Source organism: Danio aesculapii, chromosome 5 (assembly GCF_903798145.1).
Source record: "Danio aesculapii chromosome 5, fDanAes4.1, whole genome shotgun sequence".
In the NCBI taxonomy this organism is placed as follows: domain Eukaryota; kingdom Metazoa; phylum Chordata; class Actinopteri; order Cypriniformes; family Danionidae; genus Danio; species Danio aesculapii.
Window position 1 is genome coordinate 56426303 of NC_079439.1, and position 61882 is coordinate 56488184.

The following is a 61882-nucleotide window of genomic DNA, read 5'->3' on the forward strand; positions in this document are numbered from 1 at the left end:
AATATTGCATTTATAAATTTCTTAACATTTTTTACTGATATTTGGTTATACAAATAAAGTTCCTGTACCACACCCAACTGTTTAATTGTTTTTTAAGCTTTTTGGACCATCAGATCATTAGACTTATGTATTAATTAATAATCATTCATTCATTTTTTTTTTTCTTCTTAGCACCTTTATTAATAAGGGGTCACCACAGCAGAATGAACCGCCAACTTATCCAGCATATGTTTTATGCAGCAGATGCCCTTCCAGCCTCAACCCAACACTGGGAAATTTATTAATATTATAATATTTAATAATATGATAATTAATATTAAAAGTAATTCGTTTTAAAATTAAGTTTTTCTCAAAAAAGATAATTTTCTTGGTCTAAAATGAGGCAATTCTTTGAAAACACACACACACACACACACACACACACACACACACACACACACACACACGCACGCACACAGTTGCTATGTTAGAAAATAAAATAAATTGTGTGACTTCACTATGCTGTACAATATGTTACATTTTACTCCAAATTGATCAAATGTTGCATGTTCTATACTGCTCTAACCAATCATGAGAAGCAATTCATTGAAAAGCAATTCATTGTTAGCATTTTGTCAGTCTGTCAGGTAAGATTGACTGTGTGTTCCTGCTGGACAGAAAATAGAGATAATGTTTAACTGAATTACTTAATTTTGAATCAGGTTCACTGAGTTTTGATAGAGTTAGTAAGTGCGAAAAAAAAGTATTCAGCATTTTGAAATGTAGAACTTTTATTTATTTAGCTATGTGGTTTTTGGTGCGATTGGGCTAATAGTGCACAGCTAGAGTTTTAAAGCCAATGATAAACTTCCGGTGAAACCTTTTTGTGACTATTTTCGATTTCACAAGGTTGTTTTTACAGCATCAGTGTTGTAATGTAATTACAATACATCAAGTAAATAGACTTAAGCATTTATTTATTTGTTCAAGTGTAAAACGAGATGAAAGACCGTTGTAACCACTAGCGCCGTCAGTAGCAACAGGCTAGCACAGAAATTCCATTGAAAATTATTTCATTAAATCATATTTTAAAGACATGGCAGGGGGAAATGGAATTTAATGCAGTGCTTCTTGTCCGATCTGAGACCCACTTCATATCGTATATCTAACAGGCAGTGAAGATCGCTAATTTTGAAAGAACTCAGACCTTAAACGTGACAATTTTGTAATGGAAAGACAGTTCACTGGAAGTCCTTGGGCTGCGTGGCTGAAAATTAAAAGTCTGTGTGCATATAGCCCATTGTGTGAAGCAGGTGTGTTGTTGTTTTGAGAGTGCAAGCATGAAAGTATGAACAATACTAAAAATAAACAGTAGAGAAATTATTCATCATAATTCAACATGTACTAACGCATTTAAAAAACAAAAACAAATTCATGCTCATCAACATTAGTTAATGCACCATGAGGTAACACAAACTAAAAATGAACAAATGTATTCTCATAAACCACGGGAGTCCAAACTCCGTCCTGGAGGGTCAGTGTCATGCAGTTTAGAAGTTTCTAGTACACCTAGAAAGAGCTTGATTAGCTTGTTCAGGTCTGTTTAATTGGGGTTGAAACTACTTGAAACTAGTACTTTAATTGGGGGTGAAAACACTGACCCTCCAGGACCGAGTTTGGACCCCCTTGTCATAAACTAATGTTAACTTACATAATTACTGTAATGAATGTATCGTCCATTGTTTCTTTATGTTAATTAATTCATTAACTAACATTAACTTATACAAACTTATTGTGAAGAACTTGTACTAGAAAAAGTACATGAAGTGATAATGCAAGATTCTCTGTCTTAAAAGAACAGCATTTTTAAACTTGTAACATTATTAATGTCTTTACCATCTGTTCTAATCAATTTGCATTCATCCATAATGACTAAAAGCATTAATTCCAAGCCTTTGTACAATAGTACAAAAGTCTGGGGACAGTAGGGTTTTGAAATGTTTCAAAATAAGCTTATCATGCTCACCAAGGCTGCATTTATTTCATCAAAAATACAGAACAAATTGTGAAATGTTATTGCACTATAAAATATTTAATATTTAATTTAATAATTTGTTCCAGTGATTTTAATGATGAATTTTCAGCTTCATTACTCCAGTCTTTAGAGTCACATGATCCTTCAGAAATCACTCTAAAAGTATTTATTATTGTTATTAATACTATTATTATTAATGTTAAAATGAATAAATACAATAATGACTGGACTAATAATATCATTTAAAACTACATTCAATAAGTAATAAATAAATATTTAATAAATAAGTATTTAATCATTTTACTTTTTTTGTTTGTTTTTCTACATAAAATAAATGCCGCCTTGATGAACAGAATAATTTTCTTAAAAAACATGGGGAAAAAAACGACCCTAAACATTTAACCGGTAGTGTATATTATGAGTTTTGGGTTAAAAACTATAATCTATAGTTGAAATGCCACTTAGGGTAAATAATAATAATAATAATAATAATAATAATAATAATAATAATAATAATAATAATAATAATAATAATAAAACAGTGCAGATAGACTTCCCTCAATTTTTGTAATAATGCATGATATATTTCTGAGGAACATACTGGGAGAAATATTTATAGTCCTCAGATTGGTCAAATAAAATGTTTCAGATTCTTCCTCCACGTCCCTCATAATAAGCTTATTACGCAACAATGAACAATTTCACATATTCAATAATCAAACAAAAATATATATGGATTTGAATATACATTTTTAAACAGTTTTTATTCATGTTGTATTTTTGGTCAATTAAATCAAATAGTTTCAAATTAAATCAATTTTAAACAAGGAACATGAAAATCTGTTAAATACTTTTTTGTTTGTTTTTAATTATTCCAGTGTTTTGGACACTGAAAAAAATCTATAGCAAATCCCAACAGCTGGAATTGAAACAGCAAATAAAAAAAAAAGCCATTTTAAAAATAAAGTGAAATCTGAACTCTTGGCTTGGCGTCTGTCATGTGTAAGTATTAGCTACCCTTCACAGTCTACCTCCTCAGTTTGCACTCGTATGCAGTCTGTTAGAGGACGGTTTCTCTGAAGACTCCTATAAGGCTGTGTGGCCGCTCCTGCTCCAGGCGGGATCCTGCCCGAGAAGCCATCCTGGAGTGAGTCCGCAAACGAGAGCTAGTCTGCACCCAGGTGAAGGAGCTGAGGTCCCCACAGCTGCGCAGGTGAAGGATGCCGGGACGTTTGCGTAGTGGCAGCGTCTTTGAGGAGAGCTCCATCTGTGTCTGCCTGCAGAGAGAGGACTGAGCCGATGACACCTCTGAAACAGTGATGGCCTGTAGAAATTCAGGAGAGGACAAGAGATTAGAGCAATAAAAATGCCAGAATACCGTGCTAACCATACAAAACACTAAAAGCCTGTAAATCAGCCTGGAGATCTACCTTCCTACAGAGTTCAAGCATGATCAAACACACATGAACCAATTATTTAGGACCTGAACAGCAGATAATTACAGGCAGGTGTGTTTGATATGGATTGCAACTGAAATCTGCAGGAAGGTAGATCTCCAGGAACAGGGTTGAGCACCCCTGCTGTAAAGGATCCAAATGTTGCTGAATTTATTTATTTTTTTATCTACTACATGTCTCCTGTTTTCTGATTGATATTAAAAACGTCAAAATGTGTCATTTCAGTTTCGTGTTTCACATGCTTTTTTGTTGTCGCTTAAACATCGAGTAAATGTGGCTTTGGATAAACGTTTGCACATTTATTATTCATCATTTTATAATTTCCCTGACAACAGAGCTTTAAACATAACTGCAAGTGACAATCATCACGGTCCAAGCACAGGGCAATTGGTGCTGAAAATACATCAAATTGACATCAAAACGGATGTCAAAGAACTGGTTTAAATCCCAATCAAACTGTTGTCAAAATCATGGCATGGTGTATGATTCTATGCATATATCATGCATAAATATGATGCTAAAAATTTACCCATAAATGGTTTAGCAATAAAGCCATTAAGCTATAACCCAATGTATTTTGCAGCCATGGCTGTTGGTAATACTGTTAACCACTTGACACATTTTGACGCTTTGATAATGTTTTGTCATCAAGGTTTTTAGATGGTGTACAAACATTGGCATGGAATGGACAGACTCTTTAAGCGAAGTAAAAAAAAGTAAAAAAAAAAAAACAATATCCTAAGGGAAAAAGAATGTTGACTAAAACTTGTGTGGTTGTAGAGAAATAAGCAAAATAATAATAATAATAATATATATATATATATATATATATATATATATATATATATATATATATATATATATATATATATATATATATATATATACACACATATACACACAGTACATATACTGTACACATACAGTGCATCCGGCAAGTATTTATAGCACTACACTTTTTTCACACTTTTTTGTGTTACAATACCCCATAATGACAATGTAAAAAAAGTACATAAGTATTCCCAGCCTTTTGCTCAATTCTTTGTTGATGCATCTTTGATTGCAATTACAGCCTCAAGACTTTTTGAATATGATGCCACAAGCTTGGCACACTTGTCTTTGGGAATTTTTGCCAATTCCTCTTTGCAGTACCTCTCAATCTCTGTCAGGTTGGATGAGAAGTGACAGTGTACAGCCATTTTCAGATCTCTCCAGAGATGTTCAATAGGATTTAGGTCTGGGCTCTGGCTGGGCCACTCAAGGACATTCATTGATATTTTGGCAATGTGCTTTGGGTCATTGTCATCAAGGTAATGTCGGAAGATGAACCATCGCCCCAGTCTGAGGTCACGAGCAGGTTTTCATTCAGGATGTCTCTGTACATTGCTGCACTCATCTTTCCCTCTATCCTGACTAGTCTTCCAGTTCCTGCTGCTAAAAAACATCCCCACAGCATGATGCTGCCACCACCATGCTACATTGTTTGATTGGTGGATTGCTGCACAGATGGTTGTCCTTCTGTAAGGTTCTCCTCTCTCCACAGTAGAACGCTGGAGCTCAGACAAAGTGACCATCGGGTTATTGATCACCTCCCTGACTAAGGCCCTTCTCCCCCCGATTACTCAGCTTAGATGGCCGGCCAGCTCTAGGAAGAGTCCTGGTGATTCCAAACCATCTTCCACTTATGGATGACGAAGGCCACTGTGCTCATTGGAACTTTCAGAGCAACAGACATTTTTCTGTAACCTTCCCCAGCCTTGTGCCTCGAGACAATCCTGTCTCAAAGGTCTACAGACAATTCATTTGTCTTCATACTTGATTTGTGCTTTGACATGCATTGTCAACCCTGGGACCTAATGTAGACAGGTGTATGCCTTTTCAAATCATGTCCAATCAACTGAATTTACCACAGGTGAACTCCAATGAAGCTGCTGAAACATCTCAAAAATGATCAGAGGAAACAGAATGTACCTGAGCTCAATTTAGAGCTTCACGACAAAGGCTGTGTGAATACTCATGTACATGTGATTTTTCAGGTTTTTTTATTTGTTTCCATTGTCATTATGGGGTATTGTGTGTAGAATTTTGAGAAAATAAATTAATTGAATACATTTTGGAATGAGGTTGTAACAAAAAATGAATACTTTCCGGATGCACTATATATATATATATATATATATATATATATATATATATATATATATATATATATATATATATATATATATATATATATATATATACAGCACTACCTGTAATCAAATTGTGTTTTGTGTGTATATAGTGAGTTTGGGACCATACTGCCAGAGTTGTCGCCACATACTTTTAGGAACGAAGAAGAAGAAGAAGAAGATGAAGAAGTCGAAACAAAAACCTAAAATGCAGAAGAAATCAGGAATCTACTGCTATATTTTGAACAGATCAATACTGCTTATATTTGCCCAGTGCTAAAAAAACAAACAAAAACAACACTTTCAGACCTGCACACACTTATTTGCAACGGCATGAAAAAAGTAGGCTCGATAAACATCTATTCTTTCAGATGTCAGGATTTACAGTGTTAAACTGTAGCGAGCTGGATTCAAACACAGTTCTTCAGTGAGTGTCTTACCTGGTCAATGAAGCTGGCACAGCGAACGGCCTCCTCCATGTGTTCCTCATCTGATCGCAGGACAGTTTTAATGCTGTTGACCAGCTCCTGTACCTCTGGTGTCAGGCTGCAGGACGACTGCTCCAGAAAACGAGCCACAAGGAGTTTCGTGTCTCTGTAGCTCTGGTAGTCCACCAAAGAGTTGGGGCGAGGCTTTCGCTTACCACAGCCCTGTCGTAGTGTGACAGACCCATTCTCTGTTCCAGTCAGTGATCGTGTGGCAGAAGCTGGACCAGGGCCTAACTCTGTCTGTGTGGCTGCTTCACAACTCATTACTGTAAGACAGAAAGGAACAATATAACAGAGACAGATAGTGATACATGTCATGCTTTTCTGTAACCAAACTAAATATATTTTTTTATTATTAGAAAAATCTTGTATGAAAACAGAACAACAAGGGTTTTACACAAAGTGTAACAAATGTGCCCGATCAGACACATAATTATCTTGCTTTAATCCACAAATAATACACTATCAACCACTCCTACCCAAAAAAAGACTGCATTGTTAGTGTGTAATATGATTCCAGTGTATTTATGACATGAAGGAATACTCAGAAACAGACACACAGTCATGGTCAAACTTCTATACGCTCCTTAATTAAGACTGATGCTTTTATGTAAACTTTTATTCTCTCTTTAAGTGTAATCAGGTGTTTTGCAACAAGTCTCTTGTTCATATATTAATATTATGGTTTTAATGCTTCTGCAATGTAACACAGCTAAACAAGATCATAGATGGTTCATGTTTGATGTCCCTGCAAAGCTAATTTGGTGAACTGAACAATTGTTTCCATTTTTGTTAATACGAGTGCAACATATTAACATTTTAACAAACTTTAAACATTTCTGCATCAGCTTATACCCAGAATGCATATGCAAATCACCACGCTTTAGAACAAAAGACTATAAAACGTGCCTCGGGAAAGTTCTCATTGGTCAACTCGGCTCCTGAGGGTGGCTTCAAGACCACCTTATAAAACTGGCGTCTAAGGCCACCACCCAGAACCCAGACTACAATCCAGGAGAACCTTAGAGAACACCCAGAGAAGAAAGAGTTGTTCCGTTTTAGCTCAGGACCGCTTCTTTTTGGGTCCAGTGAAGTGACTTGGACCCTGGCAAAAATGAGTTAGCTCAGACATTCAAATCTCTGATACATTTCTTTCTTTTCTCTCCATCAAAAGTCTGCTCCAGTTTAGTGTGCCGTGAAACCAAAAGTCAACATGACTACAGTTTTTGCCACCTCAACTGAAAGTCCAGACTCCACCCCACTCCAAGCTTTGCGAGGACAAAGAACTGACCACCAGCTAACCATGTGCTCAACAGAGGGAGTTCTTTGCATCACAAAAGGAATGCAAGTAACACTTCCAGACTACCACTGAACTGGTGTAAACTAAATGTAACCTTAAAGAGACCATAGAATAGTTAAACTGATTATTTTTTGGTTCACTTGGTTTGGTCTTACAAAATCCAAGGTTTTGCCATCATTACATTCTCTCATACTCTTATTTTTCTTCCTTTACTCCTCTCTACAACATGTATGAATGTGCGTTTGTGTTAGGTGTTAGTTTCTGTAAGATTAGTCAATAAAGTTTCATTTTATATTTCAAAAGTTCACACTTAGCTGATAACTGATTATTAAGCGTGTTTGGCATGCTGTACTGGGAGAGAGCCCTGAGCTCCAACCCAGGGCATCCCCGTTGCAGGAGTTTGGGTAGATCTCAAAAACTTCCCTGCTGTAGTAGCTAATGAACAGATAGTGATTGCTTTTATAACACCTTAATAGGAGCACATCTACACTCTCAGAAAAAAAAGGTACACTGTGGTACAAACAATGTTTTTTAGGGAACAGTTTTGTACTTTTGTAAAAGCTGTACCTTATATGGTACAGAAAATACATCTTATGATACTGTTCAGTAATTTTTATGGTACATGGTTGAAATGAAGGTACACAATTGTTCTCATAAAAAGGTACATACGTGTTGGACAACTCTTTCTTTATTACAATATCTGTGAAATAAATATTACTGAAAAGGCAAAGTGATTTTATGAATAATTTTCATATTAAAACATGATTCATCATTAACATTAATTATTAAGTTCTATAATACAAAACAACTGGTAAAACAAAACTATAGGCATGGTAAACTACACATTTAAGCCACTTTTAATAAACATTTGTTAAGCATTTTCTGATAAATACATTTTTATTATTGATATCCGCACCTTTTGGCGTTTGCTTTCTTTTACGCACCTGAGCTGAGTCCTGCATATGCAAAGTGTTCATGCAGACATTTTAGTATTGTAAAACTAATCAAACACTGTGCGTAACTCGTTACAATACTTTTGCATAATTCTATTTCTATTTTAATATTACGTAAATTAAATTAACTTTTAAGCGATTGCAAAGGTATTGTGTGAAAATTGGTATTGTGTGAATGTATTTCTGTAACATTTTTGTGAAAAGTGTTGAGAAATGTTTAGCAAAAAATAGATCTTTTGATTTATGTTAAAGTAATTTTTATTCTTTATTGTAAATAGAAAAGGTGCACTTACACAAAAATAAACTTTTTAAAAAACATTGTTTAAAATGTTTTGATGTTTTATATTCACTGAAAATAAATTGACACATTTTGGATATAGAAAAATGCCTTTAAATAGTTCTTGAAGGAACACATTTGACACTGTTAAGGTACAAAGTGTCTTGTCACTGCAGTGGTACCTTCATGCTAACCACTGGGCCACCGTGCCACTCATCAGAAAGGAGGAGGAATAGGGGTGGAAGAGGGGATTGGCTGTGATATGGAACTTAGGGTTTTTATAGTGACTAAGGAATTGATTGGTGAATCATGAATTGGCTAATGCATGACCAGCTGTGTTTAATCATAAGCACGTAATCCTCTCGAAATTAGTTCATAAATAAACCCCACAAAGAAAGGTGCCTGTGCATATTTATGAATCTAATGTCTTAAACTTCGATCTTGGTGTCCTGCTTAAACATAAATGTTTTTTTTTTGATAGCAATAACCGTAGTTAGTCAACTCTCCGTTGCGATTTGTTGTTCGGATTTAAAGAGTCGATTCTACAAAAGTATTACTTTTTTCCTACAAAATTTACACTTGTTTTAATCAACCACAAGCACTGTGCAGTACTGAATCTACATTTTCAAAACTGTTCACCAAATGTGCATTACCAACATGACTCTTGACCAAACTGTTCAGCTCATCTCCAAAACTCAGAGATCATATGTCTCAAAATAAGCTTGTTTTACCAAACAACTGACAACAATTCTCATTCAGAAATCATACAAACTACAAAATGAGACATACAATTTGTTGTGCTAAAGCCTGATGCTTGTTTTCCTGCTCTTAAAATCCTTGCTGATGATGCAAATTGTTAGAGTACAAAAAAAATAATTTATGTAATGACAAAACTAAAACATTTCAAACATAAAAAATATTAGACATTCAAGAACTTTCTTAAAGCTAATTCAGGTTAAACAAAAAAGAAATCTAATATACGGCAATATAAAAATCACATATTTAAAATACAAGCTCATGTTTTAATATGTCATATGAACATATATGTCATATATTTCAAACACTGCAAAATTGGGTGTTTATATAAAGTGTTGGGGAAAGTTACTTTTGAAAGTAATGCATAACAATATTTAGCTAGTCTCTAAAAAAGTAACTAGATGCATTACTTGGTTACTTATTATGGTAAGTAATAAGTTATTGAATTACTTTTTATTACCTGGCTGAGGCTTGATGTCTTTCAGAACTTTTCCTTTCTTTTTAACAGAGGAGCTCTGCAATTAACAACACACTGTATAACCTACATGTTCGTTTACCTTTCAAAAAGCACATCGAAAAAGATGTTAGGATGTTATCTGAAAACTTCCTGACCCCAGAGCTATACATGCCGTATATACAGATTATTGAAAGTTTAAAGCAATGCGTTTGCTACGTTTCAACTATTTGCCTTAAGTAAAATCACTGTCCATTGAGACAATCCCCTCTTCATCTATCTTCGATGCATTCAAAATATTAAAAACATTCTCTTATTGACTGCGTGATTCATTGTGACTACTTTAATTTTAATTCAGCTATTTATTATTTAAAAGATAATTATTTAAACATTTTCGAAAAAGAACCTTAAATTTTATGTTTTTTTTTTTAAAGTAATGTGTTACTTTACTCGCTACTTAGAAAAGTAATATTATTACATGTTACTTGTAATGTGTTACCCCCAACACTGTTTATATATGAATATGACAAAATGGCTATGCTGTGAACAGTGTGAGAATGGAGCGAAATCTCCAGGGTAAAATCTCCAGAAATCTGACTCTACGGACCAATCTGACTCCCCTTCACGTACACACAGTGCCTGCAGTTAAACCCACAGCAGTTTTTCATCAGTACAACAAAAAGTTATGAACACCACTGGTAATAGCCTCCGTGTCTCTTATTAACTCCTCACTTTAAGCTGTCGTGCCGATGGCATAACTTTAATCATGCACAAATGGCAATTGTTCCATTCCTTGCAACAGAAACGCTGTGTTGTGAGGATATTCAATTTATTAAAAATTCAGTATGTAAGTTTGACACCCAGTGGTTGAACTAGGTATTGCACTCCTGGATCAAAACAAACGCAAGCGCAGGTTGCCAGATTGAAGACAGGAGCGAGTGATTTAAACCATGTTCTAAATAAAAGCAACAGCACACGATATTATTACATATTATATATTGAATATTTTCAATATTAAAAGGAGTCCTAACCAACACCTCGAATTGATATATTAGAAACGACTTCTATTTCTGGCAGCTGAACAACAGAAAACTATAACAATGTTCATCTCAGGTACACTTTATGTGCTTTATTCAGTGTTAAATGGTAATAATGTGAGTTTGAATGTCATTTTACATGACATTTATTGCCATACTACTGAAAGCAGCAGCAGATCTTGAAATTTAACGTTAGAACTAAACACATATGAGTGATTCAGCATGTACATTTAATAATGTAAAAGAGAGATGTATTAATTAGATTATAAACCTTACCATTTTGTGAGTAACTACCATTTAGTTTTTACTAAAATAGGCCTGCAAGAAGGCTATACAAAATTAAGTAATGACATAATATGAATTTTAAAGATCAAACAGGCTGCCAAAATCAGCAAAATAAAGAAACATTTGCAATACTTCCTAAATTAGTGCTTTATAATAAATACTTTAAATAGGGGTTTAGCTTTAAAATGTTTCTTTAGAACTTTAGCTGACCATAAAACTTTAAAATCCATGCTTCTAATATCCAAAATGTTGTGGTCTTCTGAGTTACAAAAGGCTAGCATCCTTTTATTTTATTTTGTTTTTTTTTCACTAGATATATTGTCTGATGAAAGCCAGCGCAAATATTTCATTGCTCCATATTATTAGTGTTGTTTTCATAAAAGGGGCAAAGTAAACATTCATAGACTTACTCCGCAATGATGGACGTTTTGATAACTACTTGTATAGGCTTGTATTGTATTTGATTTGTTTGCAGACTGTCTCTGTTATATTGTTTGATGGAAAGAGTGTGCAGACACGTGCTGGTTTCTCAGTCCAGCTGTAACAGCCACGCGGCTTATGAGTCCATTCAGCATGATTCTGCCTATCCCAGCTTCTGTTACCACATGTACAAGTTAATCAATGATGAAGACTGTTTTATTTTTTGTTCTACGATGAGACTTGGTAAACCTACCTTTGACTGGACGGTTCTCGCGGTAGTGCTGACATAAAGGGACTGTCCTAGGAAAATTTGGACATCTGATCACCCTTGTGGGTGACTAAAACAGGGCTATTCAATATTCTGATTGGGCTACAGCCACTCCGAGCCCCAGTTTGGAGCACTCCGAGCACCGGCTTCACTGTTTTTGAAAAGCAGCGAACCGTCATAGCCCAATTAATTCATAGTCCAATTAATTCTTCAATTAATAGCCAATCAAGGGCCCCCTTTTTCCGTGGGCCCTGGGGCTTCAGCCCCACTGCATACCTGTATCATGTAAACATTAAATAATAACATGTAAACTAATGTTTTAGCACAAAGCTTCCTGAGGTTGTGTTGCTGATGACTGCAGAGATTATTTAAGAATAAGAAAACTAGGATTAATCTTAGCCTAGTTGATGCAAAGCATAAATCTCTATAGGAACTTCATTTAGCCTACTTCCATACAACTGAGCCAAGGAAAAATTCAGGCAGGATAGCTTGAAAATCCCAGCTTAATCCCTTGTCTTGCTTTTATGTAATAATCCCGTATATGTATAGAAGATGTATAGAACCTGTATCTGTTAGAAGTAGCAAAACACTTCAGGAGCCTTAAATCAGACTTTACATTAATTATTACATCTGCGTGTGTGAAAGCATGCCAGCATTTCTTGATTTAAAGTAACGAAGATATCAGATAATGGCTGTGTATTTAAGAGTCTCTTGCAACTCCAGAACGTAAAGGTTAGCATTTCAGAACTGCTCCATTACCCTTGGCGGTGAGATCCAACAGGACAGGGTCACTGTTGGACCGGCGGAGGTGTTGTCTGTGAGAATTTCTGCTGGACAAGACTGCAGTGTAAGTCTGTGTAGACCGAGTAGGTGGAGTGGGGCTCAATGTGGCCATCTGATGGCACCTGTCTGAATAAAACACACAAACAAACTATATAAAAGTGGTGAATATTGTTTTGCACTAAAATCTATTAAAGTCTGTACAGTGTGAACAACTTCTAGATCAAATATAAAGTTGCATGACCATTTTCAACACTGATAACAGATCAGAGAAATATTTCATGAGCATCAAATCACCAAAGAATGATTTCTGAATAATGCTTCTAAAGTAATGACATTTTACCTTTAAATTACAAGAATATTTCATTCTACAAGAAAATTAATTTTATTACATATTTATAACATAAATAACATAGTACATTATTAAGCTGTTGTGTTGCTTGATATTTTTATAGAAACATATTTAAAGATTACTAGATGAACAAAGCATTAAAAGAACAGCTTTTATTCAAATGTTTAGTCAATGTTTAAATGTTTTGCATGAAAAAGATCATTAAATCATGTAAGATTGTACTATGTTTGAATTTGTTTACTGACAGATCAAAAAAATCTCTTAAATGAGATATAACTGATGCCATCAAAATACATTACCTTTAATACACAGATGGCATATTTATGGACGGATCCTGTGATACACTCTCGGCATCTTGAATAAATATAGAGTACCAGCATTGAATTCATGCAAGCTGTGTCATCACACATTTCATGTCATCCAAAGTGCCGCTCCATTTTCTAAATCCAGATTTTTTCTGTTTGTTGACTAGAAACTATTACACAAACTGCAATAATTTACTAGTTAAAATGTATTTTCTTCTGTGTCAAAATACTTTGTTCTCTTCTGGTTTAATGTTTAAGTCTTTAACCTTTACATCAACCATAACCATATTAGTACTGTTTCTCTCCACAGGCTTAATAATACAACTGGTTCATACCATCGTTGTGCGTCTCCATCTCTGCGCTTTCTGTGATGACCTCAGTCAGATCAGTCATTTGCACCTCAGTACTTTGGGCCTGATATAAATACAAAGAGTCGGTGAGTGGATAAGGACTGCATTTAATTGGGTTAATGCTAATGTAAGCAAGGAAAACCAGGACATGTTTCTGCAATAATTATAAGTAACAAACCTTTAAAGACAGACCTGTTCAATCAATGAATGCTAAATAGTTTAGTTATTTCAACTACATTTTAAATAATTGCCAAGATTGTTAATCAGTGGTTGTTTTTTAATAAATATATACAGTTGAAGTCAGAATTATTAGCCCCCTTTTGAATTTTTTTTCTTTTTTAAATATTTACCAAATAATGTTTAACAGAGAAAGGAAATTTTCACAGTATGTCTGAAAATATTTTTTCTTCTGGAGAAAGATTTATTTGTTTGTTTTTTTCAGCTAGAATGCAAGCAGTTTTTAATTTTTTAATAACCATTTTAAGATCAATATTATTAGCCCTTTTAAACTTTATATTTTTTTCTGATAGTCAACAGAACAAACCATCATTATACAATAACTTGCCTAATAACCCTAACCTGCATAGTTAACCTTAAGCCTTTAAATGTCACTTTAAGCTATATAGAAGTGTTTTGAAAAATATCTAGTACAATATTATTTACTGTCATCATGGCAAAGATAAAATAATTCAGTTATTAGAAATGAGTTATTAAAACTATTATGTTTAGGAATGTGTTAAATAAATATTCTCTCCGTTAAACAGATAATTCTTACTTCAACTATATATATATATATATATATATATATATATATATATATATATATATATATATATATATATATATATATATATATATATATATATATATATATATATATATATATATATATATATATATATATATATTTATTTATTTATTTATTTTTATTTATTTTTTTTTTATATAGTTACTTTTACCAGTAACTTTTGTGGTGAAAATTACATTAGTCATGAAAATTACACCATTACCAAAGAATCTTGTTTTTTGTCATTTACAAGGCTAAAATCATAAAGTACATAGTGGTCACTTGATCACTAAAATAACTTTACTTATTTAAGTGCTTGGTTTGTTTCATGCCTTTTTTTTTTCAATTTTTAAAAATACATATGAAAAAAAAATCTTTTGAATCAACACTGCTAAAAAAGCGGACAGGCAATGATGCACTCTTTAAAGAAACACATTTAAATTCTATCATGATTGAGTGGGTGTTCGCACTTGGTAGGTCTGATTTAGTTAAGAGCAGCAGTTCTGTTAATTAGTTAGTTTTCTCATCATAGGCAGGATTATTTAAGATGACAAAAACACATCTCCTTGCAGTAGATCTTCATTTGCTTGTGTGATAAAGGAACATCTTTGTTACAGATGTAACCCCCTTGAAATGTGTAAAAACAGGCCAATGAATACTTATGAATTGGCGAATGCCACTTTCACAAATGCTGCTTTCGCACTTTTTTCTTTCGCACTGTAGTCAGTGGAGTATATAAGGAGCACCTGTAAATCCTCGCATTAGGTGTGATGTATGCGAAGCTGTAAACATGAACACACATCACTGCCAAAGGTGCAACACTGTCATTAATAAGATATAGCAATGTAGGAATTTAGGGTGAGTCATAACTGGATATCACCTAGCTGTTTGTAGAATTGTAGAATTTTTGTGAATGTGTTAGGTGTCACCCAGTCTGCAGGTCTAGATGTCTGTTAAAGAGTGCATGTGCTAATGCATAAGAGGAGGCGACACTCCTTGTTGTGTGCACTTTCATCCCTGGGGGACACAGCTTGCCCTAGGACTGGTCGTGGTAGGCAGGGTGATGGCATCCACAATCCAGTGGGCCATCCTCTGTTTGGATATGACATTTCCCTTCTACATATCACCGAAACAGATGAAGAGCTGAGATGAGTGTGGTCTACATAAATAGGCAGTGAACACACAAGCAACAGCAATGAAAGGGCTGAGTCTGTAAGAACCTTGGACACATAGCAAGGCTGAGCAGGGTCTCAGGATCTCTGGAACCACCAGAATTACAGAGAGATCCCAAGAGGGCATCAGTTGTGAATGAGACATTTGTTTCTGCTTCCTAAGTGTCCTGCAATCCATGACGGGCGGAGACAGCAGCAATGTAAACCTTCAGTGTGAAGGGTGACAACTCTACTCCAAGTCAACCTAAAGAAGATGGACAAGTTTGGGGAACCTCCCGGTGTAAAGCGCACTATTTAATGAATAGACTTTATTTCAGGGCATAGACATGATGGTGTTAACCACAGCAGGTGTTTCCAGAGATCTGTACACAAGTGCCAGATAGTGCCCCGCCCTTGAAAAAGAATGTTTTTCCTCAGGGAAATGTTTAAAGGAAGGGTTGTTGTGAGGAGAATGAATTAGGGTAGGGTTTCTCAACCACGGTCCCGAAGGATCACCAACACTGTATGTTTTGGATGTCTCCTTTGCCTGTTACACCCATCACAGGTCTTTTAGTCTCTGCTAATGAGCTGATGATCTGAATCAGGTGTGTTTGGTTAAGAAACATGGAAAACGTGCAGAACTTATGGTCCTCTGAGAAACACTGAGTAAGGAAACCCATGTCCAGTTAGGCCAAAGTGGCACAACAAGTAAGACCTGCACCTCATCCTCCCTGACCTTGCACAGGGTCTTTATGAGAAGGCTCAATGGGGGAAATGCGTATTTGTGCATTCCCCAGTGCATCTGTATTAAGGGGGCTCTGGGGTAGTGTCTCTACTTTTCCTAGGGGCGAGGCATGCGATGACAAAGAATATCCTCTGGTGGTTGACAACCTGGTGGTTGATGTACATGACTATAGCCATGCTGTTCGTCGCAGCTCCGGATTCCATATGCCCTAGGAGCCTCTGAAAAGTTTTAAAGTGGGATCAAGGTGTTCCTGTTGAATTGCTTCAGGCAGACCAGCACAGCCTGGCACATTCTCTGGTGAGATGCACTATTCCAGCCGACTATTCCACTATTCCATTCCAACTATAATGCCAGCTTATAGACAGCTTATGGACCACAATTGTGACCATCACCCTTCCTAGGAAACAATCGGCTGACTTGGTATATCAAGAGAGCAAAGTCAGTTGATGTGCAGAGATCATTATAATGCCTGGGGAAAAAAGATCCTTGTGCTACTCAGCTAATGTCTGAGCCTGGTTTTGTTGGTATGTGGTTATGAAATGCATACCAGAGGTCCGACAGTACTGTAAGCCAGCACCTTTTATTTTGGTCCCTACATAGCACCCATCCAGTCAGTCTGGCTGCTGGGCTGAAATCCAGGCTCTCATCAGAACATGACAACTCAATAGTCATTTCTAAATTTACTTTGACTTGAATTTTATTACAGACAATATGAACACAAAATAATTCATGTTTTGTCTGGTCAACTACATTTCATTTGTAAATACCTATCTTTTTCTGTCATTCGGACCTCCAGCACATTCCAAAAAAGTTGGGACAGGAGCCATTTATGGCTAGTAAAGTAAAAATAGGAAGACATTTGGATATTTCTCCTTCAACAATGCATAACATAATTAAAAGATTCAAGGAATCTGGAAAAATTTCAGTGTAAAGGACAAGTGTACAAGCCTATGGTGAACTACCATCAGGTGGCATTGCATCAAGAATCATCATTCATCTATAAGCCATATCACCACATGGGGTCGGGAATACTTTGACAAACTTTTTTGTTTTCAGTGTTTACATCCTCAAATGCCAGTTAAAACTGTACTGTGCTAAAAGAAAGCCCTATGTTAACAGTGGGCAGAAGCACCATCAATATCTCGAGCTCGGAGGCATCTGGGATGGACCATCACACTGTGTAAACGTGCACTGTGGTCTGATGAACCAGTATTTCAGGTATTTTTTTGGGAGAAATGAATGTTGTGTGCTCCAGACCAAAGAAGAAAAGGATCATCCAGATGGTTACCAGCAACAAGTCAAAAGCCAGGGTCTGTCATGGTATGGGGTTGTGTCAGTGCCCTTGGCAAAGGTAACTTGCACTTCTCTGATTGCACCATTAATGCTGAAAAGTACATAGAGATTTTGGAGCACAATATGCTGCCATATCCAGGGATACCCATGCATATTTCAACAAGACAATGCAAAACCACATTCTGCACAAATAACAAAATCCTGGCTGCAGATGAATGGGATACAGGTACTTGAATGGCAAAATTACACCTGAAACACTTCATCACTTGGTGTCTTCAGTCCCTAAACATCTTTTAAGTGTTGTAAAAAGAAATGCAACATTACAAAGTGATAAATGCTTTACTGTTCCAACTTAATTTTTAAATGTGTTGCAAGAACCAAAATTGGAATACTTATATGTTTATTTTGAAAAAAAAAAAGTTTGTTGTATTGACATGCAAGTCAAGTAAATTTAGAAATCAATACTTTCACTTTTTTATTTGTATCCATACTGTCTCAACTTTTTCTGATTTGGGGTTGTAAATAACGCCGCCAGTGTGGTTAGAGGAAGTGATGTTGCCTGCATCTCTCCAGTGCAACCTCACTGTAAAATAATAATAACACGACTAAACAAAACTAAATAAGTTTATAACATTTAATTTCGTCTCATTTCAATCAATGAAAATCAAGAGATATTTTAGCTTCAATTTATTTTGTAAACCACATTTAGTCTCGTTTTTATTCATCAACAATATTGCATTATAAATTTAGTTATATTCATCGTCACATGATCAGCCTTTTGCTTACATCTTGTCTTATTTCTGTCACACAATAAAGGTTCATTGGCGAAGGTATTTAGTTTTTGTTGACAAAAGGAACACTATGGTAGACTTAGTCTAAACAGGGTGTGCTTCAGAAGAGAAGCAGGTCAAAAAGAAGTTTACCCAGCAGATAACTCCAGCTATAATCTACCAATCTTTCTGAGTGTTCACTGCATTGCGAGAAGCAGCTGAGGAGGTTTGTGCTTTGTCAGCACAAACTACAATCTAAGCACAACAACAGACATACCCACTTAGTGTGGATATGAACTGTTTACAAGCACTGTGTAAACATGCTTGAACCCCAGATATGTGATAAAGCACTCGATAATAGAAAACCACCACATGAAGAAACACAGTCAAAACAACATCTTAAAAAAGATGTGCTTGAAAATTTCTCAATTGAAACAATTAGTATGACAAACAACATACAGTACAAGCATTTTTAGCAGACAGCATTTTAGCAGACAGCATTGATTTTTGTATTTCCAGTGCACAATACAGTATGTGTCAAAAAATATACATTATAAACAAATTGTTTTGTTTTTAAATTTCAGTCTTAAAGACAGGAAAAAAAAAACAATTCTCTTATTTGGCTTGCACCAAAAGAACAAGTGTGATCAAAACTTGAATACTATGAAGCAGTACCTGAGATGCTGGTTGTGATGCAACAGCTTCATAAGGTGGAGGAGGTTCTAGAGGACAAAAGACCTCCACGCCTTTAATCCTTGCACCATATATATGAGGAAGAGGAATATTGTCACCAAACATCCTGACAAAACACAAACATTAACACTGTAAGCAGGCCATGAGGGGATACAACAACAATAAAGAAGTGATTATTGTTTGATCAGAATATTCAGTGAAACTGTACCTTTTCCCACAAAAAAAAAAAAAAAAAACATTTGGTTGCAAAAACATTTCGATTGCCTGCCAATCATGAGCCAATCCACAACCCTGAAAAGGGTGGTTAAGGGTTCAGGGTCAAATAACATAATTGTTAAAAGATGAAGGATACAGATTTTACCACAATTTAACTGTAACCAAGATTGATTAAACATAACCAATTTTCCAGATGATTAACACAGGTTGCACAGATTATTTGTTTACCTACAAATTAAAAACATGACTTACAAAAGTGACAGTAGAAATATTTCTAATAGAAATAAATACTGTTCTTGTTAACGTTCATAAAATTATATAGTATGGTTTATGGCTTCCTTTTTTCAGCCAATACAGCATCAATTTGTCTTAAGAATGACAGATACAAGACCTGCACAGTAGCAAGAGGGTTTTGAGTCATCTTCATGCAGAACAGTGGCCTGGTTTCTACGGGATGGTGGTGGAGGAAAATGTTTCCTGACTCACTCCTCAAAAATTGTATTGGTGCATACATGGCATCCCCTTCAGGATGCAATGTTTGAACAATTGGGTTGCACATGGTGCATCTACCACAAGTATTGGGCCTAGGGAATGCCACGATATTACAGCCCAAACCATCACTGATCCACCCCATGCTTTACTCTGGGCATGCACCAGTCTGGGTGGTACGCTTTGGGGCTTCTCCACAACATAACTCTCCCAGATATGGGAAAGACATGTGGACTCATCAGAGATCAATACATGTTTCACATTGTCCACAGCCCAAGATTTTTACTGCTGGCACCATTGAAACCGACGGCCATGATTATTGACCCGATGGAGCTCCCGTCAAACAGTTTTGGTGGAAACAGGAGAGTTGAGGTGCAAATTTAATTCTGCAGTGAGTTAGGCAGCTGATGTTTTTTGGTTTTAGGATACAGTCTTGGTTAGCTCCAGGTTGATCCCTTTCAGACAGCTTTCTCTTGTGTCTACCTGTTGGATGTGGTTTGTCCTTCTTGATGGTATGCTGGCATTACTGTGGATACCGTGGCTCTTTATAGATCGCAAAGACTTGCTGTCTTGACCACAGATGCAAGACGCACACAAACAATTTGTTCTCTTTTGAACTCTGATATGTCATATGTGCCATAACGTTGTGTTTATTGCAATATTTTAGCAAAACTGTGCTACCTGTTTTACTCTGCTAATTAAACTTTCACACTCTGCTCTTACTGGAATCAATGAAATGTGCAATCAATGAAGATTGGGCACCAGGCTGGTCACATTTAACCATGAAACCCCCAACACTAAATTGGGCAGTGTTTCAGTTTCATTGTCCAACCCCTATATGTTTCCACAGAAATATTAAGCACCACAACCATTTTCAATACTGATAGTGATAAGAAATATAACATGAGCAGCAAAATAATCATATCAGAATGGTTTCTGATAGATCTTGTGACACCGGAAGCAAATAAATTACAAAAATAAATAAATCAGCTCTGAATCATTTAACACATTTGTAAATATAAGATCCGCAGCCCTCTGAGTTATACTGTATTGCAGGCAATACAAGCTGTTTTTTTTTTAAGTCAGTGCAAAAGAAACCCCTCAACCCCCACCGCCACTGGTCGATCAAACAAAAGAGCATGACATTGTTATGCCAAACATTGAAGTGTGGTCATTAAATACCCCAGATGGTTTGAAGAACAGAAATAATCCAGATATTGCCACAATAAAAGTTTATTGTATTCATATTTGATCAATTTATCAGTTTCTATCATCTTTATTTTCTATGACACAGGTGTCAAACACAGTACCTGGAGGGCCGCAGCTCTTAGCTCCAACCCTAAATACACACCTGATCAAAGTAATTGAGTGCTTTAAGCTTGTGTGATACCCACAAATAGGTGTGTTGAGGTAGGGCTGGAACTAAACTCAGCCGGGCTGCGGCCCTTCAGGAATTGACTTTGACACCTCTGCTCTATGCTCTGTATTAGCAATCCGCTTATTTCATGCGGCCGCCATTTTAAAGAACCAAAGCGAGGCTGCGATGGGAAAAAACCCGGAAATATAGGACCAGCACTGTAAACATTGCAGTAACATGCTGTGGACTATAAACCTCCAGCTGTTGCCATGATTTCAAAATGCAGAAATTGTGTAAACATCACTTTAATATCATTCAGCAAGTTTAATTTAAACAATTAAAAGCAATTTCAAACAACATCACAACCTCTGTAAGAGTAATACGCTTAAGTGTCCTCCTAGGCTTCAGTTCATAGCACCAGTTAAACACCGTGGGGATACTTTCCTGCTTCAGCCTATGTAACCCGGTGAGCGATAAAACACTGCAGCCCTCTGCAGCACGCCCTCATGTTGTCTGAAATAGTGCTGTCCTGGTACTAAAGTTTTAAAACAGTCTATTTCCTGCTACTGAGCACGGATGACTCGACTGATCTTCACGGCTGCTTCGCACTCCAGTCTCTGTGTATCTGTGTTTGCACTCAGTTTACCGCTCTTCACCCAGTGCAAACACAGATACACGAAGACTGGGGTGCGAAGCAGCCGTTAAAATCAGTCGAGACATCAAGCAGATCGCTCGTCTGTGTTTGTGCTTGGTAAACAGTGGAGAGTGAACTGATGACCTTCTCAGACAATCACAAGCATTTCTGTTAAGCACGTGAACAAAATGTTTTAAGAAAGCCATTAACAGTGCCTTAAATGTTGGTGGGAAATGAACATTTTTTCTTTTAATTCAGTATCGTGACAAGTCTAATATAGTGAAAGAATCAGTTCGTTAATTAAGTTTGATAAATAGCATCTAAAACGTGTGTTTGGTAAAGAAAACGTTAGCTAACTAGTGCCATTTCCTTTAACTTCGCTGAAAATTATCTCTGATATCCCTTTTTATCTTCACCATTCATTCAGAAAGGACCTTCGGGTCACTCGGAAGGCGGTGAAATTATAAATTTGTGTCACTTTATCTTCGCTGATAAGATATACAGCCAGCTACACAACGTTCCTATGTAACTCCCAACGATACTTCCGGGTAGGGATGGCTGACGTGAAACTGACGTTTCGACACAGTGCCGAGATCCCAAAGCGCAAGTGTTTCAAAACACTGTACCGAGGCATGATCCGAAACACCCAGGTCACGTGACTAAAGTGTTTCGAAACACCTGGTCATGTGACTAAAGCGATTCAAACCATTGATTAGTTCAGAAGCTTTTCGAGACTTGGAGAATCTGCATTTGACTGACAGGGTCATTCGTTAGCTTACGTTACATATGGCCTAGTGGACTGTGCGTGTGCATGTTGTCGCAGTCTTCAATTGACTTTTGGGTTCGGATCCCGACTTGTACAAATACTCCAAAATCGTGATTTTATGTATTTTAATCATGTTACTGTTATGGTGTAGTCTAGATAGGATACAGCTGCAGATACGCCATCAATTTAGCATAATTTTTGTAACTGTAAAACAATAATTAATATTTTACAGTACTGTGATGGTTGGGTTTAGGGTTGTAGTAGACGTTAATAAAATACAATAAATGGGAAATTTAATGAATAATATAAATAATTCTTGTTAACCGCTGTCCACAACTGTATCTGATCTAGCAACAGCCCTGTTTCATGACCACAACAAGCCATATTTATTCGCAAAGTGTTTATTCGGATGTCAGGGCAATGTTGAAACAAAACGATACACAAACAAAGCATCACCAATTGATATAAAAGCATTTCAAATTAACTGTATCAGCCTGGATTCGAACCAATAATCCCCGCATGGAAGTCAGGAACCCTAATCACTCCACTAAATCACTTGAGGATTCGATCTTACAAAGTGGGGTTTCACTGAAGCTGTTCCAGTGCAATACATAAAAAAATGACCACTAGGCATCACTGTAGAGTGGGGTTTCGAAACGTTTCGAAGCTTCGACATATTTGCTTCAACTGTTTCAGTGTTTCACGAAGCCTCGCTTTGCCCACCACTACTTCCGGGTTTCTTCCCACCGCAGACTCGATTTCGCTTTTTTAAAAATGGCGGCCGCGTGAAATCAGTATATAGCAGTTGCAGATGGCTCTTCTTCACTGGTCTATATGGAGTTTATGTAAAAGGCTGCCCTCTAGTGTCCAGTTTAAATGAAACAGAAATAATATTTCTGTGATTTCAATGTTTTAACACTTCACCTTCAGCACATCTGCTTGTGTACTTTATATGATCCTGAAAAGCTTCAGTGTGTTTGATTATTGTTGAACTCTGCTGGATTTCTCTAGCTGTATACATCTAAATTATCAGCATTAATATGCAAGCATCAGTTAGATGTACCAATATTTAGTTTTTTAAGTGACTACAATGAAGGTGACATCTAATAAAACTGGTTCATTTTTTAATCTCTAGTTTTTTTTTTCTTTCTTCACAGCACCCAACATTAGCATTGATTGGAGAGGTTATTTTGTCTTATGCATGAAAAAACTTTTACATCATGCATGGCCTATTACATCTCCCCTTGCATACACCCCTCACTACAAAAAACATCAACAACAATGGTTTACAGTATTTGGTCTTATTCAGAACTATTTAGTATGTGTTTTGGGGTTTATTCTGTAACTTTTATTTCACTAAAACTTACTAGCCATACATAATCTTTTGTTTTTTTTAACGCAAGCATAAACATCAGTCTTTGTTGCATATCATTGTACCACAATTTGTGCTGAATTAAATAAAATTATAATAATAGCTAAGGGTATGTTATAAGAAGAAGACATAAGCACAAACGTCAGAGCATATCCAAATGCCACAATGGCCCCATTAAAACAAGTATTTCCAAACCCTAACCTTTGAAATAACATGTTGTGCAATGTTTTTATTTATAATATTATACATAATATATCATTTAATAAGCAATATTATTATGCAATATTATTCTTTATTACAAAACATATTTATTAATAATAATAATGACGTAATAAGTATAGAAATTATTATAGTGAATAATAATTATAGTGAATAATAATTTAATAATTATAATAAAAAATTACAAATTATTTGTCTTTTATTTTTAAACAAAAGTTAGGTTAAGGTTATAAAAAAAGCTATATATTAAATCATGTTTCATTAAACCCAATTAGCCAGAATTATTAAGTTGTAACAAATAAATGAAATAATTAAATTAAATCATTTCTTGACTAGAGTTAGCAATTACTTTAAGTGATAGCACAATTTTAACAGTAGGCTGTATAGTAATGAAAGGAGCTTTGAATGTTTTACCTGCGAGCCAGGTGAGGAGTATAAGAGTAGAAGGTAGAGAAGTATGAAGGAGGGGGTGCAGGAGCAACAAATTCGTCAGGGTCTGGAAGATGAGTCTGCTCCTCCACTTCCTCTGGAACAGGTCTGGCCTCTTCCTGTCAAATAATCGTCATCATCCTCACATCAATATTAGAACTCAACCAGACAACAAACAATTATCAAACACTTCTAAACAGTTCACAATAACCCTAAACAGTGTTGTCAATCTATTCCAAACACCAAGCAAGAATTAAAACCTTTTAAAAATATGGTTAGCCTCACCATGCATGGTCGTCTGGTTGAGAAGATCTGCATATACCTGAGCGCAGCAGCAACCAGACACACAGCTGTTGCCAAAGCATTCAATGCACACAATGCAAAGAGCACTTTCTGAAAGAGAGAAAACCTTTTAGAGTTGATTGTGCTTAATTGAAATAGAATCAAAATTAAAATGTGGTGTAACAATTAATACACAAATGTGTTTTAACTACAATGCATATAGTTTTTTTCAGGTTTTGTGACCTCTAAAGAGGGGACATGGTTTAGTGGCCAGTGAATGGGTAAAGACAAAAAATCAAGAATTACCACTAAAATCCAGGTGTAAGAACCCACTTTAGAATGTTTTAATACCTGATTCAGTAATTTATGTGCAGGGAAACATTGAGTAGAGCGACGAGGGTTTATCTAGAGATGATGGATATATATGGCAGTAGTGCTTTTCAGAGTCCAGATATAACAGAACTAGAGTTCTTAGACTTTAAATAGTTGGCAATAATAAATATGGACAGTTTCAATCGGCACAAGATTTAAGCTGCAAGCAATCTGACTGTCTGCAAAAAATGTGACACAACACAGAAACAAATATAGCCATTTTTACTATGGTCATTTTAATAGCAGCTACTGAAAATGATGTGCTGCTTCTTTTAATTCAATTCAATAGTTGAATTCATTTTCAACATGCCAATTAAATGTCTCGAAAAATGATGTTCAGACTCACAATAGTAACATTTAAGACTGAGTAAATCACATAATATAAATTCTTAAACAGATTATTCTGTGCATTGTCTTCACAAAATTCTGCACCAAACACAACACAGCAGAAACATTTCAATAGTAGCCATGTAAATAATCTAAATAATCTAAAAAAAAAAAAAGGTTATAATCAAATTTAAAAATATCAAACCTCTTTAACATTAATTATATGCCACTAAGTGACTGATGTTGTTGATCATGGTTCAAATTTTTTGTTTATTTCCAAGATCTGAGATAAACTACACTATATGCTACTTCTTTCAGTAGTATGGCAATATTAGTCATGTAAAGTGTTATTCGAATTTACATTGGTAGCATTTAACACAGAATAAAGCCTCTAATTTATAACTGAGGTGATTATTGTCATAGTAGTGTTTGCTGTTGTTGTTCTTTAGCACCCTTCACAAATTCTGTCTGGGTCACTGCAAAATGTTAGTGTTTTTGTCTGCTAACCATTTGTTCATCACTTTTGCTGTGTGTTTTGGGTCATTATTGTACTGAAATGTGGTGCCCATGGCCTGATTCCTTTGCATAATAATGATATTGTTGTTGATAATTTTTGTGTATTTTTTATATATATATAGGCAGTACCTGCAGTGATTTTGTAATAGAGGCAACAATTGCACTTTAATCGTTAACAATCAGCAACAAATTAAATTGAATAGTTGATTAATTTAAAATATATTTTATAATTTGAATATATGAAGTGAAAGAAAATTGACTTTGTGAAATAATGCTACTTAAAAACATACTGGTACAGAGCTAAAATTATATAAATGATGATTAAAAATGTTAATTCATTCTCTTCCAGCAGGGGACAAATACTGAACTGCAGGAATAACTGTGCTTCTTTGGTTACAACTATAAGCAACGCTGGTCATATTTAATATCCATTTTACAGAGACAATCTAAGACAAAACACTTACTAAACATTTACTATGATAGTGTGTTTCACTCATAAATTAACTTTATATTAAATATATATATATATATATATATATATATATATATATATATATATATATATATATATATATATATATATATATATATATATAAGAAAACATGGAATGTTTTAAATTGATTTATTGTCAATTTTAATTTGCACATACTTTGAGCAGGATTCTCATTGTACCACATGCGTGACCTGCGTAGATCTTTATCAGTTTCTCCTCCTGGCACTGAGCACTTGGAGTCTCTGAACAACAGTAACAGAGATCCCCCTGCTCACTCTGAAACACACAAACACATTTATTGCATTCATTTCTCTGTGACATCTGATGACATTATCTATGAATAGTTAAAGTGTTAGTATGAGTATAAAATAAAGTTTCCAGGTACTTATTAAAATTTTACATTTGAGCGCTCTGGCACAATATGCAATTACAACACAAAGATATGAAGTCACCGATGGAACAAACAAGGCAGACCAGACACAATTACTAATTAAATCTAACAAATCATTTCTATGTATCAGTTTTTTAGAACTTCAACAGACTGTCCACTCCAGTAGCAGTTGAATAATTACTAAACTGAATCTTAAAATATGGATCAAACTATATTTTAGAATGCATTTATGCTTCTAAATGAGATTGAGAAGGAGTATAAGAATGCATGATATGATTGTGTACATGTTCATAGTAACTTAGTTCTTAGTAACCTAGTTAGAATACTGTGTCTATGCTAAATATTGTTTATGAAACTTAGCATAATGATTAAAATGTATAACTATATTTTAATATCTACTCAACCACATTTAAATTTCTTAATTGATGTGACCAAACCATATCAGGATGCAAATGAGGTGAGAAGTTAGACGAAAGAACCTCAGAATGGAAAATTCCCTTAATAAAATCTTGCACCACTATTTGCCAGCACTCTGGAGTTAGGCTAGTATCAAGTAAGTTGTCCAGCACCCCCTTAAAGCAGTTCAGTTATTTTCTCTCTTAAGACACCTCTGTGCCCTCTCTCTGTGAGAGGTCCCCCATGTGGACAGCTGAATTTCAGCCCAAGCCTGACTGGCATCTCATATCCTGTCAAAACAGCCTTCGCCCTCACCAGAACCAGTCAATGTTGGACTAATGGACCAGCCAAAGCTTTGCATTCACATCTGGGACCATCTCATCTGAGATCACATCATCCTCCCAGCTCACTTACATTTCGAAAGCTACACAAAGAATAACTAATCAAAGTAGTTACTGTTAGATATAGTAACAGATATTCTTCAGATGATTTCTGTGTTTAAAATTATGATTTATTTATGATTTATCTTTATCTATTATGATCTGCTTCTCTTTATCTAAACATTACAGCAGTCAGCTAATCATGCAGATTTGCCCTATAAAACACCAACTACTTCTCCAGGCTCTTATTCGGTCCAGACAGTGTATACTGCAATACACTCTTAGCTGGCCTCCCAACCAACAGCATCAAGCCTCTGCAGCTGATCCAGAATGCAATAGAGTGGTCTTTGAGGGAAAAAACAGCTTGACATAAATGAAATGAGTGAGTAAGACCTATTTCAAATATCAAACTGTGTAATATTTCAGCAACATTCTGAGAGTATAGAATGTTGTTGTAGTTCTAGTAAATTGAAAGAACAGTTTAGAACAGTATTGCAAATGTTACTGCTGAAGGTTGATCCACTGAAGAGCAATTCCACAGATGTGCAGCTCCACCAGTCCCAACCAAACAAGACAGAGACAATAGTGGCAAAGAACCAAACTTTACCTGTTGACCGAAATGACCTTGAAAGAAGCCAGGTTAAGCTGGGCATGACCAGTTCTCCTCTGGCCATATGTCTTGTGTAGAGCTGCAACTGTTACATTTAACACTGCATTATAATTGATTCAGGGGCAATAGGGAACTTCTGCTCCTGGCATTGCCATAAATTAACCCTCATTCCCTAGACCTCAATCTCAAGACATATTTCACCATAGCTCTCATCCTGCATCACCCTGATCCTATCCAACCATTCATTGTTGAGAAGGATGCTTCTAGGTCAGTGCAGTATTTTCAATGCCAGGAAAACCCAAAGAAGAGTCAGTTGCCCTCCTCAGCTTCCCAGAGAGTAAAAATGCAGCAGAGGAACCCATCATTCCCGAGGACCTACCTTATTCCAAGGGACAATACCACCATTCCTACCGTGATAATTTTCTTAATTTTTCTATTCAATCTAGCTATGGCCCAAGAGGCTGTAAAAACTCTATGTAGTAAGATAATCCATTTTTACAGACTACCCAACAATACAACAATACCCAAATCTTGAGTGTGGGCGGCATTCTGTAACAATTAAGTCTGACATCAGGCTATTATCCTCAATCTACTGCCAAACAGAATACCTAAACTTATTTCTTAAGCACATACCTGTCAGCAGTATCACACAGATTGGCACTGCTATTTAATGTCGGGAGAATATGTACAAAATTCACTGGTCAAACATGCAAAAGCAGTCACACTATTTAAGTGTAAACTAGGATAGGTATTTTTCCCATGGTTTAGCCAATCCACCAATCTACTTTTTGTCACCAATTGGCTTCAACTAAGGGTAGAAATATGGAACTGAGCACATACCCACTTACTTTGAGGTGTCAGGAGGCAAAAAGAACAGGACAACTGTCCTCGACATACTGGTCCTCAATATCTCAATATGTTCCCTGTCTGTGAGTCTGGCTCTCCACCTCAAGCTCCCATGCAAAAAGCTCAGTTGGTGGGGGTGGGAGTGGGGTTCTGTTGTAATTGAGACCATGTTGCTTCGTTTTCACACTATCTGAGGGAACAACCAACATAAAGGCTGGTATATACTTCTGCCTTGTGTGCATGCAGATGGTCCGGTGCCTTCGCACAATTACATATCATTCAATCAAAAAATGTAACTACGAATCTCTGTTAATGGTTGGCTTGGTAGCCTCGACGAGTGTGAGTGGCACTGAGAGCAGTGGGACAGAAGTGAGCCCATTGGAGCGAGTGTCTTGGGAAGGAGCTACATATGGAGACCTTTGTTTTGTGTTTACTTTATGACTAAAGTTGTTACATGTCTGCCAGCTCCCATCTCTAAATGAGTGAGTTTTAGCTACTTGTAGAGTAGCTAAAGTAGTAAAACTACTTGTTTTAGCTACCCCCCCCCCCCAAAAAAAATTATAAAATTAAATAATATTTCAAAATAAAAATAAACACAATGACAAAATCAACTGCATTTATCAATTCCCCCAACTCTGCATTTATTATTCCTCTTCACCAAGCCAGTTGCTAAGACACACTATATTTTTTATCATCTGAAAATGTAAAGAACTCTGCAAAGTAGTCTGCTGAAGCTTAAAGGTGCAGTAGGTGATTGTGTTCAGAAACATTTCTTGTGCTAGTTGAAAGTATCCTCACATTCCAATAGTAATGATTAAAGTTAATGATGTAAATGTATTTATATGTTTTTTTATATTCTGGGTAAGGCATAAGACAAAAAAAATATTCATCTAATTAAAAATTGTCGGGCCAATGATTCCCATAATTCTTTTTATAATCCTGAATCAATATTGGAGTTACTTTTGCACGCTGGGGGAAGGACGGCACCATGACTGAAGTATTTCTTTTAGACAGGTAATGTTATGTTTTAAAACTATTTTAGTCACGCAAGGCTTATGTAGATTTTGTTGTTTTTAATGGGTTATATGCACAGAAGTGTTGTTAAGCCAGTAAAATCTTCTGGCGAAAGACTGATGTGACTATGTTCAATTTCAAAAGGTACGCATTACAGCATCGATAATGTAGATTTTTAAGCATACAGTAGTCGCTTTAGGACAAAGCGTGTGAGAGAGTGAGACCAGCGACCCTTGCATGCATGTAATATTGCACATTACTACAAATTTTGCTTGCTACACAGCTGAAAACATGCTAGATATAATACAGTTTTTCATTCAGGATTGTTGTATTATAAAGTACTATAAAGTTTTCTAACTGCCGAATGACAGGATTTAGTGGGTCTCTGTCATCTTTATTGTGGGCGTTTGTGAAGTCAGAAAATGTGGCTTTGGACAGCAGGGGAGGGATTGAGTTTCAAACATATTATGCAAATCAGTTAGCATTTAGGCAGATCATCTACTGCACCTTTAACATTGATGTTACCCCATTCACTGTTTGTTTGGGTCCATAATTTGCTGGAAGTGCAAATCAAATAATTGTCTGCATTAATTAATGTGTTAAAGTGATGATAATGCATTAATTTGCCCAACATTAATATATATATCATAGTATATATTAATATATTATCCGCTCATCTTTCTTGTATTGCAATTAGGAACAATGCAAATAGGAACACAGATTCCTCACCAGCTGGCAGTTAATGGTACTGGAGACCAGCTGAACCCCCTGACAGCAGAGGATGAACCCGGCCAAGTTTAGCAGGATACATACCACTGACAGCAACACAAACAGATTTACCTGTGCAAGAGACACAAAATATTAGTGCTTAAAACTTGAATTAGCAACACTATGCAGTTAAAAAATTAGAGGTTGCAGATTTTGATTTTACAGTCAAGCTAATTGAGCTCCACAAAGACATGTTCAGTTAATATATTACTACTCTAAATAAATCTTTTTCATCCTAAAAGCACCAGATGTTTAATGGAATTATACAACAAATGTCCAAATTACTTTTTAAAATTATTTTAAAAACTTTTCAAATTAAAAATATATAATAAAAATTCTTTATTGTTATAGTGTGGTGTAATGTGTGAGGTTTGTTTATGTTTCTGATCCATTTTCTTTATTGAGAATAATTAAAAACAGTAATGCTGTAACAATTTACGATTATTAATTTTGTTACAATTTAAAATAACCTTTTACAATTTTACCATATATTAAAATATAATTTCATTGCATTTCATAAGTTGCTAGTTTCAAACACCCTTAAGAAAAATAACTTTATTTACCATTAACTATTTATTATTATGAAGGAAAGTACAGAAGAACTGTCACGGTTGATGAGGCATGCGCTCTTTCTGTCATGTCACGTGGGATTGTTTTGTATTTCTGTTGTGTGTTGTGATCACGTGACTCACCACTAGGATCAGCTGATCTGTCTTCAGCCCAGCTGTTAGCAATTAGCTTCTTTTATTTAAGAAGCGTTGTTACGTGCTTCATTGTCAGTTCGTTACACTTGTTTATGGTTTCTCTGTGTCTTGTCAGGAACCTCGATCTGATTCTCTTTTGGACTCTCGGTATACCCCGACTCAGCTACTTCCTTTTCCGAGGCTGGATGTTTTTGTGTGGTTGCCTGGCTGAGCATTCCTGATTCATACATTAAAATTTTACTTGCAATTGGATCCATCTGACTAGTGTGTTTCCTGCGCGTTACAAGAACAACATCTGTTTGAAGTATTTGTAACACTTTCACGTCTAATCAAATTAATTAACCCCATAACAGTTGAATGGCAACAGACAGAGGCTGATGTTTGTCTTGAGACCAAATAATAAGGTCATAACCAAGTACCTGGTAAAAACTGTTCCTATTTAATGGATCAGTTAAAGGGATATTTAACCTCAAAATAAAAATTAACTCATTATTTACTTACCCTCACGTAGGTCCAAACCTTTATGACTTTCTTTATTCACAAAAGAAGATATTTTGAAAAAAGCTGAAAACCTGGAACCATGGACTTTCATTGTAGGAATAACAAATACTATGGAAGCCAATGGAAACAGGTTTTCAGCTTTCTTCAAAATATCTTCTTTTTTTGTTCAACAGAAGGAAGAAATTCATAAAGGTTTGTAAAATGTAAAATTTGAGGAAGTGATGACCAAATTGCAATTTTGGGTAAACTATCTCTATAAAAGCAAAGATACATCAAGCTGACAGTCAGCCATTGGTCCAGCTAGTTGATTTGTTGTGTTCCACACAGCAGCTCTGGTGGGGGTAACATCAGAAGTGAAGAGAGAGCTCTGATTGGTAATTCAGCAACAAATTAGGGCACGAGTATTTGAAAATGACCTTCCATGCAGTGTGTGAAATAGCTCTATGTGAATAAAAACATCCAGCTGAGGTTTAAATCTAAAAGTGAACCTTGTTTAAAACTTTTTTTTAGGAGTCGAATATAAGGTGCCACATCTGGTGAAATGCGAAAGCACCATTCGCTTTAAACACTAGTGGAGTGCAGGTGTGGGATTGATCATGACTGAAGATGAGTGAATATATTAATTAGTGAACATTCTCATAATTAATACAATAACCTACCCTGCAACGGGGGATTTACTGGCCGTTTGTTAAAGGAAAGATCAGCAAAGACTAATAATGTATGGGACTTTGTCAGTACACAGTTTATGGACCGTTTCTTCTTCCTCTGGTTCACAAGCTGTAAGTGTGATTAAAATGGTTGCCTCCTTGTTTTCTCTAGCTTTCAGAATATGTATTTAATTGTGTTTTGTTACTTGTAATCACAAACAAAATGCTCCGCATGGCTTGTATTATATCTGGTATGGCATGCACTGAATATTCAACCATTGAAAATTTTTGGAAAGTTTTTTATCACCGAAACAACATGGCCAAAACAGTGATGACTGTAATGATGGCGTAAACAGGAACCGCAGATTGCACATGCTTTTCTGAAGCTCCACATCTGCGGTGTGTCCAGATCCTCTGTACTTCATCGTGGCTGTACTCGAGTCATGTTATTAAGGTCATTACTTGGATGTGGAAAAAAAGCAGCATGTGCATGTGAAATGACGGAGAGTTTGCAGTGCAGGAGAAAGTGATAAGTGCCCAGTTGCATGAAAGTCATTAAGTAGTTTAACTTAAGGGTGAAAAATCCCTAAGGTAAAGGATTTCATTAAGAGCGTTGCAACAAACTTCCTAACTCTCACCTTTAAATAAGTGCCTTTTTTAAGCATTTCACTCTTGATTTTGGCAATATAGGGAAAGGGTGCCACAGTTGTTGTAGTTACATAAACAGATTGTAAAAAACCACAAATGATTGTCTTGCAATAGCTGCAATACACATCATCTTTGCCATTTTCTTTCCATTAAGTGTATCGAGACGTTCACCTTATCAAGTCAAGCTCTGGTCAAACTCAACATTGTGTATGGATGACCTATAAAACTTTGCTGGGATCACGTAGAGCCTTTTGAAGCTGCACTCCCTGTTAAAAAAACTGCTTAAACCAGCCTAAGCTGGTTGGCTGGTTTTAGCTGGTAGACCAGCCTGGTTTTAGAGGGGTTTTGGACATTTTAAGATTGGTTTCCAGCCTGGCTAGGCTGGTCAAGCTAGTTTTAGCTGGTCATCTCCAGCCTGAAAAGCTAAGACCAGGCTAGTAATGGTGAGAAACCAGCCTGGAATCCCATCACAAAACCCCTCTAAAACCAGCCTCGTTGACCAACTAAAACCAGCCAACCAGCCTAGGCTGGTTTAAGCTGTTTTTTTCAGCAGGGCTGTAACTGCAATTTCATATGGATTCAACTCATGTTTATTTATATAGTGTTTTTACAATGTAGATTGTGTCAAAGCCGCTTAACATAGAAGTTCAAGTAAGGTTGAAAGTTTAGTTTAGTTCAGTTCAGTGTGGTTTAAATTTCACTGCTGAAAGTCCAAACACTGAAGATAACTTCACAAGTCTTTTACAGTGACAAGAGTAGTCTAAAATGAGTCTATCACAAGTCTGATTTGAGACAGAGCAGTCCCGTCTATATTATGTTTTAGGAGGGGCATGACTAGTGTGCATGACTAGTTTTAGCTGAAAATTGTTTTAGGGTCTTAGGGTCATAGATCCTGAGGTTTCACCTGCCCTAACCAACTTGAAAGTTTCAAAGACAAAGGCACAGTTGTTGAGACCCTGCCCATAGCGTTTGCATCACTTTGTTTCAGCCAGTGCTCAGGAAGCTAGAGGTTTTAATGTCTTTCACACCCTAGCTACAGAAGTTTTGAATGAAATTACATAATTAAAAACCAAAGAATATAACTTTTCAATTATATATAGATTATTTTTAATTTGGAACTAAATAAATGCTCTGATGCGTATTTTTAAGCTAAAACTTTACAGACACATTCTAGAGACACCAAAGGTTTATCTTACATCTTGTAAAAGGGGTAAAATATGAGCCCTTTAAGGGCCCAGCAACGATCTCTTTAACATATGGACACACGCATGTAGAAAATTACAATAAAAACATATGTTCGGAAAAATACAGGAATAATTTTGTTTAATAAACACATTACCACTAAAATAAGAAATGTATCTCATGATTTAAAAAGGAACAGAAATACAATCAGTATCACACACATACCAGCAGAAGCATTGGCCTTTTCCATGTGGTTAGTCCTATAATCCCAGATAGGATGACCTGCAGAAAACAAACAGTCTGTTCAGCAAAGAGGCAAATAGATTAACTGATAATGAACTCAATGTTACCCATCTGATTCTGTACACTGTCAAAATGGCTTTTGCGTTTAATCCTGTTTTAATGGTTCATCTCTCTGTGTGTGAAGTGTTTGCGACAGCCTCATTCAAATACCATTTTTTTTTACAACCCTGCCACTTCCATTTCAATTCCATTTTTCCATTACAATTACAATAAATGCTGTGTGCTGGTATTGCATCTGATCAATTCTTGTGGTTAGCTATTTTCAGACATTACAGTCGTTGCTATATTTTTCAGAGTTGGATTTTTTTTTTATTTAAGAGTATTAATTTGCATTAAATTTTGATAACTAGCTGTTGTTCACATGTCAAAATATGTTTTTTGGTGATTAAAATGCATAATATGGTGGTTTAGTTCTCAATGTGTTAAGCGATCTTGCGTCCTTGTGTTCTTGTGTAACATCATCATCAACTGTCAAATTTCAGTTCCAAAACTCAAGATCAACAGAACGGAGGACACGTGAAAGTACCCGGATGTGTTCTTGATATCAAGGATGTATCAAATGCAGATTACAAATTTACTCACTCTAGTAGTCCCAGAAGTGATTGTGACAATTTACTAAATGACATGCTAAAAGTAAACATTCACATGAAAATCTCAATAAAGGCATAAACACATTAAGGGCCATATCATACACCCCGCACAATAAGCTGAAGGCGTTTGTGGCGTGATTTGTAGATATTTTCAGACCAGTGCAGCTGTAATTTTCAAGTATTGGACCACATTGTTTAAATAGCAAATCCATTTGCGCCATTTTGTGAACTAATGGGTGTGTTGGTCTTAAAAGGAGATGTGTTAAGGTGTATTGTTGGTGCGTTGCTATTTTGAGAAACTGAAATAGACCGGGCCATTGACCAACTTGTATTCATTAGCAAAGAGTTGTACACATTACACTTTACAGTGTATATAATTCAAAAACATGTTTATTATAAATTACCATAGTTTTTTCCCTATCCGAATATCGCTATATCTTCCAGATATCTAAAAGATGAAAAAAAGCATGGAAGCATAGTCTACATTATTAATTTCTTATTTTATCCGATTTAAACAATTATAAACAACATAAAACAGAAATATTTTGAGGTTCTGATAGCAATTCCTATGTAGAAGAATCACTTCCTGCCCTCCATCTGAATTTCGCACATCATCAGTGACGTCATGTGAAAACAACCTACGCAAATATCTTTCATTCATTCATTTTTTTTTCAGCTTAATCCCTTTATAAATCAGCAGAATGAACCACCGACAAATATTTTGACATATGAAAAAAATTAAAGGGTTAAAATGTAAAATTATTATTATTATTATTATTATATTATTATTTTCTACATAAATATAAAAAACCCTACCTCCATGCCTTCTTCACTTCGGGGGCTTTTTCAGTTTATAGATGACTATTTTAATTTGCATAATGTTATTATTAGTAGTATTAGTATTTATTATATGCATATTTATATTTATTTTAATAAAAAACCAGTTTAGATTTGTCAACCTGTCAGGTTTTGGAGACGTATGCATCAACATATGGGGCATAAGAATAGGACGTGTGTTTGGATATAACTCATTTTTTTGACCACATTCGTTATTATTTATCATTTATTTGTTAGCTAAATTTGGAAATTATTTTAAAACAAATCTTTGCGCTTAACAACGGGGTGCATACTCCACCATTTCCTTAGTCCATGAAAGTAAAGGAGTAAAGTAAAGATTAAAAGTAAAGTACAGAGGATCTGGTATGTTATGTTCTGAGTTCTTGTGGTCTACCTAAGTTTGTTCTTGCAAGGTAACTTGACAAGACTGCTCTCCATGAGAATGCAAATCCTTTTCTCAATTCTTGGGACTGAGAAACAGTATGTCACTATAAAGCAGTGGTTCCCAATTCTGGTCCTAGGGACTCCCACCCTGCACATTTTCTTCTGTATGTCTTTCTTATTTGACAAACAAGGATCAGTACACCACTACTATCCCGATAACACATTGAGGTCATAAGAAGTTAAGTGATCTGTGCAAAAAACGGAACATTATTTATGACAGCACACTTATTTTCCAAACTGCTGTGAAGTCACTCAAGATTGTTTGCTGAGGTGGTTAAATACTTTTCACTTGTATTTTATAAATTACCTATGCCCAAAATTTCAGCTATAAAATCCTATGTTTTAATACAAATTTATATCTAATCCTAATTGATCCATCACATATGTTATACATACAGTATGTAGTAATATGCTTTATTATATGGTTAAATTCCATAGTCAATTTCTGAAATTGGGTAATTTGGTTTGATTTTACACTTTTCACTACACTGTCAAGAATTACAATAATCTTAAAAATGAGTTTCATACTGAAACATCTGGCTAATATCCATAATAATCTACATAATTTAACGGTTACATCAAGATCAGGTATGAACTGCACATTGGTACTTTTAAAAGTGTAATTTATGATGTGGTAAGACATGAGGTTTTTACAAATCGCACTCATAAGTGAATTGGTGAAAATGTTCATCATACACCCTGGGACAAACTAAAAGAACAACACAAAAGCGGACTAGTGGAGGAAGTTGTGACTCTTGTCCAAACACAACAAGTAAAAATCAACCTCCCAAACAAAAAAAAAATGCCGTTGTCTAACAAACAATGTGAACTTTCTTAAGCGAAGTACAGGAGAATTTCATTCGAACTCTCTCTGAATTCTCTCTGATCAATGAGCAATTTGACAAGCTTGAAAAGATGGTTAAAGAAAATTCTTCCAACATTGAAGCTTTGGGTAAATCCCTAACTTCTGTGCATAATGATGCAGAAAGAAAATGAATTGCCAAAAAGTGTAAATAACCTCTTTGAAAAAAAAGGTAAAGGAAATGGACTGCCAGAACAAACTAACGAAAATGTGAAAATGAGAGTTATGGATGTATCCAAAGAGATGGTCTCAGAAACAGACAAAAAGGTGATAGCAGATGATTTGGATGTGGTGCACAGGCTGGGAAGACCTAAAACTTTGTGGATTATGGAAGAAGAGTGAATTCAAGAGCAGTGAGAATACGATTCATTTCCCATACAGCCAGAAATCTTGAATATCTAACCACCAAGAGGGTCCAGTTTAAGGAGGACTTGACTGTTTTTGACCTAGAGGCACAGAGTCATCTTTGGCCATTTGTTCAAAGAGCAAGGAAAAAAGGCAAGAATTCATACTTCATTGGAGCAAGAGCTTTTTGTCATCCTGAAGAAGGCAATGGAACATAGATTGATCGTTTTGATACAATATGGTAATTGAATGTATCTTTAAGATAGACTTATTTTACTTCAGAGATAGAGAGAGGGAAAAAAACAGATTTGGGGCCCTATCATACACGCGGCACAATAAGGTGCAAGCCGTGTTTCTATGACGTGTTGCTAATTTCAGACCATAATTTTCCCATTTTCCACCACGTTGTTTAAATAGCAAATCAATTTGCGCCATTTTGTGGACTCATGGGTGTTTCGGTCTAGATAAGAGTCGTGTTAAGGCGCATTGTTGGCGTGTAGATTTTTAAAATACTAAAATAAACTGCACAATAGACCAGCTGAGAGCAGGTCTAAAGTCTAGCGCAAAGTGGGTTAGTTGTGCGCCTCGCTTACACATTGCTCACAACACACAGGATGTGCAGCAATACACAAAAATCTTTACAAATGAAAAAGAATTAAATGAATAAAATATTACAAAAATTATTATTTTCTACATAAATATAAAAACCACTGCCTCCATGCCTTCTTCATCTCGGGAGGCTTTTTCAGTTTATTTATGACAATTTGCTTTTGTATAATGTTATTATTAGTAGTAGTAGTATTTATTATATGCATATTTATATTTGTTTTATTAAAAACAAGCTTAGATTTGCCCACCTGTCAGGTTTTGGACCATATGGGCATAGCATGTATGTTTAGCTATAACTCTTTTTTTTATTGTTCATTTATTCGTTTTCTGGAAATTAGAACTGAATTTAGAAATAGTTTTAAACGAACCTTTGTGCTTAACAAACAAAATTAATTATGTAGGCTATTGGATGTCTGTGCGTACAACATGTTTCCTTATCCACGAAAGAGAGAAAGTGAAAGTAAAGAATGAGGAAGCTCACTCTCTCATTCTCGCGCTGCAGATGGTCTTTTTTCTCGCTAGTGAAGTCAATTTTTCCACTTAAAAAGTTTGCCAAGTGAATAGCAAATGCACCTCGGCATGATGATTCTGACTCTTAAAGGGAATGGGAGATGAGACTCTGGTTGGTTTATGCTCAAACTACACCTATAACTCATTAAGAGAATAAGCTCAACCCTGTTAGACCATGAGCCGCAGCGCAGAGCAGATTTTTCAGTCCTTAAAATAGCAAAAGTGCCATTGGAGTTTGAAATCTGATGCTTACAGACACTGAATGCACATTCATTTTTACTTTTTTGTTGTAGCTGTTCTCTCTCTGAGTTTTAAATAGTGACATTCTGTGTTAATTAGTGGAAATCCCGTTATGTAAAAGTCTAGAGTTTTATTTACTTTTGTTGTTCTTTAAAAAATTTTAACACATATGTCTTTTTCTTTGTTTTCTATCAAATGTCAGAGGTATTCTTGATATCTTGAAGAGAAAAGTTTTGTTTAATCCAGGAAACACGCACGTTCTTCAGATGCAGTATTTTGGAAAAATCAGTGGGGAAAAGAGATTTGGTTGTCATTTGGTAGTAACCGCTTAACGGGAGTTGCGATCTTACAATATAAATTAACAGGGCAATTATTAAAATTTGAAAAGGATGATTGTGGTAGATGGATATTACTTGTTGTATATAAGGAAAATAAACTATTTATATTAGTCAACTGTTATGCAACTAATAACAAAGTGAGTAACGATATACTTTTTTCAAATATTGAATCAAGGATTCAACACTTCATTTCCATGTATCTTTGAGCCAAAGTAATTTGGGGAGGAGATTTCAATACAGTGTTTAATGAAACCATTGATAGATGGTCTAACTAAACTAAAGCGGTTGCTTCTACTGAATTAGATAATGTATGCTTAAGATTGGGTCTTATTGATGTGTGGCGACATAATAACCCAGACGGAAGAATATACGTGGTGTAATAGGGACTTGTGTCTCTTCATTCTCATATTATTGACTATTGGTTAGTGTCTAATGATTTAATTAATAATCTAATGTCTGTATTGATAGAACATTGCATAATGACGGACCATAAAGACCACAAATTGCTTGAAAATGAAAGTTTAGAGAAATCATAAGAAAAATTTTGGGAATTAATGAAGTTTAATATTAGAACGACATATATCAATCAAGAAATATTGGTATTAAAAATTGTAAAAAGGAAAGAAAAATGATTGAGGATATTTTAAATTTATGTAAATAGAAAAAGGAAGGGGTGTCACGGTGGCACGGTGGGTAGCAAAATCGCCTCACAGCAAGAAGGTCGCTGGTTCAAGCCTTGACTGGGTCAGTTGGCATTTCTGTGTGAAGTTTGTTTGTTCTCCTTGTGTTCACGTGGGTTTCCTCCGGGTGCTCCGGTTTCCTCCACAAGTCCAATGACATGCGGTATAGGGGAATCGGGTAAGCTAAATTTTCCGTAGTGTATGTGTGTGAATGAGTGTGTGTGGAGGTTTCCCAGTGATGGGTTGCAGCTGGAAGGGCATCCGCTGCGTAAAACGTTATGGACAAGTTGGCGGTTCATTCAGCTGTGGTAACCCCAAATTAATAAAGGCACTAAGCTGAAAAGAAAATGAATGAATGAATGAATGAATGAAAAAAGGAAGCTTTGACTGATTGTGAGTCACAAAAATTTGATTTATTACAGATATAATTAGATAACATATATGAGGATAAAGCAAGAGGAGCTTTTATTAGAACTAGACTAAAATGGTTGGAGGGGAAAAAATACTCAATTTTTTTGGCCTTAAAAAAGGAGTGGTGATTTTGACTTTGTCTCAAAATTAATGATTAATAACAAATTAGTAGATAATTCCTCAACTATTTCAAAATATGATGCTCAGTTTTTAAGTAATTTGTATTCTTCTACATCGGCTTCTTTAAACATTGACACTTTTTTAAATCACTTGGTGAGGGATACCAAAAATAGACCAGGACTTTCAGAATATTTGTGATAAAGAATGAGATATTGAAGAGGTATTAAATTTTAGTTTTTTTAAAGAACTTTCACCCTTTTTACTATTAGTATTTTTAGAAGCTATACCATATGGTGAATTGCCTGTTTCTTTAAAATTGGTGGCCTATTAGTCTGCTTAATAATGTCAGTAAGTTGGTTGCAATGATTTTTGCCAGAACACTTAAGCAGTGATTAGGTGAAATAATTGATTTAGAACAGTCTAGGTTTATGCAAGGCCATCATATAAGAAATCACTTTAACAAGGATGATAGTTTTATTTAATTTATTGCTTTTTATAAAGCTTTTGATAAAGTGATTCATAGCTTTATTTTTAAAGTTATTCAAATATTTGGTTTTTGAGATTTGTATTTGAAAGCAGTTAGAACATTGCATAGAGAGTAATAGTCAAACTTGTGCATGGTACATTCCAAAGATTTGATTTTCATTGTGGCATTAGACAAGGTTGCCCTCTCTCTCCTTTTTTATTTTTTTTAGTTACTCAAGTTTTAGCACTGCATAATAAAAAAGTCCATTTAATGGTATCACTGCTTTAGGTGTAAAATTTAAACGTCAGTTCGCTGATGATATAGCAGTTTTTTTGAAAAAAAAATATTAGATATATTGAGAAATTCACTTATGTTTCAGGCCTTAGAATGAATCTAGATAAATCTGCATTATTTCCCCTTAAAGAATGCTCCTTTATAAAAATAGAATATATTCATGTTAAACATAAATTAACATATTTGGCTGTAATAATTTGTAAAAATTAAAAACTAAGAAGTCAATAAAATTGAGCCAATTATTGAGAAAACTAAAAATAAAATTTTATATGTGGTTGATGAGGGACATCTCAGTATTTGAGAGGGTATTGTTATCAAAGGCAGAAGGAATATCTAGATTCGTATTTACCTCATTATTGTTAGACGTGCCTCCCAATGTTATTAAAGATCTGGATAAAATACTTTATAACTTTATTTGAGAAATAAACCACAATATTTAAAACAGGTCATTAGTAATTCTAAAGAACATAATACTCTTAATAACACTTAATTAAATGGTTAATTGGATTTATGAAGATAGAGAAAATTATTTCAATGTCTTTCCTAATTATATATTCAATATCTTTGTGGCATAGACTTTTTGTTGAAATGTAATTTTTCTGTTGACAAAATTCCAGTTAAATTGGCCAGTTTTCACAGACAAGCCCTACTGTCATGGAAATTGGTATAGAAATGCAATTTTTCACCCCACAATTGTTTCATATGGAAAAAAGGATGTTTTATTTAAATACAATTTTTTTTTATTAGAATTTGTTCAATAATGGTATTTTTTGTGAGGTAGTTAATCATCATGGATATTTGTTATCTTATACTGAATTTCTTTAAAAAAAAAAATTTAATTACCAGTTAAACTGAGAAAATTCCCTATTGTTTTGAACGCAATTCCAAAGGGTGTGGTTTTGCTTTTAAAAAACTGTATTTCAGAAGGGATTAGAATAGGTAATGATTGTGAAAACATTTTCATTGAAAATGTTGTTTTAAAGCAACAGTGTAACAATAAGGTTATAAAGAATGCACTTGTTGTCTCTACTTACAGTAAGATATATTTGGCTTTCATTATTTGCTAATATTTCTTGGGTTTAAGCTTGGAAGTTGACAAATAAATTTTGCATAATTGTCTTACAAAATACTTCATAGAATTGATCCTGCTAACCATGCTTTGGAAAAATTCAAACTTAATACTTCATATATGTGTGAATTTTGTGGTCAAGAAAAAGAAACAATTTTGCATATATATTTTTAATTGTATTTACTCAATAATATTTTGGAAAGATTTTAAATTGTTTATTAACAAAAAATGGAATTTAAGATAGAAATTTGTTTATTTGAGGTACTGTTTTATTCTGATAATGACAACTTGAACTGTAAAGGACAACATATTTTTAATTTGTTTATGTTGAAAAATACCCTATACTTAAGAAAAAGTGGACTCTATGTAAACCAAACTTTTCCAATTTTGTGAATGACTTTAAATTATATGTAAATCTTTTAGAACAGTTACAAAACAAAAAAAGCACTGAAAACATGTAACGCTGAAAACATTTAATTTCATGTAAATGTATATTTTTTATATTTGTCTCTTTCAGAAAACTGTGAAATGTAATACCTCTTGTTCTTGTTGCACTGAATTAATTTTAAAAATTATAATTAATTAAATTAAAATTTAAATAATTTTAAAAAGAACACTACGTTTCTCTTTTAGAACAAAACATGACCACAAAATAAAACTCTTCTTCAACGTCTGTTGATTTGTAATAGATCAATAAAAATACTGTAGACATATGGCTGTAGTAAATATAAATATGTGAATCCACATGCGGTACAAAATAAATGCATTAGCACTTCATGGCCAGTAATTTAATACTCACAGAAGATCCGGCCCAAAACGGACAGGAGTTTCTAATAGGGGGCGAGTTGCTAAGGGACAGAGCCCCGAAAGAGAGCGCCACCATGGAGCAGCCGAGAACCAACTGCAGCAAGCCGAGGGAGAGCAGAGGGCGAGCGGGCAGCACCGCCGGACTAAGTCGGGTCTGAGGTCCAGACATGCGGGACGAAAGAGCAGACACACAACGGCTGCGAGTTCTGTAAGGTGCGTCTGCGAGCTGATGGGCCAAAGCAGCCCCCGATAAACGACAACAAGACCCAGGCAGGACTACGGGAAGAGACATTGGAGACGCACGAGCGGCCGAACAACAATAACAATACACGTTAAACGAGTACCGTGGCGCTCCCTCATTGTTTCACTCTGTTTCTGTGGGGGCGACGGCTGTTTCTATAAACCGCCCGTACCACGTACTTCCATGGTCCTGTCGTAGTGGTTTTAAAATAACTGGGCTGTGTGACCTGCTGCTCGGATTTGGTTTCACTTTTTGGCAGAGCGGCGGAAAGGCGGGGGAGGGGCGCGTGGGAATCTCTCCGCCTATTTGGAGAAAGGCGCAGAAAAGAGATGAAATCACTTGAAAAAATGTCATATTTTCATATCAAATATAACATGATGATAGACCATCGGTGTAAATAAAAGTAAAGCTTTATATGCTCTTCTTGTAAATAAACAACAGAACACTCAAACCTTCTTTATCACACTTATGTATATATGATTATTATTAAATTATTATTATGCATTCAAAGACACATAAACCTTTATCATGCTCTGCTAATTTTGCTTACCATATGTTATGTTTGGTGTCTGTGTGTTCACAAATGTTGAGCAATTGTTTCAACCTGGTTTCAACTCTTACAATTGTTCTTATCAGTTAATAAACAAGTAATTAAAACCAAACTTAAATATGTTGTTATGTGAGGGTGTATGTGTCATTTACGATCAATGCTAACTTTTTTGTAACTTGGAACACCTCTGCTGTCCAGGAGAAAGGTGGAAAAGACCATTCAAACTGTGACACCTGATGTTAAAGCCACGGGGGAGAAGAGGTGTAAACACTGTCATCTTACAGACACTTTTTACATTTATGTTTATGAACACAAAACATTTTTAAATTGATACTAACCAAGAAGAAAATATAATGAAATCAACATAATCCCGTTACACTCACCCCACCAGATGTCACTAGATTATAAATAGCATCAAGTAACGAATGCAGACAAGTTTCTCAAACTCGTAGTTAAAAAAAAAAAAAAAGATAAAAGAACAATAGAACATAAAACAAATAATAATAAAAAAAAAGCCAAAAGTAAACAAAATACTCACCTAAACAGTCAAGTTACTTAGCATTCAGGTGTGACCATTAAACTATAGGCTGAAGAACATTATCACTGTTCACTGAAAGATTTTTAAAGACAGGTTCGCTACTCCTTTACCCAACAATAAAGACATACTATACACATCTTTTCAATATATTAGATATCTTTTCAACAGACATCCAATATTGCATAACTGTCTATATTAATAAACTACACACAAATGGTTATTACACCTTTTTGTGTATACAAATATATACATAAAAATGCTCAATAGCTCCAAAACATTGTTTCCTTTTTTTTATAACCAGATTAAAAATAGTCTGAATATGCTAGAATGTGCCCAATGCATAACCAGTCTTTGCACACTACTCCAAAATATAAACCTCTATTAGAAAATCTCAACAGAAAGCACATGAATTAATATAGTAACAACAATAGAAGAAATAAAAACAATAAAAAACTACTTTCTAAAACCACTGCAAATGTGCTTTTAATGTTGCTATACCCCCAACAATTCTGAACAAATTGATTGGACATGGTCTGAATTTTCCTATTTACAACTGTTTTACAAGTCTGTCATGTATAATGCAAAAACCCTTACTCTGATCAGGTCTTTTCAAAGACAGCTCAGTCTTTTCTGAGGGAAGAGAAGGCTCATTAACAGAGCTTTCTTCATAGACTGTCTGAACATCAACTTGGAATACAACATAAGGAACATCACACTCATCAGCAGCAAATGCAGTCACATCTAGGCATAGGCGGTATACGATTCTAATAATATGATAACCTTGGATAAAAATATCACAGTTTGATGGTATTAACTGATCTAAAATAGATTCTTTTTAAATGACTGGGTAAAAAAAACTAAAAACTTTAACACCCTTTGAACACAATATATTTTATTTTGAGAAACATTTAAAGTATTTTGGAGTGACAGAGTGCATTCTGGCTTGGGGGCATAAAACTGTTTCCTCATTCAAAAGAACACTTTCAAACATGAGGTCCACAAGTAGCCTAGGAGTATGGCTGTACATACAAAAGATTAAAAACATGTTGTTTGATGAACCATAAAATTATAAGTAAATGTTAAGGTATTGAGCTGTTTTCTGAGTTTAGTTCTGGGGGGCAGTGCACAAATCATGTTACCAAGAGTGCGGTTCATCCTTTCCACCTGGCAATTTTCCATCGGGTCATATAATGTGGTATAATGTGTATTTTGTTAAAGGGTCATAAAACTCACCTCTTTCACATCAAGATCGACCTCAGAACTTAAAAAAAACCACATAATGGTGGTGGATGTTGCTGCAAGCAAAAGGGAGGAGGTAATCTGGAAGATTTTAAACATGGATGAACATGGAGGAGATGTGTCTGAATGGTAACAAACTCAACTAATAAAAGACAAAGTCCGCCATTCTCCAATTCTCGTATAGCTCTCCTGACAAAAAAAACTTGATACACACGAACAGCTTGGCTGTATCGTTAGCCCTGACAGCATCTCGGGGAAAGCCATGCAGCATATCCTGTGGATCATAGAAACAACCCCTCATGAATGGCTAATTGATGCCGTAGTCTCACCGCTTGGCATGTCATCAGAAAGCTCATGCTGTCATGAATAATTAAGAAGCAGGGTCTACTCATAGGATAGGAAAACTCACTCTGTAAATACCCAGCAGGCACAGGACATCAACATTGTACCCCAACGTTGTGGGGCATTGGATTTTGTTTGGAAATGAAAATCAGGTTGACGACAAAACCCAATGTCAGGCCGAAGTCAATGTCTAATGTCAGACAGACGTTGCATTTTGGTTACTTTCCAATGCAACCTAAAAACAACAAAATATCTATGATATAAGTATCTATGATCTAATGATATTACAGTTTGATGTTGTGTGTACATTACCAATATGAACTCTAGGGTTGGGCACTGAAACCTGGTGCCAATTTGGTATATATATGGTATATATACATATATCTATGTAACCATTATGCATCGGACCTAATCACCATATGAATTTCTGTGCCTAATTTAGATGCCATTGGTGCTGCGATAATGACGTGAGAAGAATCAAGGAGTACATCAAAGGCACACATAGGTACACGTTGTGTCACACCATCTCTAAACATTTAGTTCTAATCAACTTTGAGAGATACAGACACTGTCCTCAATGTTAGGCATTTATTAATTTCTTAGTAACATATAGAAGACAACATGTATAATAGTGGGTAATTTAGGTAGCAATAAATTCCAATAGTGCTATAATTGTTGCAATAAATATTTCACAAGTTAAAAAGAGTAAGTACACAAGCTGTGTTTTTTTTAAAAGAATGTAACTGTTCATGTTCAGTGTTATATTTAAAAATAAAAAAAATCTGATCAAAAAGTGTTTGTATTACTTTTACAAATAGTCAACTATATTTTTCATTAAAATCTATATGGACATATTTCAAATAATGTTTTTGCTGAGATGACCAGTCAATTTGAGATTACATTACTTATTTTGTATAATGCATAAAGATGTAGTTTTGAGTTGCGATTATGCAATGACATCATCACACAAAGTAATATGTTAATAATAACCTACTTATTGTGCATCTGGATATAATGTTTTAGTATAATATAATACATGGCGCCTCAGAGAGTAGAGACATGACAGGCTTAAGCTTGTCAGATACTACGTGATGACGTCACTGATATGCAAATTAGTGAGTGATGTCATCTGGCATTATTTAGCTACTTTTAGGGCAGGCTTTAGCTACTTTTCATTGGAAATAGTTAGCAACACTGTGTTGAGCTGGGATTGCCATAATTGCTGCATGTGTCTTAAGTTCATCAGTGGATCAAGTCTTTGATACTTTAGATGTGAACAGTATTTACACATCCACACTAATTGAGACCATACACACACTGTAAATGGGACTGTAATGAGTCGGGTTGGCAACAGAGCAGAGGATCCAAATGCAGTTTATTTTAGAGAACTGTCAGGCAGATAATGGTCACAACAGGTGCTAGCAGGAGCATAAGAGTAATCCAAGAGTGTTGTCAGAATACAGGCAAATGGTCAGTACAGGCAGCAAAACAACTTAAAGAAACAAACAGGGGTCAAAGTATGGTAAGGCAGGACAAGGAACGCATTATAATGACAGGACTCAGCAAAGTCAAAGTGTGAAAGTGAGGTACATTTATAGTACTGGTAATCAGTCCTGGTTGATCTGGAACTGGTGTGTGTGAGGTGTATGATGGTGTAATCCAGTTCAGTGGTGGGTGGGTAGTAGCGTAAATGATAGTGAGTGTTCTCATGCGAACTGCAGGGCTAGATCACTGACAAACATGCCAGCGGAGGTGAACCCAGAAGACCTGGAGTATGGGGCTGTGGAGGGCCTGAAGCGTGGAGCAGTCAGGGGGGGTCAGGAGGTACTAGCGGTTCAGACGCTGTTTTTATTTTCAATTTTAATTCAGTCTTCCTTCATATGAACAGATCAAAAATAATCACATTACACAAATAGAAATTACACAAAATTGTGGTACCATTTTGCACTCATCTGCGCATTTTTGAGAGATGGTATTCTTTATTTGGCTGGCTTCAACATTATATTTATTTTTATTATATTTTTGATGTACCCTGTCAGAGAAAAAAAAAAAAAAAACTTATTTTGACACATCTCCATCCGAGAGCAAATGCCTGACAGTCCTCTTTGTGTGATAGGATTATTAACCAATAGAGTCATTAAAGCTTCATCCCCCTGAATCAGCAGTGCCCAAACCAGCCACAGGTTGTAAAAAATGTAAATTTAAAAATGTTAAATTTATATTTTATTTAAGAAATGTCTATGAACTGCTAAACAAACTGATAACTCATAAAGCAAAAAATAAATTTGACTCCACATAGCACACTCATTTAAAGATTGATAAATGTGTAAATGTCTAACCATAATTAATACTTAGATGTCATTTATTTAGACTTATCTTATGTGAAATTTCTCAATTATTATTTTTTCGATCTGTCAAATGACTAATTCATTTAAACGACAAATTTAATTTTATGCTAAATGTCAAGCCCTGATATGATTTTTAAAATAAAGTGTAATTATCACTTTGCTTAGCTTCTTTGTTTCTGACTGCTATACTGGAAAATGCTCCAATGCGTTGTGTTCCAACGGTGTTCCTTCCAAACACAGCTACTAGGAGATCTTTTTGGGGTCTGTCCAATTCACATGGGCAAACTGTTCACCTGTGATTAAAGTATCAGGGCTAATTCTCACCTAAAAACAATGCTGAAGTCAGATGAAAATGTCCATTGTGTGTTGGAATGTCTTTGTTTTGTCATTTTACCAACCCAATGCCAGTTTGGCTAATTATATTTCAACACCCCAGGTTGTCTTGGTAGAAAAATGCATATGTCATTCATTCAGTCAGAAAGGCTCTCAAAGTACACATCCACTACCAAAATGCAACCTCCAGTGGACAGTAGCAGACTCTGAAATGAGACGCAGATTCAGAGTTCCATATGAGGTTATTAATTAGCAAAAAATATAAATATTACAAATGTAAACATTAGAAGAGCAGGTTACATTGAAACCCCATGTCCTAACAACACGCTAGCAATGATTAGCAATTGGACTGTTTGCACCAGACGAAACATGACAGAAATTTAAATACAGCCATTTAGAAGAACAGAACAATACTGTCACAGATTGGCCAGGCTCTTCCACCAGTATCACACAACGAGCCTCCTCACCTGAGTATTAATCACACACAGCTGCACCCAATCACTCCTACTCACTATATAAGCACACACCTCACCTCACTCATTGTCCAGTCTCGTTCCCATGAAGCGGACTCATAGCGAGTAACTCCTGGTAGTCACTATCATTCCATATCATCGTCTGAACTTACATGATCTCTGTTTCCTTCCAGTTTGTCCAGTGTTCCCGGTGTCCTGTCAGAGTTGTGTGTATCGTCAGTCTGTCTTCCCCGCAAGCCCTCTGGTGTGTGCATTCGGTCTTCCTCAGTGTCAGTCATCCAACCTGCCACCAAGAGGGATCATCAGCTCAACCAAACTCCATTCACTTCCCCTACGTTATTCTTTTGTGCTGTACTGTTGGAATAAACATCTTTCATAACTTACTCACCTTGTTTGTCCGTCTGCTTCCCTAACAAATACACTGCACTCCAGTGAAATGGTGAGGCGCCGTGTAGGATTTAAATCAAACTTTGCTTATCAACACATACTAAAACATGCAAATACACCCATAAATTACTCTCGTTATACATCTGTACTTTTGGATGTTCAAAACAATATATATGAAACTTGCGTATATAAACGTATTGCATGCATACACCGACATACTGTATACACGCACATACACATAAACTCGATCCTTGCATAAATACCCACATTAACACTCGCACATACATACAGTATACTCCCTACAAGCAAACGCTTGCATATACATATAAACTTGATCCTTGCATATACACCCACATTAACACATGCACATACATATGAACATGCTGCATGCAATCACACCTATACTCGCATATAGCCTCAATGCCTGAAATCATTGCATGTATAAACACTTGCAAACATACAATATAAAATTCACATACATATATACAATTTATCACGAATGAGGATATTGCAAAGCTGATAAAATAGAAAGAATGCGATTAACAGAGGTATAACTTCTGTTAAATAATGAAAATATTAATATAAATATTATATAAATATACTATAAAATATATAAGAAAGTTCCCAGAGATGGGTTGTGGCTGGAAGGGAATCCGCTGCGTAAAACGTGCTGGATAAGTTGGCGGTTCATTCCGCTGTGGCGACCCCGGATTAAGGGACTAAGTCGAAAAGAAAATAAATTAATGAATGATATATAAGAAAGATTTTAATGTTAAACCTTTTAATTTAATTAGGTTTTTTCACAAATATAAAAGGATAGATGGGATTGTCCACTACCTGCATTAAAAACATCCTTTTAATCTGAAACAACTTTCTTTTACACTGAGAATTCATGCAAAGTGTCTGAGTGTACTACTCAGTAGGTACAGCATTTGAATTTAAACGTACTACTCGGCCATTAGAAAAGTATGTTTTATACAATATGAATGGAATTTGGATGTACTACATCTGCCATTTTGTCATGATCACGTTACCAACCCTCATGAATTCTCTCCAAGGCACTATGGGATAGCGCACCGTGCATGGGATGCGCATTTCAGAATCTAGCCGGAAGTAGTAGGTCATCCAAAATTGTATTTTGTATGTTTGCATGAGTGTTATGTGGGTGTTTATACACACATCAAGTTTATATTCATAGGCGAGAGTATGCATAGTTTAAGTTTATATGTATATGCGAGTTTGTATAGGTGAGTTTGCATGGAGTTAATCTGGGTATTTATGCAAGGATCGACTTTATATATATGTGCGTGTGTATGTGGGTGTATGCATGCATAAAATATGTATATACGCAAGTTTCATATATATTGTTTTGAACATCCAATAGTATAGATGTATATGCGAGTAATTTATAGGTGTATATGCGCGTGTTTTATCTATGTGTTGATAAGCCAAGTTTGATTTAAATCCTACATGGCGCCTCATATTTTTGCATACAAATTGATGTAATAGTTTTTCCACTCTATAACTTGCATTTCTATATGTCTACATCCATTTTTCCCCTCAATATTATAATATATCCTCTTCTCCTACTTCTTCTATGTGCCAAATGCCTTCCTATGGCCTTCTGGCAAATAAGTGCCCATCTGATATACATTCCAGAATCTGTGCAGAAGCAGTAGGGCATCCAGAAATTTCTTGCTTCATGTACTGTTTTCTCCTATTATGTTGTAGGAACGTAGGCACATATCTACGAAAATTATTTTCAAAAATAATAAATTTAGTTTTCTCTGTTTATATGGAGAATACTCACACACTCACACAAATTAAATGGCTGTCATTGCGAGTATTTGCATTAAAAACAGTCTGTTATGTGTTACATTTTAAAATAAAATCAGTTGGCTGGCAGTACCCTTAAGTTGGTTGAGAATAGTACACGACACTTTTAGGAAAAACAATAACTGTAACAAGCTAACAGCACCTCGTGGGCACTGGAGGGAGCCATTGGACATGATACATATAGAAACAAAAATTCAAGTTGTTCAGTCTCGTTTTAACTTTTTTTTTTCAATCAAGCTACAGTTTAATGAAAAGTATTTTAACAGCATGAATAGGGTAAAAAAAAAAAAAAAAACCCAGCAATAATTATCACAATACTTCCACAGATTGATTACCTTAAATGAATAGTTCACCCAAAGATGAAAACCTGCCAAAAAATACTCACCCACAGTTTATTCCAAACACATATAATTTTCTTTGTTCTGCTGAACACAAAAGAAAATATTTAGAATATTCTCATAACCAAACAGATCTCACCACCTATTTAGTGGCATATTAGAGGGGGTAAAAAATCAATACTTTGGGAATAAATGGATGGTGAGACCTTTTTGGTTAATGACATTTTTACAAATATTCCTTAAAGAATAGTGAGCCTTTTTGTATTGCAAGTTTTAGAAAATGTTATGTTTAGATATGCAAAATATGCATCATCAAATTAAATATTCACTCATTTGCATTAGTTTGCACTAATTAGTCATTTAATTTGCAGCACTCAAATCTCAGAATTAGGTTTTAAGTTATTTAAATATGAAAAAGATATGGCACTTGTTGGCCGGCTGACTAAAACAGGAATAGAAGGAGATACCTTGTGCTATAGATACATAAATTAGCTTCAGAATTGGTGTAAAAGAGGTTAACTGGAGATCCATTTTAATAAAACCAAGGAGATGATAATTAGTACAAATAAACTAGTTCTTACTCAAGGGTTGAAACCGCTGGTCACCGGGGGACTTGAAATAGAGACAGTTGGATGTTTTAAATATTTAGTAACATTTATTGATAGTGGATTGAGATTTGCTGCAAATGCAGAGTGCATAAAAAAAAAGCAATGAGCAGAGATTATATTTCTTTAGGAGGTTACAACAATTTGGTGTGAGTCAAGATATTCTGGAGATGGTATGCAAGAACTTGGTTGTAAATGTTGTGAGTTTTAACATGATTGCATAGTATGGACTGTTTCCAACTAAGGAAAAGCAGAGTAGTAACAACTGCCTGTGCAATTGTAGGTAAAGCACAAAGACAACCGAATGAAATCTATTCAATGAGAATTAAACAGAAAGCACATGTCATCATTGAAGACTGTTCCCATCCTTTAAATCTAAAATTTCATCTCTTGCCATCAAAAAGATGTTTTTTTGACAACCTCAAGTAAAGAAAATGTGTATCAAATGTCCTTTGTGCCGACTGCCATTAGAATTTTAAATACTGGGTTCTGTATGTAGTATGTATAGGGCTTTAAATTGAGTTTTTAATATGATTTATGTGATGACATTGAATGTATTTGTGTTGCCTGTTTTGTCTGTGATGTGTATAATGTGAATGGTGAAGCCAAAGGTAAATTTCCACTTGTGGACAATAAAGAAAGTGAAGTAAAAGCTACAGTAGTCAGTCAGCAGTACCGCCCCATAGCGTTTGTTTTACACACAAACCGCAGCCATATTTACCTGTGAGCACATACTTTTCAGTTCTCAAAAATTTAACCCTGGGCACCATGTGTAAAAAAAAAATACTTTGAACAGGCAGACATTTTTTGGTAGAACAAAATATCTATAAACAGGCATATTATTTATGAACATATTCCTCTGTAAAAAAAACTTTAGAATATAAATGTTATGCTATGCAATAAAAAGTTCTGTTCTAGTAAAGTTCTAAGAGCCATTTTAAGAAAACGGCCTTTAATAATATGTATTGCAACTACATGCACAAATTGATAACATGCGACAAAAGAAAGGCTTAATATTGTCTCAGTCCTTTTAGCTGTGCATGCAGATTTGCCCTCAATAACCTCACTGAAATGACCCCTATGTTGTATAAAGATCAAAGCGTTGAGAACAAAAATTCAGGAAAGTCCTAATTATGCTCAAATACAAATATAGGCATCTGTACCCATTCATAGCACTGCTGATATTTAAAGTGAGGATGTTTTTCCATCGTCCATGGTGTTACCTCAGGAAGAACCAAAACTAGATTTAGTCTATTTAAAATAAACAGTGGAAACCACACCCTTACATTACTGGATTCATTTATATTCTTTACTCAGGGCCAGTGTGTAGCCGTCATTTTGTTGTTTTGCATTCTGGATAATAGTAGGAAGACGCCATACTGAGATTATAGATCTGCTCCAAGCCCTCCTACTGTTATTCCACTAAGCATTTAAGGAACCCTTTTTATGCATTATAAAAAGCCATATTTTGGTTTTGGGGGTCAAACAACAGGCTGATATGCATTCAAGGTCAGAAAACGCATTCATTGTCTTACAATATGCATTTATTTTTGGTAACACTTTATTTTCATGGTCCATTTGAGTTTTAGTTGACTGTCTGCTTAATATCTGCTGATACAGCTCCTTCAACAGACATTTAACTCACTATAAGAAAGTTAGCAAGTACATTTCAACTTACGCTAACTTAACAGTCTACTTATAACCTAATGAGAATTAGTTGCAATGTAACTTAAATTTAACAAATAAGCCATCAAAATAAAGTGTGACCTTATTTTTTACCTAATTATTACATTGACTTCCATATGATTTGTTCAGCAATTCATTTTTTCCAAACCCCTCCTTTGCATGATGCTAATCTGCTGTAATAAGTCGATGACCGGTGTCCTGCATAGTTAAGCTCCAACCCTAATCAAACACACCTGAACAAGCTAATCTAGGTCTAAAGCTACGGTCACACTGGGCTTTGTGTGAGTGAAATTCTGTCGTATGGTGCTGCGAAAAGGGGCGGGATTAAACAAGCTTATCAGATATTTAAAAAAGCGAGCGATTGCTCGATGTTTTAAATTTCTGTCCAGAGAGGTCCTGTTTTGATCCAGTCAAGTGATGCGATTTCGCAGGTCAGAGTTCACCAAGCTTGAACTTTGTACCGCAGCGAACTGCGAAACTTAATACATGACCCTGCGTTTCCGGTCTGACGCATTCGCGTGCGTATGAATGGAAGTCTGTGGGAAGAAAAAGCCCAGTGTGACCGCAGCTTAAAGCCCTGGTCACACTAGAGTTTGTGTGTGCAAATTCTGTCATGCGGCGTTGCGAAAAGGGGCGGGATTATACAAGATATTTAGACATTAAAAAATGCGAGCGATTGCTCCATGCTTTAAATTTCTGTCCAGAGAGGTCATGTTTTGATCCTTGATTGGTCTCACGCAGTCAAGTGATACGATTTCGCAGGTCAGAGTTCACCAAGCTTGAACTTTACACCGCAGCAACCTGCGAAACTTGACGCATGACCTTGCGTTTCCGGTCTGATGCATTCGCGTGCGTATGAATGGAAGTCTATGGGGAGAAAAGCCCAGTGTGACCACAGCTTTACATGATACTGTGCTGGTCATATAATTAGAATTGATAAAATTTTACTAGATTTATTTAAAAAATATTTATTTCACTAATTCTATTACAGAAATAAAACTTACAATGTTTAATGTATACATTCGTTCTACACACTGATATATTTCAAGCTTTTATTTCTTTAATTTTGATGACAACTATTAACGACCCCAAATTCAACATTTTAGAAAATTAGAATATTGTGAAAAGGTTCAGTATTGAAGACATCTAGTGCCACACTCTAATCAGCTATTTAACTCAAAAACCTGTTAAGGCTTTTAAATGGTATATCAGTCTAGATTTGACAGTTGTCCAAAAGAACACCATTGACACCTTGCATAAGGAGGGCAAGACATAAAAGGTCATTGCAAAGAGTCTGGCTATTCACAGAGCTCTGTGCCCACATTGAGAGGCAAAGGTAAGAAAACAATGTGGTAGAAAAAAAAGAGTACAAGCAATAACCCATTCAAAAATGTGGGGGAGTTTTACAGAGTGGACTGCAGCTGGAGTCAGTGCTTCAAGAACCCCTGCGCTCAGACATGCAAGACATGGGTTACAGCTGGTTTCAGCAAACTCACCTGACCTTAACTTGGTATTGTGAAGAGGAAGATGTGATATGCCAGACCCAACAATGCAGAAGAGCTGAAGGCCACTATCAGAGCAACCCAGGCTCTCATAGCACCTGAGGAGTGCCAAAGACTGATTGACCTATGCCACGCATTGCTGCAGTATTTCAGACAAAAGGAGCCCCAACCAAGTAATAAGTGCTGTGCATGCTCATATTTTTCATGTTCATACTTTTCAGTTAGCCTGGATTTCTAAAATACTTTCTTTGTATTGGGTTTAAGTTATATTCTGAGCTTTTTTGAAAATTTGAATTTGGGGTTTTCATCAGTTGTCATCACTTCTTGATGAGAATTAGTGCAGCTGAGTCTCGTTAGTGCAATGTTGAGTATTACTAGTCATTGAAATTTTTTACCATAAAGCTGCGGTCACACTGGGCTTTGTGTGTGCGAAATTCTGTTGTACGGCGCTGTGAAAAGGGGCAGGATTAAACAAGATTATTATACATTAAAAAAAGCGAGCGATTGCTCCATGTTTTAAATTTCTGTCCAGAGAGGTCCTGTTTTGATCCTCGATTGGTCTCACGCAGTCAAGTGATGGGATTTCGCAGGTCAGAGTTCACCAAGCTTGAACTTTGCACCGTAGCTACATGCGAAACTTGACGCATGACCTTGCATTTCCGGTCTGACGCATTTGCGTGCGTATGAATGGAAGTCTATGGGAGGAAAAAGCCCAGTGTGACCGCAGCTTTATGAAGCAAAAGTTTATCATTAGCTTGTGTTTGTAAGGCCTGTGACTGTATGTACATTTAAAGAGAGTTTAAAGCATTCAGGCACAAGAAATTGTACCATTTGTAACTTTAATAAAAATCATTTTATTGAATTATTCATACAATGATCATAATGCAGTGATCTATGTACTATGTACTATTTTACATTTGGTTATTCAATTTCTGTACCTGAATTCTTACCAAATAGAGCTATTTATCTTTTATTCATTTAGCAGAAAATTAAAACATTTCCCAATATCATGCAGCTCTAATTTGTAGTTAATGTGCAATTTATGAGCCTACCACAAGTCTTCTTGTGAACTATCTTCTGAACAACGTCAGAACATATTCAGTTATGTTAACACAGATCTCAGAAACTAAGCAGAGTTAACATGCTGTTTTTTTTGTCCAAAGATTTGCATTGATTTTAGCATGGATTCTGAAAAACTGTACGGCCAAGCAATCAAGCAGTGTTAAAATAGCAAAGAAGTTCTGTTTCAAGTGTTTTTGTTTTCTGGATTGCACTTTAAGTTTCGATTCGTGCACTTTCAAAACAATATGTGGAGAACACCGGTGGTGATATCTATTTTAATACTATTATTATTACTATTTTGTTTATTTACATTATTTAATGTCTGATTTCTTTTATACAACAGTATAACATGACTGTTACCTTTCAAAAGTTACAGTGATACTTTCTTTTCTCTGAAATAATATGAAAATATGTTGGTTATATCTATATTTTCATTTTCAAATATTATTTTAGAATAGTGAATTGCATGCCGAATATTGCATATTTAGCATTCTGTCACATTTTTATTCAATATTGCACAACCCTAGAATGTTAATAAGCAATGTGTTAATATCAGCTTATAGATTGTTGCACATTTTAGAGGTTGAGCTAGTTACTTCAGCACATCACTCAGTGGGGAAAACACCAGAACAAAACACCACTGACCTAATTTACCCCATAGCATTTGGATCATTTTGTTCCTTAGGTGCTGTTTTGAAGAAAGAAAGAAAAACAATAGCTTGCTTATTAACTTCACCTAACTTGGTTAAATTTTGCTAAACATTTACATGAAGTAAAACACTGGTACATCATAAGCATGCAGTATAAATAGTTTTAGATCTTGAAATATTTGATTAGATCTAGCAGCAATTAGTTCTGACATGGTCACTATTTACTTTGACAAGCCACAAACTAATAGTAATAGTAAACTAATGCTAACCTCTTCTTCCATATACTTCTCCTTTTATGGTCCGCAGAAATTATGTGTGGGTCTACAATGTATGATCACATATCAATAAAATTAAATGCTTGCCTTGATACAGGGAGTGGATCAACTTACACACTGGCTCACCTGTCTCCCCTACTTAATCTGCACAAAGCAACCATTTAATTTTTGCATTTGTACAATGTTTTTGGCTGTTTGGCATCAGTGTAATGAGACATTGTTGAAGAACATCTGTCCTCAACTCCATGCAGTGCTTGTGGGCTGCTGCGTAATGTGGCTATGGTTCCTTAGTTCTAACCTCTGTGACCCTCCATTGTTTCACTTTGTCCTGTTCAATGGTGAGAGGGAGAGAATGGGAAAATGGTCTCATATGACGTTAGTTTTTTTCATTGGTTCACTGGACAAAGTGTCTTTTGAAAAGCAGACAATATATTAACAATATAGTGGAGGTTTGTGAATGCAGTGCTGATAATAGACTAAACTGCTTTTATTTGAAATTTAAACATTTTGCATAGTATCACTCTTTTATACAGAAGAGTGAGTGTGTGTTTTTTTGTGAAGTGCTGTTTTTATTTGTACACTGTAAAAAAGTTACTAAAATTAACAGTATTGAGGCAACAGTATTACTAACAATTACAGTAAGTTACTGGCAACAAGTATCCAGTAGTTGCTGTATTTCATAAAATAGTAAAATTACTGTAATACTAATTACAATACATTAACTGTAAAATGTAATACATAATTGGTAAAATGATGTATTGCATTTACAGTTAATGTAATACTATTAAAATTAGTATGACAGTAGTTTTACTATTTTATGAAACCCAGGCTCATTCTGAAAACGTACCTCTATATACATTTCTGGAGATCGCAAAATACAACCCAGGAGGTACTTTTTTTTTGCAGTTTATGTGAATCCACAAGAGGCTGCTGTGTACGCTTTTTGAGATCTCAGATTTATCTCACTAGTGCCATTTGTGCCTGCTGTTCTCGCGTAAACCCACCAGAAGCTACTGTTGACTGACTGTTTGACTGACGGAATGACTGACCGATCAACTGACCCACCCTCCTTCTTTCCTAAACCCAAACAATTTTATTGATTGACCCGCCCACCCACTTCCCTAAACCCAACCATTTTCAGAAGCAATATAGAAAAAGAAAAGCCCTTGTCTGATGTTTTCAGATTTTACCACATTCTTACACTGTTATTTACTTGTTTATATTATTTTTTAGCTTTTGTTTTTGTCTTACCTGCTTTCTGGAACCGTTCTTCACCGAACTCAAAACCCATTTGTCAACTACTCTCTGCGTCTCAAGTCCACCGACATACATGGTGAGCTTATGCGACAAACTGGTTACAGCGGTAAAGCTGTCCATACGGAGGTAAGCGGTCAGCTGGTAAATGCGAAAAAGAATGGCATCACACCACCCCGTATGTTACTTTTTAAAAATACAGCCATACGTACCTCTGATTACATATTCTGCGATCTCCAGAAACGTATATAGGGTTTTTAGAATGAGCCTATGTTGCATTTTACAGTTTTTTTTTTATATTGAAACATTAATTACAATAGTGGTACACATACTGAAAAACTAAAAACAGTATTTTACTGTACATTTTTACCATGCAGAACTACAGTATTTTAACGTTACTTTTAATATTACTGTATAGTAATTTACATTTATCAAATGTTATTTTATTTTATAGTGCTACTTTATAATGAGTTAAATATTTTTAAAAAGTGTTATTATATAGTTAAAATATAAAAAAATGTACAAGTGTTATTCTAACTCTTTAAGGAAAACAAGAAAAAGAAAAACAACTGAAACGTTAACTGCACAATAGAAGTTTATTGTGTAAAACCATGCTAAAACAGTAGCAATATTTCAATTTAACAGAGCAACACAACACTAATGAACAATTGATAATTAAAACCAGTCAACAATTAATGCATCAAAAATTATTACAATTTTAAAAACAGGTGAAAATACTGCAACAATACAGGAAATGATGAAGCTAAATGATGTAGTGAAAAAGGGAAAGTGAAAGAGGGCAGCAGCACTTCTGATAATCCAGCAAATTCACAAGCAAAATCAATCACTGGAGTAAAAACTAATCATCACTCCTTTAAATAATGGGCAGAATTGCTGTTTCAGTAGCTAAATTGGCCGTAGTGTATGAGTGCATGTGTGAATGTGAGAGTGTATGGGTGTTTCCCAGTGGTGGGTTGCAGCTAGAAGGGCATGCGCTGCATAAAACATATGCCATTGGCGGTTCATTCCGTTGTTGCAACCCCTGATCAATAAGAGTCTGAGCTGAAGGAAAATGAATGAACCTACTGAAATTTGGCAGATGTTACAAAAATATACATTATACAATGATGAAATTTATATATATATATATATATATATATATATATATATATATATATATATATATATATATATATATATATATATGTATGTAAATGTGTGTGTGTGTGTGTGTGTGTGTGTGTGTGTGTGTGTAATTTTTTTTATTTTGTATGAATTTACGAAATTAATAGATTGTATAGCTGATATAAAAAAAATGGATGACTAATAACTTGTTATTAATAAATTCAGATAAAACTCTTGCTTATTGGATCCAAAAACCTCACATGTAAAAACCTAGAACACTGTCTAACCCTTTCTTAGATTCTTAGTTCAGTCCTCATCTTCAGTCAAAAATTTGGGGGTGATTTTTGATAGCAACCTGTTGTTTGAAGGCCATATTTCAAGCATCTGTAAAACTGCATTTTTTCATTTTAAAAATGTTGCCAAGCTGCGACATATGTTACCAATGTCTGATGCGGATGCTTATTCATGCTTTCATGACCTCTTGGTTAGACCATTGTAATACATTACTAGGTGGTTGCCCTGTTGGCCTAATTAACAAACTTCAGCTAGTTCAAAATGCAGCTGCTGGAGTGCTTTCTAGAACAAAAAAAAATATGATTATATTACTCCAGTTCTTTCATCATTGCATTGGCTCCCTATTAAATATCGTATACATTTTAAAATTGTATTGACTACCTACAAAGCCTTGAACAGCTTAGCACTCCAGTATTTGAGGCAGCTCTTGGTGTATTATAGCCCCTCACGTCCACAACACTCAATTAATTCTGGACAATTGATTATTCCCAGAATATCAAAATCAACTCTAGGCGTAGATCTTTCTCATATTTGGCACCTAAACTCTGGAACAGCCTTCTTAGCACAGTTCGGGAAGCAGACACACTCTGTCAGTATAAAACTAGATTAAAGACTCATCTCTTTGCATTCGCATACACATAAAACACAAATGCTTTTAATATCCAAATCATCTAAAGGATTGTTAGTCTGCATTATTTGGGGCAACCGGAGGCAGGAACACTTCCCAAAACAATTATAATTTGAACAGCAGCTGCGCTTATGTTAGTCTTTTTTATTATTATTCCCAAGGTTTCCATAATCCTAGACCAGGCTGTTTTCTGAATAGCTGCTGTGGTGGTCATGGATGAGTGGAGAGCATGAGACTGATTCCTGTAGGACCCCGGTGACAGACGAGTCTTCACATTGATCCTGAAGGGCCAGCCTGTACACCAGCCAGTGACCTCTCCCACCTACAGCTTCTCTACGATGGACGTCCAGGTTTCTCCAGCGTCCGGCGCCTAGACTGCAGCTCTGCACAAGAAGTTTGGCCATAGCACAAATGGTCATGCCCAACTGAGCCTGTTTTTTTCTCAAGGGTTTTTTCCTTCAATTTCGTCAACTGGTGAAGTTTGTTCCCTGCAGCTGTTGCCACTGGCTTGCATGGTTTGGCACTTGTGGAGCTGAGCATCAATGGATTTGCTCTTCAGTGTTTGGACTTTCAGCAGTGAAAATT

The 61882-nt window shown here is 35.4% G+C and overlaps 1 protein-coding gene across 1 annotated transcript; it reads right to left on the reverse strand.

Annotated features, from left to right (window-relative positions):
- Positions 1-2561: 2561 nt before the first annotated feature.
- fam189a2 (family with sequence similarity 189 member A2) lies at positions 2562-44099 on the reverse strand. Its single transcript, XM_056458525.1, has 11 exons — positions 43584-44099; positions 34892-34948; positions 30946-31056; positions 26736-26855; positions 24874-24981; positions 24574-24707; positions 19089-19212; positions 13653-13731; positions 12640-12789; positions 6083-6396; positions 2562-3338 (listed from the first exon to the last, which is right to left on the reverse strand). Exons 1-11 carry the CDS (start codon positions 43881-43883, stop codon positions 3075-3077), a joined length of 1761 nt encoding a protein of 586 aa, XP_056314500.1. The 5' UTR covers positions 43884-44099; the 3' UTR covers positions 2562-3074.
- Positions 44100-61882: the final 17783 nt, after the last annotated feature.

Coding starts and splice junctions, on each gene's coding strand:
- fam189a2 (XM_056458525.1), bottom strand. CDS start 43,883: ATGTCTCTTCCCGTAGTCCTGCCTGGGTCTTGTTGTCGTTTATCGGGG. Junction 34,949..43,583: donor CGTTTTGGGCCGGATCTTCT/GTGAGTATTAAA, acceptor TGTTTTCTGCAG/GTCATCCTATCTGGGATTAT. Junction 3,339..6,082: donor GTGCCAGCTTCATTGACCAG/GTAAGACACTCA, acceptor GAATTTCTACAG/GCCATCACTGTTTCAGAGGT.